At 36.6% G+C, this 58,866-nt stretch overlaps 1 protein-coding gene across 2 annotated transcripts; it reads left to right on the forward strand.

Annotated features, from left to right (window-relative positions):
• Positions 1-849: 849 nt before the first annotated feature.
• IGF1 (insulin like growth factor 1) lies at positions 850-56,073 on the forward strand. Of its 2 annotated transcripts, XM_071422349.1 has the most exons (5): positions 854-1,140; positions 3,563-3,633; positions 5,400-5,556; positions 40,270-40,451; positions 47,739-56,073. In XM_071422349.1, the coding sequence occupies exons 3-5, from the start codon at positions 5,406-5,408 to the stop codon at positions 47,796-47,798; spliced, it is 393 nt and encodes a 130-aa protein (XP_071278450.1). In that variant the 5' UTR covers positions 854-1,140; positions 3,563-3,633; positions 5,400-5,405; the 3' UTR covers positions 47,799-56,073. The 2 variants fall into 2 exon arrangements, with proteins under 2 accessions (XP_071278451.1, XP_071278450.1); XM_071422350.1 differs by lacking the exon at positions 3,563-3,633 and having other exon boundaries at positions 850-1,140.
• Positions 56,074-58,866: the final 2,793 nt, after the last annotated feature.

Raw genomic sequence — 58,866 nt, forward strand, 5'->3', positions numbered from 1 at the left:
CAGAACTAATAAAGTTGAATTCTCTCTTTCCCAGTGTCATTTAAATTGTTATCAAGAAAAATTCAAAGATTACTACTAAAAAAGGGAGGCAGGGGGGTGGGGTTATCATTTTATAATTACAACAGCAGATATAAGATAAATGTCATGGAAGCCCCCCAAACTGGGCTACTTATGTTACTATATTCATAGTAGAGTAAGTTCTAGGAAATTACATTATTTCTCCTGTGTGGTTGTTTAAACATCACAAAGCTATTTTGCCCTATTTACAAGTAGTTCTCAACAATTCTGTTATTTTTAGCAAATTACAAACTGCTGTTTTAGGGTTAATCACAGAGAGAGTTGGAGGTTTTAATTGGTAGTCAGCATATAGGCGTGCCAAGTTTAATAACATAAAGACACATTAAGGGAAAAGTAGATAACTGCCTGCCTGTCTTTTGTTACTATATAAATAAAATACCTTTGCTGCTATGCATAAATAAAATGTGTCTGCATATATATATATACACAAAGGTATGCATATATACAAACATTGCCCATACATATTTAAGTTTTCATATATTTGAAATGCAGACACACATAAATACAAACGCACACACAGCTACCTGAAAGTTAACCAGAATACATTTTCTTATTTTTCATGGCAGCACAAGCTCTTTTTGTCTGCTAACCCCTCAGTCACTAATTCACATTCTTTTAAAGGGAAAAAAATATGCTTCTGTGCTCTAGTTTTAAAATGCAAAGGTATGATGTTATTTGTCACCATGCCCAAAAAAGTCCTTACTCGGTAACTTTGCCAGAAGAGGGAGAGAGAGAGAGGCAAATGCTCCCCCAGCTGTTTCCTGTCTACAGTGTCTGTGTAATGTAGATAAATGTGAGGATTTTCTCTAAATCCCTCTTCTGTTTGCTAAATCTCACTGTCACTGCTAAAATCAGAGCAGATAGAGCCTGCGCAATGGAATAAAGTCCTCAATATTGAAATGTGACATTGCTCTCAACATCTCACATCTCTCTGGATTTCTTTTTTCTCATCATTACTGCTAACAAATTCATTTCCAGACTTTGCACTTTCAAGAAGCAATGGAAAAAATCAACAGTCTTTCAACACAATTAGTTAAGTGCTGCTTGTGTGATTTCTTGAAGGTAAATCTTTATTACTATTTCAAATAATTTTTTAGTTTTATTTTGCTGTGTATTGTCTGCTGCTGGCTTGAGGAGTATTGTGCACTTTTCAATAACATTATTTTAGAACTGAGAATTATTTATAAATTGCTGAACATGCAATTTTATGTGATCTGGAAAATGGCTGTATGTAATAGTTGCAATTACATAGATAACTGTAAGGGTAAACTATTGCAAATACATGTCTTAAATTTCACTTCTATTCAGAGAACTTTGTAATATTTCAGTTATGTCATTATTAAAAGGTCCACTTACATCATTGTCTATATTGTTAATGAATGCTTCTGAAAACAAGAACTTTTAGTTATTTTCTGCAGGTGCAGGGTTTTATAGGAAAAAAGGTACTATTCACATGTTAAGTTTCTGCAGTTTTATTATACACAATTATAGAGAAAATGTTCATGCTTTCACAAGGAAACTTTTAAGGGATGTTGTCACTGCAGCAATTTTCTGGCAGCATCGTGGCATTTACTTGGTTTTTGCTTTCATAAATTAAAAGTAAATGAGAAGTTCAGTTTGTTTTCTACATTAGAAACCAGCTGCGACTCTTGCTGACCTTGCATATTTGTACAGCTTAAGCAATTGTACATAAAGAAAATGGAAATTCCTTTACATGTTCATCTCCAAGTTTTCCCTTCTAGGGAGGGCTTTCTCAGGAAAGTTTGCATGTGAAGTTTGATGTAATGACCCTAAAATTTCTGCACAATAATACAAACTGTCTTAAGGTAAATTTGACTTCAGTAGGTGCATTGACCTCTGTTTCTGTCAATTGGCTCTAGTCCAACTTTCCATTATCTGCAAATTTATATCCTTCAAGAACTTTTTTTCCCCTTAGTATTTTGCAAGGATATTTATGGAGTTGAAAGAATTATCTTATTTTAATTGCTTAGGGCCTAATATTTTTTTTAAGTTGATCTTGCACTTAAAACACACTTATCTCATTCCTTAATGACCTAATTACAGATCTGTAATTGCAAGGGATGAAATCATTCCCTTAATGTATAAATGGGCATCCTTTCCAATATGCTTGAAAGAAGAAGGGTTGGGGTTTTTTTTAAGTATTGAGCAAGGCACTAAGAGACATAAAAGTAATGTGCTAGTTCCTCAGCTGTGCATCCTGCCAAGCTTCCTTGGAATCAATGGAACATATTGATTTGGGTTAGCATGTAGCCCAGATTCTTTGCTCAAAGTTAACAGTATTTAAGCCTTGATCCACTCTAGAGTATATATGCTTTATTTATATAACAATTACTGGTGAATTCTGATATTCATAATAATTGCACATTTCTACTATGGCTTAGTAATCAGGCCCAGCCCCTCTGGAATAAAATGTAATTTTGAATATATAACTCATGATTTCTTGCTGTAGCATATAGTCTCCAAAAAAATGTTGCCTCCTGCACGATACTTATAATTCTTGCAGATGTTCTTACATGTTACTGAAATGACCAAGCATGTGAAGAATTCTTATGCACAACTTATGTCAAGTGATAATTTGTTAAATGAAGGGGACTTACATAGAAGAATTAAGAAGTGACTGAGATATAGAGTGTTCATATATGACATTCCTTGGTAGTGCTACTCTTCTGGACTACTAAAAGAGGAATGTAGCAAAAGCTGGCTATTTTACTGAAAAAAAGAGGAAATTCCAGCTGTGAAAATATGGTCAGTCATTCTATGCAAGTAAAAGAAGTGCTTAACCAGGCTCATCTTGAACCTGTATTCAATTTCCTAACGTAATTAGATGCTTCGATAAACCCCACCCACACGCCAATGCGTTTTCTTTTAAGCTCTCAACTTTCTAGTCAGATTGGGGATAATGTAAGTACTCTGCTTGATTGTAGAGAACCTGCAGCAATATTGGATTACAACTTCGTATTTTCTTAAGAATATTCCCCTCAGACATAAAGGGGTACTTGGATTTTATCACAGGCATATTGAATCAATTAATGTTGTGTTTAATTAAAATGATGAAGTAAAGTTAAAGTTTTAAACTGTGTTTTGGAATTTGCTTTAATGAAACAGTACTTAATTTATCAAGCAATTGATTGAACCTCAGAAACATGTGAGCCTGTTTTCTTTTCTACAAAATTTTTACTTGTTTGAAAGTTCTTGACTGTTGTTAAATTTGGAGATAAAGTTAGAAATTCTCTGTGGTTTATACTGTGCAGCCTTTTTTGGCTTCCACTAAAGGAAAAACAGTAGATAATCTGTTTTGTCGTAGTTCAGTGCTGATATTTATCTGAAAATGCAAGCCAGCTGAGAAGTCTTTAAAAATAAAAAATTGTTAAATGTCTAAAATTTATGTTTATTTCTGGACCAAATGTTATACGAGAACAAATTGTTAAATACATAATGTTCTTGTATTTGTAATGTCTTTCAGCTTTCTGAGGCAGTGTGCTAAACAGCTTTCTGCTTTACCTCCTCAGAACTGGGAACCATCTTAAACTGCAGGTGCATCACATTTATCTTATAAATTCAAAAATATGGCAAAGGAAAAAAGAAATTGTTGTTAAGATATGGAATCATTACAGGAAATAGTGCCTCATGTTATCATCATTCATTTACAATCTGATCTTTCTCCATCTGCCATTGAAGTCATGACCATGCATTTGAGCTTGTTGGGGTTTGCATGGCAAAGTTGGCTAAAGACACTTGTGAATGGGAAAATAATTATTCTTTTTTTTATGATATATCATGGGATTTAAAATTGTTCATTATTTTCACAGTGGAAATAAGAGACTCATCCAGCAAGGCACTAAGATCTCTTGCCAAAAAAATAAGAATTCTTAAAAATTATTGACTAAAAAAGGCTCAATATCCCACTGGATCAGATCCCAATTGATCAGAAAACAGATAACTTCATCTTTTTTCAAAAGTTCAGAGAAGAAATATTAAAGATTAAATGGTCCCTGAACCCCTGAAAGAAACTTTAGGGAAGATGAATCATTTCACTTTCAATTACTTTGCACTAGACTGCTAACACAAAGCAGTTTTAAGCCAAGTTTAACTGGATGTGGAAGACAGATTTGTAACTTCTTACCTGACTGCAATGATAATGTTAACCTTGAAAGAGAATGAAATTAAATGCAGATTTACACAGATTTCAAAACTATCATTTTTGGCAAGTGATCTAAACAAGTTCAAAATATGCATTAAGCACATTACTCAGTGCTACTGTCCTGCTACTATACATAAATAGCTTTTCTTAATATTAAAAGAAAAATCTATCTTCTTTGCATGTTGGGTAAGAAATTGGGTGGACATAAAGGGATACAAAAATAAGTGACTAAATGGATTGGTGCAATTTTACACCCATTGAGAACTGGCCTTTCTTCAGTCATAGGTACAGGAAGATAGTTTGTAACCAAATGTAAATGAGAAAAGAATTATCACCTCTGTATGAACCTCATGGCCACATCTGCCTATAAGGGGATAATGAAGGTCAATGAAATATAGCTGCTTACAACAAGTAAAAATAGAAATCTTTAATGGTTTAAAACTCGTGCTCCTGTTAATTTTTCAAATGTTTGCCTAATAGTAACAGGGAACTGTAAGAGTCACTGAATGTGGTCTTCTGCTACAGAAGATCCCACATCAACTCCTGTAACTTTGGCAAGTTGAACCTTGCAAACATTTTTGGTTTGTCGTGGTGTTTTCCTTTCTAAGGTGGCTGGAGAACTGTGGTGTACTAATAATGAACTATTTTTCTATTGGGCCAAATTTCCTTACAGCAAGTTTAGGGCCATTAATTCTCGTGCCATGTTGATTGTAGTTTTGACAGCCCCTCTCCATCCTATGCCACCCCCATTTCCCACAGTACATTGGCAGGCACCTGTAATATTCCCTCTTAGCTTATCTGGTCTGAGAAAAACCAATTCAAGGTTTTTTCTTTATTTATATTATTCCAGGCTTCCCTTTGTCTGTCTATTCCACCCTTCCATCTTTTGCTTTCCAAAAACAAATATAAGTCATAGATACTACAGGGTTCCCTAACTAGATGTGATTGTGAGAATTCACCAGAATAAATAATCAGTTTCCAAAATACATGGACAAGAACATGTAGGCAGTTGCAAAAAACATGGGGAGACATTTCCTGATACCATGCTTATCGTCCAAGAAATCACAGTACATATTCATTCTCATTCACAAGGGTGCAGGAGTCATTTTTTGTAAGACTCTTTGGGGAATTTCTGACACTGCTTCTGCTTCCTTGGCAGGTGAAGATGCACACTGTGTCCTACATCCATTTCTTCTACCTTGGCCTGTGTTTGCTTACCTTAACCAGTTCTGTTGCTGCTGGCCCAGAAACACTCTGTGGTGCTGAGCTGGTTGATGCTCTTCAGTTCGTGTGTGGAGACAGAGGCTTTTACTTCAGTAAGTCCTCCCTTTCTTTTATTTAACTACTAAACACTTTCATGTAATCCACTGGATCTGCAACTGCTGTAAATGAGCTTAGCTATGATCATCCAGGCTGCCAACTAGGACTGGTATCCTATACCTGGGAAGATGCTCAAGCCTTCAGTTACCAAAAGCCTCAGTGAAGAATAATATTGTGCCTGTGTTAAACCTCTCTGACTTTCTGATCAATTTTTATTTTCAGATTTGTTATTGTTTTTAACCACTTTCCAGCAGTCACTATTTCACCTGCTGTGTTCCTGCTTTCCACTGATCTGTTACTGAAATTAAATGAATGAGAGCAAATACCAAACCTAAGACACTCGTGAGGCAGAACTACATGTACCTGTTATGTCAGACTACTAGCAAACACTTTAAGTACACACTTTTTCATATTAAAAACACAATAATCTTCAACATCTGGTTTTAAAAAAAAATGAAGAGCTGGAAGGCAGCAAGCAGAAAGTTACTGCATCCAAGTATCCACATGCTTCATCATTTAAATACAGGTGGAGGAAAATTCATGCATGGTGAGATAATAAAGACTAACACCAGTACAGGCAACAGATAAAATTAACTCTGCAATAGTGAGGAACAAGAAATACTCAACTTTTATATAACAGAAGTCTATTTCTGATTTTCAGCTATTTGCCACTTAAACAAAGTTAATGAAAATTTTAGTTAGGAATATATTCATTCTGAATGCATTCATTAATACATTTTTTCAAAACATGACAGAATTTGTGCTCCTATAGCCTCTGAAGCTAGCATTTACTTTTAATAACAATATGTGCTTCTCTGATATCCTTGATATTCCTTCATGGCTGAAGCTTCTTGTCTGCTATGCTACCATTTTTGGTTTTCTGATCATACCCACCCTATTCCTATTTATTTCTCTTCACGGAGTCACTGCTTTCAATATTTTCTCCTTGCAATAAAAACAAATTCAGATTCTTGCACTTCTAAATTACAGAAAAGTCTAATCTCTTCAACATATAAATTGTAGAGATTTTCATTATCTTCCTGGCACATTTTATTAAAGTTCACTTTTGAAACCTTAGTTTTACGTATGCAAAGTAATCCACTATTCACAAAAGAACCCTTCTTTTCTGTATTTAACACCTCAACTCCTGTGAATAAGCACCTACTCCAGGGTGCTGTTTAGCTTAGTATTCTGGTGTTAAACACAATATTAAAAGTACTGGACTCTCTCATACAGGAATTACCATTTTCCTACGAACTCATCAGGTGTTCATTTATACACCAAAATCTATCGCATTTATTAGCAGCAGAGTTAAGGATTATTTGAGTGTCCTACAAATGTTTTATTGCTGGAGTGCATGTAAAGACTGTCATCTCCCCCTCCTGTTTCTACACCAGAAAACAATGAGACAGTACATATAGAACAGCAGAACAATTGTTCTTTTACTGTGTATGTATCTCAGGTGTTTCTCTACCAGCAAAATGTTTGCTGCTGGTTCAGAGACCTCTCATGCTTGCTTTCCACAAGAGTAGCTGTTACTGCCCAGCAATCAGACCTACTGTTAGGTGTACTTTGTGATCCTCAAGGTAAGAGGTCATGTGAAATGCTAATCATTAGCAATAACTCTCTTTGCTTTCAATCTCAGTTATTCTAAGGTTTCACAATCTGTTTCAAACCTCTACCCTAAGCTAGGTCATCCTTAATTTCAAATACCATGATGGGTTTCCAATGTTTCAAAGGAGATCATTACCTTTGCAACCTTGACCTTTATCTGCTGTTAGTTTAGACTTTCTCTCTAGTCTTTGTTGTTTTCTGACATTCTGAGTTTTCACTAAAAATAATGTAACAACACCACAAATATCGACCTTGTTTTCTATGGAAAACTATGGAAGGTTTTACTTATGAATGACCACCTCATTTTAGGAGTCTTGCACAGTTGCAATCAATAGCCTGCAGTTGCATCATTCCACAGGAATGTTATGAAGCTGACATGTATGTGGGCCCTTGGATGCCAAGTAATGTGTGTGCTCTACCTGGCTACTTATAAATAAGAGGAAGAAACTTAATCTGTTTTAACCCTCTCCCTCTTATTTGTTAGAGTTCAGTTTAAAATACAGAATTAGAGACAAGTAAGCCCAGTAACACTGGTAAAAGAAATTGAGATCCTCATATCAAATGTACTACAGAATGCAGCATACTATTAGAAGTAAAAAATGTTGCTTGATTTCATGGGACTTTTAAGAATGCCACATCATTTGCAGAGGTAAAAACCCAAAGAAATTTTTCTTTTGTTGTAAAGAGTATATCAATAAAAGTAGTATTTTAAGCCTTCTTTTCTCATACTCTGGTTCCTTTGAATAAAGTATAATCAATGGTAGTATTTGCCTTTAACTTGCACAGGAAATAGCTGTGAGGAAATTTTTTTTTCTTCCATCGTTCTGTATTTCACTAGAGACTCCAAATATAAAGAATACCTTTTGGCTGAGGTGGAATTCCTGGTTCAGAGTCAAGGTCAAAGGTTCTGACTATTCCTTGGGAGTTGTGGGTGGAAGTGAAGATAGAAATAATTGTATTACTTTCTGTTGAAACTCTGTACTTCCCAGCCACAAGGATATATCTATGGCTAGGACTGGAAGACAAAAATTTCCTTTATATAGTCTACTCTGCCCAACTTTCTAGCTATAAAAGGAAACTCCTTACAGCTTCTGAGGAGATGCCCCAGCTGCTTACCACACACAAGGAGAAGTACTGACTTCAAGAGAAAGTAAAATGTGATTTCTACCACTCTCTTTTGTCTTGAGATAGACTGACAAGGAGCATTTTTCAAAGTTTTTTAGGGGAAAACACAGCACAAATCCCCAAACTGAGTATCTAGTTTTTCCCTTGGTCACTCCAACCAGCACTGGCTACTCCTCAGACAGCTTTTTGTCTCCGATGATTTACCAGAGAAAAGCAGATTGTTGCCACCTTTTATCTAGGGACATCTCTCTAGGAGAAATTCTGCCCCTCAGGTTCATGTGTGCTAGGAGAAGGTGACAGAGAACCTGGCCACAGCTACAAAAGTGGCTTCACTTAAACACAGCTTTTCTCAGTGTTTCTCCTATCTCAAAACCTCAGGATCCAGCAGTCATGAAGCCAAATGGGATGGCTTTGACACTCACCTAAATTTTAATGGGCAGAAAGGTCTACCATGCTTATTACAAAACAACGCTCAGAGGAGAGAATGTTGGAAAAACTTAAAGGAGAAATTACAGCAAACTTACAAATTTGAAAGCCTAAGAGGGGAGAAATTTTTCTTGTACTGGTCTAGTATTATCACAGGAATTTACTTTGTAGATTACGCAAATAAAAAAAAATTCTTCATAAATGTTGGATTTGCTGAACAATCATTCATTCTTGTTCATGCTGTTTTCTCAGGGCTATTACTACCATGAGATCTAGTAGTTTGTTCTAAGGAGAAAATGCTTTATTCTTTTTTATCTAGTTTCTTCTCCTTTGAAAATATACTTTTTCCTTTTACAATAAATACATAGCAGTATTGCTAACAATACGCAAGTGCCAATAAAGAAACAGATTTCTTAATTGCTTAGACATTTTCAGTCTTCTGATTTCTAAAGCCCAAGTTAGATGGCAATACTTATTTGAAACCATGACAATCAACTTCGTTAATTTAAACTCCAGCTTTTTTTTTCTGCTAAAAACACTGCTTTAGTCTTATGGTGAATCTTCTAAACCATCACTTGCATAAAAAAGAAAAGAGATGAATTTGGGTACCTGAGACACTGGAGTTCCTCTGATATTCTTCAGAGAATGGAGAATGTCCTAGCACATGCTTCCACGTGTAAAGCAGTGAATCCTATAAAAGATGAGCTTTTCTGGCATCCAGCATAATTTTCCCTGTGTCAATTGCATTGAGGAGAATTACTGCAGATTTTTACTACTCTTTTTTTTTTTGTCCACTAAGACAATCAAAATTGTGTGCTGTCCTTGGGAAAATCCCCAGCTGTGCACAATGTAAGACTGTTCGTTTATAATCATCAGAAAATCAGGATAAGCCTGCGAACATAATTTTGGGTGATGAGAGCTGTCATGAGATCCCATTGCTTTGTAGAACTAAGGTATATGTGGAGGAATTGCTGCCTTAGAAAAGAGGAAACAAGCAGCAGAGCAATAGGCAATTACGTTTTGCTTCTCCCATTTCCCTCTAGTTAAGAGCTTCTTGTTTACTTCAGGAAGTCTGCTTTTAAGATGTTATTAAAGTTTCTAGGCCTGTCAAACCTATCAGCATAATTACAAGAGATGGCATGGCACTCAGTTCTTTAAGTACTCCATACCTGTAGGAGCTATGAGTCATTAGCTCCTCTCTGCATCCCTGATTGAAAGGAATGTTAATGTTAGAAGCCCAGCAGAGGCATGCTGAAAAGCTGCCACGGACACACACAGACTCTGGTGTCACTGACAGTCTTACAAATCTTTGCAAACATATGCTGGTCATCTTGGCTGTGTTCACACAGCAAGATCTGAGAGTGTTTTTAAGTTCCTTGGTCTGGCTACATGCCCCATTCATGTCCAAATATTGTATCTATGGAAGATTTGAGTGCATTCCTCTATCTGTCCCTAGGTTCCTCACCTCTTACCCTGGAAAGGAGCTCAGGTGTGCTTTAGTCAGGTCTGCAGGGTCAGTGCTCAGGGAACCAGAACTATAGGCACAGCTACTGATGTATCTGTATAAGAAAGAAAGAAAGCAGTTCTGGCTTCTGGAATGATACCACTGTAAAGTCAAACAGCTGACACAAGTTTGGTGTGTGCTTTGCTGCCCCTGGTAGTAAACATTGAGGAAGATCTCTGAAAATAAGCCAGTCTTTGAAAGAATTTTCTCATTTTTTTACCACATTAAGAAAGGGTAAGGAGTTGTTAATAAAGGTTAACCTTAGTTTAGTGAGGTTGATCTCCTTACATTACCTCCTTAGTAACAGAGAGAGGTTCTGTCTTCTTTCTCCATGGATTGCAGAGTAAGTCTGGGAGGAGTTAGCCTCTGCTGGACACTAAATTTAGTCCCTTGCAAACAGGTCTCTACAGCTAGTTTCTCAGGTCACCAAGGATTTTATAATTTTTCAACCTTTTCCTTAAGAGGGACTGCAGTAATGATGAAAATTTTAATGAAGTGACTGGAAACAAATCATTGATCAAAATTTCAACAAGAAACATCTCTGTAAAAAGTGCTTACTATCAAAACCAAATAAGTACATTTTCTCCAGAAGTTCAATTTATATATGTCCTTTTTAGCTGGTAGATATTAGAGATGTTAATGCTTTTTATGATGTTTACCTTTTTTTATGCACTAGACCAAGCTTCAAATTTGGTCTCAAATAACAGAAAGCTGTTACTTGACATTTGATTCCCTAACTGCTAGATGTGTATTTAATACACTGTTTAGTCTCATGTTGGATAAAGTCACTCAAAGAAGCGCTTGGCAAGATCAACATTAATTCTTGGCATAGCTGCCCCTCTTACTTTTCCACTGAATCTTAAATACTGAGAAAAACCCTTCCCTGACTTCAGCTCTGGCACATGCTCTGTGCAATCAGCCAAAACCTTTGCGTATGGACCTCCTTGTTTGCTCTGGTATCAATAAAGCATTTGTGATTCTTGATCAGCAGCAGCAGGAGTCACAAAGCAAATCATTCCGTCCGGCAGAGCCACAAGCCCCACTAATGAAAACCTTTTGCATTTACTACCTGGGCATGGAGGGCATTCCATGCACAGTGCTCATTCCAAAGGCAGAAATTCACAGAGCCATTTCTCTAGCCCTTATTCAGCACTTTAGCTCTTAGGCACCTTTCAAACCCTTTCACATTACTGAAATTGAAAGAGAGATTTGAAGCCACCTCGGTGCTTTGCTAACAAAGGATGGATCTGGCCTTGCTTATTAAACCATATCCAAGCTTAATTGTTCAAAAATATGACAACAAATGAAAGAGATACCCAACAGTTAAGTAAATTCTCAGTCTAGAAATCAAGACAAATACCACAAATGTATACTTAGTGAAGAAATTATGCTAAATTTATCTCTAGTAATAACCACAGGAACTTCAATGTCAAGAGGAAGGAAAAGCCATTAATGCATACTTTCTATGTGGTGCATTTAGTGCAAAACCATTATGAAAGATAAAGCCCAAATGCTGGATCTAACTTTTAAGTAATGACAGCCATATTTCATGTTTGCATCACTAAATGAGGTTCTGAGAAAAAAAATTCTAACACATCAATAGTCTTTGGAGGGGCATACCATATAATGACCAGTGGGTGAGTCCAGCTTGTGGAAAGTTACTTAAATTCCTACAAAAATCCAGCCTAGTCTGAGATACTTTCAGTGTTTTATGATTGAATCCCATATGCAGAGAAATTTTATGTTTTCAATGTCCTTGCTCTCACTAGGCAGAGCAGAATGCATTTGCTTATCTCATGTTAAATCCTTTAATAGTGAAAACTTGAATAGCTTCCTTTTACCAAAGAAACTTTCTAGGGCTCATGTGTCTCTTGCCTTTTTTTTTTCCTTGAGTCTACAGCATATTTAAATATTTCCCATCTTATTCTGAAATTCAGCTGTGATCCCAGTCTTCCCATTTATGTAACATATCCCTTCTAGAGTAAGAGGATGCTTCCAGACAGCAGGCCCTTCTGCTTCCTTATGTGCCCATAAAAGTGTGGAAGTAGGGAAAAAGTGTCCTGTTAAAACCCTTCCTTTTGGAAATTATGACTCACGTAAACCTGAAATTATATGATATTTTTTATACAGAACTATTTGTTTATATTGTTTGTGTCTTTGTGTATTGGGCAGAAATTTACACAAGGCTGAGTAGGCAGAAAAAAGAAGGGGTTGGCTCAGACCATTCTGATTCAATCCAGCTCAATGAACTGTTTTCTTTCTGAAAATAAAGATTCTAGGAACACCATTTCTATCTCCAAAATGTAAACACTTGATACCCCCAAATCCTATAAACAGCAGGTTCTAAGAAAACAAATCCTACTGAAAATTGGTTTGACTTCAAAAGAAGGTTCATTAACAGCCATATCCTTCTAAGGCAATGGATAAAATCGTAAATTACACACACAAACTCTGCATTATAAAAAAAAATATAAAATGTAGGGTTTATGCAAAGGTATAAAAGGTCTAAATGTGGAGAATATTGTAGGGAAGATGCCATTTTGCTTGTGGATCTGAAAAAGATGAGTACATTCCTAATTATGTTTGAAGGCTCTTCCAGACCACATATAATAAATCCAATTTACAAGAAGGATTTTTTTTTCATGTTCGCATTAACTATACTGAAGGTTTCTTTTAACTCAGCCCCATGAAAACGACTGGATATGAGCTTCTACTCATAATGAAAGCTTTACAGCTTCTTTTTGTAAGTCTTCATTGATTACTTCAGATTGCATGAAAGCTAATAAGGATATTTATTTTAAGTTAACATAGCAAAAAAAGTGAATATGCTTCTTACCTTGAAACTTCTGTGGATAAATAATAATATTGTTGCAATAATTTGTTTCTACATCCCCCAAATTCCTGAATTACTAGTCAACAGGTCTTCCATGAAAAAAACTTAGTTTTTCCTACGTATTTGAAGTTTTATGTTTCTTTCCATTAAAGTTTCCAGCCTTTTACAGACATATTTAGTTTGGCAGGAAGAATCTGGTGACTCATAGACTGTAGAAATTTGAGAGCAAGCTACTGAAAATGTATCTAATTTCTTCTTGTGTAATTTGGGAGCAAGCTACTGATAGTATGTCTAATTTTCCTAGTTTAATCAAATGTATTATTGGCAAATACATGTCCTGAATAAAAGCCATGTTTATTTCTGAAATATATAGCTAAGATTAAATGCAAAAACACCATATATATTTGCTTTTAGAACACTTCTTGGGTTTTTTTCTAATTGTTTCTGGCATTTCTCTCTAAATCAATGGGCACTGAATGAAAAACAGAGGCACTAGTTGAAACAATTTGCATTACAATCCTACTTATATTTTAGAATTCAGTAATGTAAGAGAGTTCCTTATGTTGTTTTCTGGTGGTGTTTTGGGGTTTTTTTTCATATTTTCAAGAGAGGATAGAGGTGTAGGAAGCATAGGTGCTGTTATTTTACCTTTATGATTTATCTAGAGAAAGATAGATGTATTCAAAAAGATCTCATCTGTATTTTATGTTATTGACTATACTGTTCCTTTCATGTCTTTTCAGACAAAATACTTAAATTCAGACCTTCCTAGACATACATAATTTTAGTTTGTCCACATACAGAATGAACTTGCTGAATGATCAACACTGAACAGAGTGTGACCTGAAATAAGGAGATTCTGGTTCAGATTCAGTCCATCTATTTCTGGGCACTTAAATGAAGATTGAGTTAGGAGTCTACTCAAGCTCATCCTGCAGCCAGTGAGAGGACTAAAAAACTTTCAGGGCTCTCATTAAGTTATGAATTTTCCCGAGGACATACTTTTTTTCTTCACTAAATTGAGCAAGGAAGCTGTAGCAATTGTATTCTCATGCTCGTTAAGTTGGTTGGGTAAGGACCCTCCATTGTGAGCCTAAATTTTGGTGGAATGAATCTGTTTAAAACCACACAATGAACTTCCACGTAGAGGTAAGGATACACTCATACAGATCCCATTTTAGATCAAAGCAAATCCAAGCTTATTTTAGCTGCTATGGTATAGTGCAGTTAAGCAAAGACCCAGAAAGTGCCTTATGCAGGTAACACCAGTTAGAGCTGCTCCTCTAGCTCTTAAAAACTCCCAGGCTTTAGTCTGACTAAGTGTGAATCCTGTTGGACACAGTAAAAGTGCAAGGGAAAAGCTTATCTATCTTTTCTTTCTTGATAGAATAGATAGAATATACTCTTACATGTTATAGCAAGTAAAACTCCTTCGTGTTTTATTTCTGCAAAACAAGGTGCATTTTTCTATGCATGAGTAGCGAAGCAGTTTTTTACACTGCTGTTCACACAAGATCATTTCTATTCTTATGAGTATTCATTTCCCAACATTTTTTTAAAAAATTGAGACAAAAATAATATTTATAACCTACAGAGGTAGATAAATATCAGATGTCCATTAAAGAAGGATTTTCTCTGTTAGAGGGCTGTGCCTTCTATCATGGTATCATCATGGAGAAAGACACAGAATGATGCTCAAGTGAGATACTCAGGCAATGAAACATTCACAGCTAGGTTGGATGGGGCTCTGAGAAACCTGATCTTGTTGAAGATGTTCTTGCTAATTGCAGGGGGTTGGATTACATGATCTTTAAAGGTCTCTTCCAACCCAACCTATTCTATCAGTTGGAAGATTTAAAATATAGCTACTGCTGACCTAACGAGCTCACCTCTAAAAGCAATAATATGACTGAACTAAGAAAGAATCCCACTGAGGCTGTAAACCATTCAGTGAGTTGAAACAACACAAAACATCTCTACCTTCCTCACTCCAGTACCCCTCCTCATCCAAGGCAATATAGAAAAGCAGAGGACCACTTCAAAGACATTTCATGATCTTCTCTAAAGTGATCCCTTTGCAGAGAACAATAGTCACAGTAGTTAAAATTTCCCAAACATCTATGGGGACAGGAACTGCTCTTTAGATTGTTTGGACATTGATAATCCTTTTTCAGTACACATATTGATTTGAAGCAGAGTAAAAAAAAAGCACTAAAATCAAGAAAGAATTATTTATACTTTCTATGAATAAATATGTATATGACTTAGTTTATTTCAAGGCACTCTCAGTATGTCTATTGTACTATTCCCAGCTGGTTTGGCTTGAGGAAAATGGGTTAGAAATGATGCTGTCACTTCACATTTGCTTCTGCATTTAAAAGACATAAAGGGTGTTCTCATATGAGACACAAAAATTATTTCATATGCTTAAGGAGTTCCACCACTCTTTCAGAAATTACAAACAATAGATTTAATATAGCTATTCCAAGATACAAACATTTTAAAATGTGGAATGGTCAAGAAAATCTGTTAAATTAAAAAAAAAAAAAAAAAAAAAAGGAAGACATTTTGACGAATTTCACCCTTGTCCTTCTTTTTGGAAAAAAAATAGAATTAAATTCTACAATTGCAGCTAGAATGGCATTAAGTCAACTCCCCTAATTTTTCTTTCATAGTCATTTCATTTTAGTTTTTGAAAGCAATAGGACTTGATGCAATAAAGTAAAACTATTTCCTGTTATCACTAAGATGAAGACTAATAAAATGAACAGAATTCGTAAGTGGTGATATTCTTACTGTCTGCTGTCCTTTTCAAATAGAAGTTTATGCTGTGATATGAAACAGATGAAATTCAGATCTGTGAAAAAGGACAACACTTTTTTAATAAATAAGGCTTTCCCTGCCCCCATCAAGAATCAAATAACCTGCAACAGATTCTGAATGCAAAATGATTATATTATGAAACAGGTGGAAATATCTTGTTTATTTTTTATTTTAGGATCCAATGTTTTTAAGGTGTATTTCTACTTTTTCATGTGGCAAAGAGAAAATGTCAAGGAAAATCTGATATGTAGTATAATAAAGAAGGGACAAAGCCAAAGCCAGAGAAGGAGAAAATAGTAATGTTAATAAGCGAGGCTGGGCCTGTCCAGGAGTTTCTTCATAATCCAAAATTATGATTCCATGGATACTCACTCATGGTTATCTGTTAACTTCAAATGGCTTTAGTTCAGTTCATTGACGATAGTAGGAATTAGTCTGAGGAATTCTATTTCATGAGCTCTCTGTGCTATGCTCACTAAAGAAAACATTGATCACCAATTTTCCTAGGTCTTTTGGCCATAAGTGTCATTACACCACAAATATTTTCCCTTGACTGGATTCCCATTGCTTTCCTACTAGTCACCTGTTTTTCCTAAGAACTACCCGCTGAAGTTCTAATATTTTTCTTTCTGTGTATAAATACAGCAAATAAAGGCTCTCTTGAGCAATCAATAGATACCATTTGCTCCTGATTTGAAAAGGGTACACAGACATCAAAAGCTCCACATTTTTAATATTATTCAGACCAACCTGAAAGGTTTGTAGTGTAATTTTAAAGATCATCTACCATTCAGTTCTTCATAGAATCATAGAATGTGCTGAGTTGGAACAAACCCATCAGGATTGTGGAATCCAACTCCTGACCCTGCAGAGGACACTCCAAGAGTCACACCATGTGCCTGAGGGCACTGTCCAAACACTTGAACTCTGTCAGGCATGGTGCTGTGACCACTTCTCTGAGGAGCCTGTTCCAGTGCCCAGTCACCCACTGGGTGAAGAACCTTTCCTTAATATCCAACCTAAACCTCCCTTTACTCAACTTCATGTTGTTTCCTCAAGTCCTGTCACTGGTCGCCACAGAGAAGGGATCAGTGCCTGCCCTTCCTCTTCCCCTCACAAGGACACTGTAGGCTGAAATGAGGTCTCCTGTCAGGCTTCTCTTCCCCAGGCTGAGCAGACCAAGTGCCCTCAGCTGCTCCTCATAGGACTTCCCCAAGGCCCTTCACCATCCCCATGGCCTCCTCTGAACATCTCTAAGAGCTTAATGTCTGTTTTACATTGTGGCACCCAAAACTGCCCCCAGCACTGGAGGTGGGGCCACCCCAGCCCAGAGCAGAGCAGGACAATCTCCTCCCTTGCCTGGCTGGCCATGCTGTGCCTGATGCCCCTAGGACAGGCTGGCTCTCCTGGCTGCCAGGGCACTGCTGGCTCATGTTGAACTTGCCACTGACCAGGACCCCCAGCTCCCTTTCTGCTCTCCAGCCTCTCTCACACAACCAGGGTTGCCCCATCCCAGGTACACAGTCCAGAACTTATCCTTGTTAAACTTCATGTAGCTGGTAATTGCCCATCTCTCTAATTTGACCAAGTTCATACATAATTGTTTGCTAAAGTGCCTAAATGAGTCTTGATTTTGTGGCAGGTAGATGGCTACATGTAAAAGATTGAAAACTAACTTTTGAGAAGTCTTACTCTATTTTCAAAAAGCAGCATGAGTCTCATAAATAGCCAGTGAGACCTTTGAAGGTCCTAAAGGCACATGAATCAGGTTTTTAGGCATCGAAGAGGCAGACAGACAGTCAAGAGATTTTTCAAAAGCAGTCATTATCTAATTTCCTCTAAAATCAATGACAGGTAAACCTAGGCAGGTTTTTTTTGTTTTGGTTTTTCTAATCCTTCCAGGCATATGCCTGTGTTTTCAGTTGCCTCAGCATCTTTGGAAATACAAGTCAGGGTCCTTAGCTACTTGTCTAAATTTTGCTTATGGACCTTATGTTGACTTCTTGTAAAAAAGTTATCACTATTAAAAGCTCTTCAAAATGAGAATTGGCATAATGACTTGGCTTCCTCTCTGACGTTAAACACACTAATACGCTTAGTATGAAATCTTCTTATTTCTAGCATAAATATGTGAGGCATCAGATGAAAGCTAATAATTTCCCAAGCAAGCTAAAAATAATGATGGCTGAATTTGAATAAATATTCTAAGAGGAATTCTGGAACAGGCAGTGGTTAATAAGTACTATAAATGCTACCTTTCTACTAACCTCATTCGCAAGATGCCAAAGCCTAAACATACACCACAAACAATGCTGGTTGAAAACCAAACATGAGAAAAATTATAATCACTGCAGAAAGTTGGAGACAATGCATATCTTATAATTTTCTTTGTCTTCTAACCAGGAAAATTTAATTTAAATTCTCTCAAAATTCTTTAGGATGTCTTATTTAGGAGTTTCAGATACTTGTGGCTTAGACTTTGTCTCCACTGCAATGAGACTGACTGCACCTAAATTTAGTGCAATAATTCAAAGTACATTGTAATATAAGGAATAAGTGTTATTAAAAAGTATTACTTTGTGTAACAACAAATAATACAGGAATATGTAAATTAAACTCACTTGTAAGCATGCTGCAATGCAAACAGAGTTTAATGGAAGAACCAGTGATTGAAGATGTGTCTAGGAATTCCTTAAAATCAGGGAATATTAGCCTTAATTTTGGTCACAGGCCTATGAATTTTACATTATTATACACAGCCCATCACTACATTACTAAAGCATTTAGCAAAAAAATTGTATCCACACTTATACAGAATGCACACTTCTTGGGAGAAGGAAATGAATCAGTGTCTTCATTATGTAATAGGTGGTCTTATGCCTTATTGACTTCCAAGATCCAAACACTGCAGACAATAAGAATTAATATTTTCCTCATAAACTCCTTTTAAGTGCTCATCACAGAAGCATTTGATTGCAGCCTTCAGACAAATACATTATACACTACAATATCCCAGGAAATTATCCATTCTCTGAATATTTCTAAGTTTTTTTGCCCTAGTGATTGCATATCCAACTGGAGATGGCAAAAACTTTTATTTCCTAAAAAATTTTTGTATTTCTGCTAGAACTTTGCAGGTCCAAAATAGAATACAAATGTCAATGAATTTAATCTAGCGATAGAGTGAAGGAGTACTTTCCCTTTATGCAGGGAACAATGAAGGATAAAGGCAAAACCAAAACTGCAAGCCTGCCCCTTCCTCAAAAGCAGCTTCAGCATATACTCTATCTTACCTGAAGTAGCAAAGCACTTTTGCCTACTGATCTGGGAAAAAAGCAACATAATCCTCCTCTGGTTTTGTTCAAATCTAAACACCTTTCCAAAGGCTCATTAGCTTCTTTCTATTTTCATTGGAGTGACAGAAATTGCCTCATTCTTGTGAACTGCAGAAATTCCAGAGCACCTCCTGTGAAGGACAGCAGCAAACCTCTGACCAAGAACAAGATTTGCTGCCAAGTGTCTGATGATAAACAGAAGTCAACGCAAAAACATTTAAAGTTTTAAATTATTGAAATCGCTTGGTCAAGAGATCTGATTTTAGATGAACAGGTTAAAAGCAATAAGGAGAAAACATAAAATAATTAAATTTTCTTTTCAGCTAATGAAGGACTCCATGGAAGGTGGTACAGAAACCCACTAAATCTGTTCACTAAAAGTTCATCAAGTACTGTAGTTGTGTTAACACTTCTCAGAATTCACAGAATTGTTAGGGTTGGACAGGACCTCTGGAAATGATGCAGTCCAAGCCCCCTGCCAAGGCAAGGTCACCTAGAGCAGGTGACACAGGAACGAGTCCAGAAGGGTTTGGAATGTCTCCAAAGAGGGAGATTCCACAACCTCCCTGGGCAGACTGTTCCAGTGCTCTGCCACCCTCAGTGGAAAGAAGTTCTTCCGCACGTTGAGGTGAAACTTCTTGTGTTTCAGTTTATGGCCTTTGCTCCTCATCCTGTTGCTGGCCACCACTGAAAAAAGTCTTTCACCATCCTCTTGGAACCAACCTCTGCGGTATCCTATAAACATTAATGAGATCCCCTCTCAGTATTCTCTAGAATAAACAGACCCAGTTCCCAAAGTGAGATACTCCAGACCCTGCATCTTCTTTGCCACCCTCCACTGCCCCCCCTCTCCAGGAGCTCCTCATCTCTCTGGTGCTGAGGAGCCCAGAATCAGACCCAGCACTCCAGATGTGCCTCACCAGGGCCAAGCAGAGGGGGAAGATCTGTTCCCTCAACCTGCTGGCCACACTCTTCCCAAAGTACCCTGGGATACCATTGGCCCTCCTGGCTGCAAGGGCACACTGCCAGCTCAGAGTTTCCTTCTAAACCTTCAGCAATTTTCTGTCTTCTGTAGTGACATGAATTAGGCTCATCCACACGAGTAGTCAGTTGAAACTACCAACTGGATGAGGATCCAATCAAGTGATTTTATGATGAGTGTTTAGCAGAGACCACCAGAGTGCATTTCTCAACTGTCACCATAAAAATTCAATGTCTTTCACACACCAAGCCTTGTTTGCAATGAACAGTAACCTACTAAATAAAAGGACACTTGGTATGTCACCTGTTTTCCTTCCTCTTTTTTCCATTCTGCATCACTATATTGTACACAACTCTTGGAAAACTGGTGGCTCTGAAAAACCTAAACAGATAAATATGATTTTTTTTGTCAAGTAAACTGGCTTCAATTTGCCTTTTTTTTTCCTCCAGACAAAGGAATTGATAAGTTATCAATTCTTATTGATAACTTGCCAAAATGCCAGTATAGATTGATAATATCTTGCTAAAGTATTCATTTTAGTGTTTTCCTATAGTCTCAGAAAATGGAGAGACGGCTTGGAAAACCGAAACTTAATTTGTATCAAAAGTAGATTGTTTTCTTTCTGGAACAGCTACAATCACAGAAATCTGAAACATGCAGCTGAAATCTGAAAGTCCCATCATTTCTCATTTTGAGTACTAAAAATTCACCTTTCCTTTGAACTGCCTCTACCTCTTAAGTTTGCAATATATCCTCATGCTAAGTTAAAAGCACAGTCTTAATGCTGTTTTAAAGGTCTGCTTTGGATTCTTTCTAGACACATTCAAGCCATACTAATTTAGCTGATGGCTGCTTGATTTCAGTGTAGCCAGTGAGAAAGCAAACAATCCAACGACCCCAAGTTCACTGAGATTGCTGGAAAATGAAAACAAGGGTTTTGGAAGGCCAGTGCTTCAACACATAAAGAAATATATTGAATACTTCAAAAGATATAAAATTCTTAGAACTGTTGGACAGGCTTCTGTGTGTGAACTTTCCTGTCCAAGTGGCATTGCTAAATACCATGGCACCAATCAGAGGGCTGACATCATATTGTTGTGTAACTCATAACCATAGCAATGTCACTTCTTAAAATGCATTATATGTGCATTCAGCTTCTTAAAATCTCAGCTGTGTCAGCTATTAAGTAAAGTACAGTGCAGGAGATTTATTTTGAAATATGAGCTCTTTGTGTTTTGTATAAAGGAAACAGAAAATATAAAGCTTGTTAAGCCAATGTTAACAGTGGAAGTTTGGATTCAGACACAGAACAGGTTTCATCACCAATCTAATTCACAATGATATAGTCTAGTAAGAGAGCTAATAATGATCATTTTAATGGACAGCAATACACTTGGGCTTTTACATTACAAATGGGCCAAAATGCACCAAAATATATGCATCAATAAAAAAAACCTCATAGTACACCCTAATTGCAGAGTAAATGGTGCAGGTATCAGGCCAAGTGAGTTTAATACAGGTTTGGTCCAACAACTACAAGCAATGGAGAAAAACATGTAACAGAAATTGGGAATGTAATCCTCCTCTCCTTTATTTCAACCCTAAGTGGCCTTCCAGAGAAACATTATCTTCTCACTGGAACAACAGAAATTGCCTCATTCCTGTGAGCTTCAGAAATTCCAGAGTAGCTGCTCTGCAGGGCAACAGCAAAGCCCTGACCAAGAATAGTCCTTGTTGCCAAGTGGCTGGTGATAAACAGAGCTCAGCATTGCCAGGTACTAGTAAAGGGAATGACACGTACCCCTTGCCTCTGGTGATACGTGGTGTGGAGTAGCTGGTGTTATCTATTATCTGTCCTTTTGGAATATCAGCATGTTGGAGCTATAAACCAGAGGAAGTAATGCTGGTCTGATTGTGCCTTTCTGTGACCACAGTCAGCAGCAGTGGTGTGATGTAGCCTTTGCCCTCCTGGTAATCCATCAAGGAGAACACTAGCACTGTCTTTATGATGCATAAAAATGTGAAATAAAAGCTCACTGTGCCCCTTAGGCTGGCCTGTATTCAGTGGGATTTGAGGCTATGTTTTCAGAAGATAAGGGATGACGTTCTCCATGCAACATCATCGTCTTGGGTAGACAGTACTACAGCTTCTTTGGCAAAGATAAAAATATTCTGAATTTCTCTGGTGACCAGACCACCATCTTGCCTTTCAACACCAGGTAATTATAAATGCTACTTACAGTGCACAAGACTTCTGGACACAGATGACTTACAGAATCAAACCCACAGTCACCTGATTGATATGCTGCATAAGATGATCTTGTTGCTAGCCAATTTCTCAAATGTACAGAAAATTAAATTATAAACTTTGAAACCATTGAAAGAAATTATGAGATGTTGAAATATCCAGCAGTATGCAGTTATGACTAGCACAGTTCTTTCTGTGCATTCCAAGAATCCAGAAATTAGACTTTCTAATATGAGAAGCCTAATTGGTGTAAACCATCTTCTGTATTTCAGAGAACAGACAAAGTGTTTCTTTAGATAAAAAATAGATAAAGAGTAAGCAGGTGGGAGGGCTAGGACTATTTCTGGCTATGGGACTAACTGGTTTACATAACCTTGAACCAACTAATTTTATCTATATTTGTCTAACTCTCACCACGTGTGAAAATGAGGCAACAATGTTTATTCACCTTTTAAAACTGCTTTTGAAATCCCCTGAGTCAGGTAACAATTCAGGTCCAACAAAACACTACTTTTTAGAAGCTCACCCACATATAACCTAAATACTGCAAGGGTTAAAGTTTTAAGCTAACAGTCACATTGCAGTACTGATGATAAATTATAGGTAATAGCCTATCAAACCTAGAAAGACAGATCAGTAAATACAAAAAAAAATAGATCTGTTTACATAAGGGATACAAATTGGCTACTACTTTCAGTCTAGAAGTTAATATATGCCTTATTACTGCAGAGAATCCTGCAAACCCTTTTAAAACAATGTTATAAGAGTTTACATAAAACTTAATGGCAAGTTAAGTAGATCACCCCAGCAGGCCCTCTGCTTACTGCAGGAATATGGCACAGAGTTCATAGGTTACTTGAGACTCATTCTCCCAGCCAAACGAGTCAAACAATAACACTTTTAGGCACTGAAACACTTTTCCTCGGTTTTCAGCAGAAGCAGATGTGGAGCTGACTGCACAATGAACAAAAAGAATACTTTGAAAAGAAAATGACAGCAAAAACATAAGCTCAGTTTGCAGTTTATCTGTGATAATCCTTGCCTTTCACCTTGACACTAAATTTCTAATATTACCCTCCTCATCTGAAGATCAGTGCAAAGCTTCAATAACTTGAAGGAAGCTCATTTTTTCATGTTTGCATCAGATTTCTCTTCTAAACAAATTGGTGCAGTGTTTCAATCTTCATTTTACTTTGGGGTGTAAGTTCTGAGTCATCATCATTTAATTTTCTCCAAGCCTCCAGCTCGTGTTTTCTGTTTTTCTTCCTGGATGTGTCATAACAACTAAATTGTACCACCCCAGTAAAATGGTGAAGCCTAGCACACATCTGCCAGCAACAAAATACTGTGCTCTCACTCTAATTCCCCCACACATCCCACTTTTCACACTTCCTTCGCATCCTCTCAATAAAGTGGTAGAGCCTAGTAAGCAATTTCTTTTATTTTCCACAACATTCTGCCAATAAATCAAAAGAACTACCTCAGAGAAGAGCACACTTGCCTGGCATGCTCTTTTCCTAGTCCCATTTCTATCAATATTCCCATGAGATTAATTTTCTGAAGTCAGTGACTTCCCTGTAGTTAGGGATATCTGTTGGTTCTGAATCAATGCTGATGAGCTGTGAAGGCATTATTTTTCAGAATTGCTTAATAATTTTGACTTGCAAAAATCACATGAGAAAATTTTTTACTGTTTCAAATTTAATAGAAACTCTTTTCAAAAGTTTCCAGTATTCTTAATGTAGAAACAATAGAAAAGAAGTCTTAGTCTGAGCTTTGAGGTATCCATCATGAATTTAAAGGAGTCAATACTCCAGTATATTTCTTTTAAAAACATTCATTACACAACAGAATTGCATCAAGGAGAAAAGAAGGTGAGAATTAGCAATAAGAGAAAGGTGTTACAAAAAAGGCAGAAAAACCTCATCTAGAAAGAGGTGACAACAATGAATCAGAACAAAATGTAATTTAAGACAGAGGAGCCTTTAAAAGTTGCTAACAAAGTTCTGTGTTTGGCAGCTACCTTACCTGAACTAGGACTTTGACTCCTTTGAGGGTGAATCATGTTTGAACCAGGTTTCAAGGACAGTTCTGCTCTCACCAACGCACCGCACATGCAACCTTGTCACATTTTCCTTACCAGGTCTGGGCTGGGCAGTGACTGACCCTGTAGTAGCCATTGCACATCAGTGGACAGACACACAAAATTTTACATCCCTGGTTGGTGCAGGCTGTGAAGCATCTCTACAGAAATACCCACACCAACCCACCCGACCACAAAGCAGCCACACCTTGTTTAACTCCTGTACCAGTAGATTCCAAGAAAAAAATTTTTTTAAGAGAAACCTCACGTCAATGTTCAGATGGGGAAATGTCAATATCAGGCAGCAGGTTCACCTATGGCAGCAGTAACAAATGACAGCAGCCACTCTAAACAGCAGGAAAATTGCTAGATGATAATTCCTTGAAATTATTAAAATTATCATGAAGAAAGAATAACAAGAAAAACATCTGAACCAAAGTATTCTCCAGGGGGGGTTGGAACTAGATGATCTTTAAGGTCCCTTCCATCCTAAACCATGATTCCTTTTTGCCTTTTCCCCACATTCCACCTTCATGTGGTAGAAGCACAAAAGTTGTTCAGTAAAACAGGCCTACACTTCAGGAAGGAGGGGGTTACATTTTAACAGGGGCAAAATCATATAGCTTCCAATCTCACTGTCAGAAATGACTCAGTGGTTTTAGCTGCACCTTTTTCTTTCCAACTCCTCCACAAGAAGAAAACAAAACACCTCATGAACCTATAGAATATGCACAATTCACAAAACCTGAAATCCAGACAGTTAAGGTTTGGTTAAGTTATAACAGCATTAAGGCAGAGATTAAAATTAGCAAATGTCAGGCAATGTGGAGATTAGGTGTCATGACCTGCTCTAACAATTAATGGCAATATTACCATGCCAAACAGTCAGAATTTACGTGTGTGATTACGAAACTTTGTGTTCTGTTGCTCAGATGATGATAGTGGATATTTAGTTTGCTTTTGCAGAAGTATTTAATTTTCAGACACTTATATGCACTTTGTGCAGTAAATCAGGATGAATTGCCCTTTAGGGATTGGGCTGCCCCCCACTGACTCCAGTTTGAGCTATAGCAGATGCCATATAGCCCATCCAGAAAAGCTAACTCTTCATCTTTCTTTTTCTTCATCCACTAAATACAACTTAATATAATTGTGCCAGAGCAATGAGACAATAATGAATGAATTGTCCATGAAGAACTCTGGAGCGTTTTCAGCAATTTCTGTAAGGAAATGAGTCAAAATTAATCTGAGCTAGATGCTGGATATGGTACAATAATATCTGTTTTCTTTTGATTAAAAGCAAAGAACAAGTGTCCTGTCACTGATACTTTGTTTTAATCCAGTATGGTATCTAATGTGAAAGTGTAAAATGTGAAATAATAAATTAAAAATGTCTGTTCTATTAGGAAACAAGTACTCAATAACTACAACCAACTTCAACACAAAAATTTAAGAATATTTTGAATTTTTAAAGACTACATTTTTAGCAATTTTACAGCCTATCACTTTGAAAGACCTTGTGGATACTTGCCAGATGTGATACAGTGGTAGAGGAACTCCACAGCAGAAAGCTTATTTATCCTTAGATCACCCCACTCTTTTCCTCTCCAACCAGAGAAATGATTTCTAAATTTCCTAACGATCTCGCAAGATAAACATTGAAAATTAGTAGAGCTAGAAATTACTATATTAAAAGGAGCATTATATTCTTTAAATCTAGTGCTAAGAACATAAACCTTTTCTAAGTCCTACTTATCAGTGCAGTGACGTCATCCTGGAGTAGGAGAAAGATAATCTTCCTTGTTGCTGCTTTATTGAAGAATGGCAAGGAGTCCTGACAAATGTGCTGCCCATCGTGCAAGGATGTTTAAATGCAACCAGCACTGAACAGTCTTTTACATAGGATGGAACACGTTGTGCATGTTAAAACCCGTGTGCTGCTTTCTTTATTTCTGGCATCCTTTCTCCCTACAACACAGGAACATGTTCCAAGTGTTTTTTTCAGTGCTTTGTCTCTGCTCTTTGCCTTTTCCAGTGCTTCTTCTCTGCTCTTTGCCTTCACTTCACCAGCTGTCACTCCAGTGACATTTCCCAAGCATGAAGCTGACATAGAGCAGGGCAGAGCTTGAATGCTAAAGCTGTGGAAAACAGTAGCAGTGTTTTAAAATATCAACACAACTCAGTGTTTTGGGAACAATTTCCGATATTGTTACTTGAACAGACGCTGTTTTCTACACAGCCACTCACACTGAAGAGAATTCAGTCATTTTAGAAAATGAAAAGGTTACTGAACCATAGCACACAGCTATTTTGTCAGTAAATTTCAGGTTTTTCTGCCATAACCTTCATTTAAATTAGACATTAAGAAAGCTGAATCTGAATAATGCTAAGAAATTTCTGTATAGAAAATTAAGAAAACTATTAATATTGTGAAAAAGAGGACCGATAACAGAACAGGACAAATATTTGAGAGTGTTTTGCTTCCTGATTTTCACATCCTCTCTACCAACTTAGTTTTCAAATTTCAGAGTTGTATTTACAGGCCATAATGACCTGAAATTCTAGTCTAAAAAAAAAGGTCAAGAGTAGTTATCACATGGGGTGCCTTCTTCCAACAGCTAAGCTTTCTTCCAATTTTCTAGTTCTTTTCTGTTATCTGATCTGCTGTAGTCCAAGATACAAATACTGACAGGGAAAACTATTGCAACCTGCATAGTTAGCACAAGCATTTTCCTCAACCTGTAGAAAGACCAATCCCCAGTACTGAAATTAAATCAACTCCTCCACTCCAAATGCAGAAAGACAAGTGCAAATGATTTTCAATAGTCTTCAACTATCTTACCTAATTTTAGGAAACATCCAAGGTAAGATTTGCAGTTTATCAGCTGGCTTGATGATGACAATTATTATTCTCATTAGTACCTTTAGGCTGAACGGGGAGCAAATCTTAACTTCTCTTTGCTCAGAAATAATTCTATAGTGTTTCTGTTCTTCCCACCTTATGTGGTAAGAAGGAGAGAAAACTACCACAGGCCAGACACTGCTCATGAGGTGCCAGAGTTACAATATGCAGAAGCAATTTCTGTGAGGGGAAGACACAGGAGCCTGTTATGTCCTGAAATACAGGCAAACCCTTGCACTGCATCATGTTTCCACTGCCCTGACTTGTAGGTGCTGCCACACTGCTAAGCAAGTGTGAAGGAGCCCTCTAGTGTGAATAAGGAATGGACCTACAGCCCATAATTTTCACACAAATAGCACAGGAGAACAATGACTACAAATAATATCACTGCCAGTCTTCAGGCATTTCAACAGCACACACTGCCCAGGAGATTGAACAATTAAAAAGCCTCCTGGATCTCAACCCTGAAGTCAAACAAACAAACAAACACACATACATGAAATAATGTATGACTGACCATTAAGACAGTATTAATTGAAAAAAGGATCCAAAACCTTGAGAATAATGTAGAAATAAACTGCAGCCCTTGTCAGATAAATATTTTGTTTAAATTCTTCAATAGACCATGATCTTAAGAGCAATTGAAATGAACAATTGAAAGGACAGAGAGCCTTTTTAAAAACCTTATGCACTAGAGTAAAATTTATCAGTTATCACAGAATAATTCAAATCTTCCAGAGACATAGCCAGTTTGCACATTAATAAAACAATATCAAGGAGATTCCAGTGCTCAGATCTATTTGCAAGTGGTAGTATGGCAAAAGATCACAGCCATGTAAGTAGAGAAAGACAAAGGGAGGAAGATATTCAGTCCCACACAGGTCCATAATCTGCAGCTATTTCTGTATAGAAACCTTTTGGTTTATGCTTTGTATCACTAAGATTAGGGAAAAAAAGCAAGGATGTTGTTTATTTTATTGTCACCAATTCTAAAGGAGGCATACATTAAATGTATCTGGTTTAAAGCAATACTGTTCTGAAGATGCATAGAGAAAGCCATATGCAATAATTTAATTTTTGTGGGTTTTGTCTTTAGAGTGATCACAGTTGATTGCATAGCAGTTTTACGATGCTGAATGGAAAGTCAAAACAACTATGAAGTTTAAATTGATAGCAACATATTTAATGCCCTGCTGTCTAATTGCTGGAGGGATAAACAAAGAACACCTAGGATTCTGGAATGAGTTGAGGAAATTCATTAGAAAAGTTTTGAAGTGGTGTCAGAAGAAGTCAGGAAAGAACACATGAGAGACATAAGCAACTAACAGATGATGAGAAATTGCAAGGAATTAAGCCAAATCACCAGAGATTCAGTTTAGGTAATCATTTAGAAACAAAGAAGAGAAAATTCAGACCCATTTTAGACAAGAAGTATTGTGGAAGTGACTTCATTGTACTTCCATTTAGGATTTTATCCTGGATGCAGAAATGAAACTTTTCTAAATTTCACAAATGGGGAAAATGAGTGAACAGCCTTGCTCACTAAACTTTCTGTACTCCTCACTTCTGGAGAGGCTGCACAACCTCCTTGGGTTATTTTGGCACCTCCTTTTCTGGCAAGCAGTGAGGAGTTTAGTGAAAGTTAGAAGAAAAAAAACAAAGGAAAAAATTAATCCAGCTTTCCCAAACCACAAAAAATTCAATTTAATTTGGGATATCTTCTGCCCAAATTTTCAGTGAGAGCAATGGTCATATTTTATCCAAAATTCACTCTCGGTGGAAAGAACTCTAAAAGGTTTTGCTACAGAAGATCTGAAAGAAAGAAAGAAAGATCATATGCTGGCATCTATATCCTCACTAAAACTGTATAAGTACTAATAGTGCAGGAGGTTGTAGGGTTTTTTTTATTTTTTCAATGACATTTGAGTGGATAATGACAAAGTTGATTTGGATATGTTATTAAATGAAAATCAACTGCACATCTAATATCTGAAAAATAATTTAACCTCACCTGGGCATTCTCCAACTCCTTCAGTTGTATCCAATCAGATAGAAGAAGCAAAGAGGAAAAAAAATCAAGGATATTGGTGTTTAGGTGGCTTTCTTGTGTGGAAGCTTTGTTCTCTATGCCATTGGATTCAGTTTATGTATATCTGTACCAGATTAAATTGTAGGATTAACTACAATTAACTACTTAAGGCTAGTTATCTGGAAATATTTATGATCTTATTAAGTCAAATTCTGGGTACCAACAGGGTATGCCTGAACATCATTTTTCCTCGTACATCTTAAGTCTTAATTGGAATACTGGGTTCTTAATCTCAAATACAGCTAAGTAACTTGTAACCTCAGAACTAAATATCTAAAGACTCACACCATAGATATCCATACTGATGTCTATGTCCAAGACAAAACAGAATCTCTGCTTTCAGATGATCAAAAGATTTCTTCAAAGTCCTGCAGGCTTTGAGATTTATTAGCGTGTAAAGGAATAAAAAATGAGTGATAGGTGTTGAAAACCTGAGAATTAAAAAGGGCTGTGATTTTTAATAACCCACAAGAGATCCTTTAGAAATGCATTTTATAGGAACTACTTGATTCTACTTTCTCATTTGCTCTGACACCATGTAAGCCCTCCACTGGCCAATGATGCCTAAGACAAGTATTTTTTCCACAATGTTTTTTTTTAAATAACCACCATAGATCCTGAGCAGGGCTAGGCTCAGACTGACAAAGTGGACGACATGATGTGAAAAACATTGGCCCAGCACTGGGAAGAATGATTTTGCAGACAAAGGACATTTAACAGGATTTACAGAGTCACCGTTAAGCTTACACATTATGGCACCTGTAAGAGAAATGCAAAACCCTACACACTTATAAGAATACTTATTCATCCTACTGCTTTTCTGCTGAACTGGAGTCTCTTGCTTAAATAATTGTGGATGTTGTGGCTCAAGAAAAGTCAGTGAGCACCTAAAATTTAAAGGCCAGATCAACATTGCCACAGCCCTTTTAAAGTTTACAGTATTCCCATATGACCCAGAGAAGAAGCCTAGTGAAGCAAAAGGACAACAGGATTGAAAAATAAGAGAAGCCATTTCAAAAACATCTTTAACAGATGCAAAACTTTCAATTACCAATCAAACTTAAGTTGGAAAGAAAAAAATAAAAATAAAGGAAAAATCCTGGTTACTTATAAAAACTTCGCTTTTAATGGAAATAAACCTTTTTGAAACCTTTTAAATTCCCTGAAAAGACCATTGAAACTTAGCAACTGAGGACTGAAAAAAAATTATTCAGACACTACATTCCATTTTAGGAAGCATGACCACAGAGGGCATTGTCAGCCCCATAAAAGAAAGATTGCATCCTCTTTGTTTCATAAAACAGCTTTCCTGCTTACAAGCACTTCTATTTTCAAGGGTCCTGCAGAAACTGCAGTTTTGGTACTTAAGGTGTTATACTGGAACTAATTTCTCCCTGCACTATTCCAGTGTTCCCTTATAATCCCCCTGCATGTCTTCAGCAGTAACAGGGTGAGCTGGAAGGACGAGGAGAGCAAATGTAGTTTCATCTCTTATTCAGCACTGACTTCTTTTTCTTTATGTTCCTTTCACTAGAATTAATTTTCCTAGCTCCTACTTGCAAAACTAAATCACTAAAGGATGGAGCTACAACTGGTAGTGTGAGTGAAAGATGAACCAAATGTAACCATATTTTACCTAGTTTTAGTTCCAGCCACAATGCACTGTCCCTTTCTCATCCCAGTGACCTCATCCTCACTCCCTAATGACTATGTACTCCTCTGGAAAGTTTCGCTTTTCTTTTATCTCCTTTGACAAATTTAACAGGAGCATCATGACCTCAAATGAATGTTTCATTTCAAGATTATATTTTTACATGTCCAACTGACTCAAAAAATATGGTTGAAGAAAGACAGGTATATAGTTAAAGCCTGGTGCTTATGTTGATGTAGGTTCAGTTCCTGGCAGTGACACAGCTTTCTCTTGTGCAAATAATTGATAGTTAGATTCCATAAATATTACTCAAATTATGGTCTTATCTTTCTCTGCAAAGAGCTCTTGAAATTTAGGATACAGTACTGTTTAGCATCACAGAAGATAAAAGAATCTGTCCCAATCTTTCTGTCTTAATTTCCCTTCTGAATGTAGTGGTTAATTTGTACTTTCTAATCAGGAATCTTGCAAGTCTATCTTCACAGGTAAAAGCATCCCAATATGGCCAAAAGTAGCAGACAATAAAAAATTATTTTTTTAATGTTTTGGAAACGATTGTTTTGGAAATGATTCACATCTAAAGTGCTGGCTGTAAGAAAACTATATGCTGGACTTTTACCAAAAGCATTAAGTCATCTGACCATGCTTAAAGTAACTTCTGGAGTAATTCATGTCATAGTACAGGAAAGTTCAATAACAAAGTCTAAAGAAGATTCAGGACTTCATAGGTACAAAACTGAATCTTGTTCATTCCTTAGGCTCTGTTGCTGCATCATTGTACAAGGTTGGACACTTTTCCATGGCAAAGCCCCTGGCAATGATGTGAGATCTCAGCAGACAGAGCTCAGAGCACACTAGAGCAAACCCACCAAAGTTAATGGTGTCAGTGAGGAGTGAGCCAGGCCCTTACTGGCCTTACCTTCTTTTCCCCTCCTACTTTCTCTTCTATTGCCACACCTTCAGAACCATTACAGTTGGAAAAGACCTTCAAGTTCATAGAGTCCAGCCTTTGACTGCATACCACCTTACTCACTAAACCATATCACAAAGTGCCTACACGTTTTTTGAGCACTTCCAGGGGTGTTGACTTCACCCTCCTCTGATCACTGTTCCAACACTTGACCACCCTTTTAGTGAAGAACTTTTTCCTGACATCCTACCTGAACCTCCCTTGGCTCCACTTGAGGCCATTTCCCCTTTTCCTATCTCTTTTTATTTGGAAGAAGTAAAAATCAACCAACCCTCATCTCCCAACAGCCTCATTACAGATGGTTGTAGAGAGTCATAAGGTCTCCCCCAAGTCTCCTTTTCTCCAGGCTAAATATTCCCAGCTCTCTCCCTCAGCTGCTCCTTTGTCAGACCAGTGTCCCAGACCCTTCCCCAGCTCTGTGCCCTTCTCTGGACACCCCCTCAATGCCTTTCTTGTAGTGAGGGGGCCCCAAACTGAGCACAGCACTCCAAGTGTGACCTCACCAGGAACAGAGGGACCATCACTGCCCTGGTGCTGCTGGCCACACTATTGCTGATAAAAGGAGGATGTCACTGGCCCTCTTGGCCACCCGGGCCCACTGCTGGCTCATGTTCAGCTGCTGACAACCAGTACTTGTTTCTAATAAGGAAATTAAAATTGTCTACCTCTCTGGTAGGTGACATTGGCCTGTGCCCACCTACTTAATCCTCCTGTAAGGACTATTCTGTAGAAACAAAAATTAAAATTGTAATGTGTGCCAGTACATGCACTCATGGACAATGGGAAACATATTAGATGGGACTTGGAACAGCCATTCCTTAATGCCTCTAATCAGATGATGATGCCAAAATGCAAAAGCTAGAGTACCACGTTTGGCTTTTGCTATTTGCTTTCATTTCTCAGTCTACAGCTGAGAAAGAGTAACTACAGAGCTAAAATTCTGATTACAAAGTGCAAAGCAATGTACTGCACGTTACGTGGTCAGTGGCATTAACCACGTATCAGTCATTCTGCTTCACACTGTGCATCAGTGTCCTCTTCTTCTTACCTCCTTCAAGGAATCTCAGCACACCCTTTCCCAGCAATCTCTTTAGATGCCACTAAGACAGTATTTACTCACTGAACTTTAAAGTTGGAAGAAAAAGCAAGTTTTCAATACCAGCCTGTTGAGAAGCCTACTAAGGACAGTGAAAAACTTTTCACTGATTTCAGCAGACCTTGGATCAGGTTATATACAAGTAACTTCTGGCATTTGATTCATGAAGACATAATCCTGACTGCACCAATTTACCAGTGACTTCAGCAATGCTACAATTTCACCCAGTCTTATGGTTTCATTGTTATTAGTTTGGTAATCCGAATAAAACTCAGTTTTACACTGGCTTGGGACAAGAAGGATATGAAAGGTTCTATCATGACTGGTTCCTACTTCCACCACACACAAGGCTAAGCAGTAATTATTTCCTGTGAGAGCATGTGTAAGAAGGGGAGAGGATGTATTTTCATTATGGATGAAGGTCTGTATTATCAATGCCCTCCTCAATGCACATTAAGGGGCGGTATTCAGATGTAGCAATGACCTACTGGCTTCTAATTATCTTGTCCTAAACCCTGATCAACCTGGCTATTCTTGCAATGGTGAATTTCTCTTCAGCAAAGCACTTCCCTTGCCAAAGTATATATTTTTTGGCAGCATCTGGCACTTTCCAGCCCTGGAATCTATGTAGGCTTGTGAATTGTGCTAGGTCTGCAAGGTTTTCACCCTCCAGAGCACTGTTTTGGTGCAAAATAAGACATCACATTGTTTCCCATTCTTTTTCCAGTTGTTTTTTTTCCCCTCAAAAATATCTAAACACTGAAATTCCTGCTTCATTTCCCAGCACAACTCTCAAAACTGTAGTGCTTTCTCTTCACACATTGTAAATGGCTTGGGAATTACTGTGTGAAGCATAATGGTGAAGCAGCATGCTTAATACACTTGATGGCCTCCAAAACAGCTATTCCATAGCAGGAGCAGAGTACAGCACACCTGTATGGGAGAAGAAAATGTTACAAGTGCTGTACTTGGGAAATAAGTTTAAGGGAAGAGAAGAACTCCTTCTCAATTCTATAATGAAGGGGAAAAATGTTTCTGAAAGGATATTTCTATAAGAAAAAACAATTACTTAACTACTGGACAGACTAAACAAACACAGTCATACAAATTACAAATTAAGATCTTCTGGAAAAAAAGCTACACTTGTCTCACTGACTTTAAAGAAGTGAAATAGTTATTTTACTCTGCATTTGAAATATCAAAGAGCTGTCTTTATTTCAAAAAGTGAAGTTTATAAATCTCACTTATTCAGGCAAAACACTCTGTGAAGTCCTGATAGATTTCTCTTATCGATCAATACTAACTCAGTGTCCATATTTTCCCAGTCTTACTTGCTAGGATTTCAGAGCAAAGAGCAAACAACTTATTGCATTGGACTCAGTAGTTAATACAATCTAGAATTCCACAAAGCAGTAGCTGTAGTGCAATATCCCAATATTCACAAATGCAGATGCTTTCATAAAGATTTTACTTGTGCATACTGATAAAGCTTATCCTCTATTCTCATGCATATTAAATTAGATTTCAGAGCTAGGGCATCCATTCATTGAGCATTTATAAATGCTAATATATGCTCATTTTGATGAATACAAACAAAAATCAGTCTAAGCATAATAATTTTTTTGCATTAACAAAACATTGAAGGAAAATGGAAACTAAATATTAAATATTGTCACTTCAAAATGCTTGCAACTTATTTACATGAAAATCAGATTGACTACTTTGCACATTTAAACCTTGAGGTATTTCTGGTAGGGGACTTTACAACAATCCCCAGGACTTGTTATTTGCTTGTTTGTTTATTTGCTTGTTTGTTTGTTTTAACACTTCATAGAAGTATCAAAACCCAGGCATTTCCTGCTGATTGAACATTGACTCATAATTTTTCAAATACAGATTAGAAATTCCAGAGCACCCTCAAGAAGTATTACCAATATAACACTAATCCATTTGTTCAAGATTACAAGGAGATGAAAAGTGATATCAACAGTCTCTTATTTTGCATATGAAGGCATTTATAATGCAAAAATAGACAGTACTAGACTAACATACAGAATTTAGTCAAAGAGGTACAGATACATAATTAAACAGCACACTGGCTGACATGTTCTTTAGAACAATTTGTCATATTTAATTATTAAATTGGAAATGAAAGAGAACAGCTTTGTACTCCGCAAGATGCATACATTCTGTGATTTAGGACAAATAATTTTTAATTTAATTCATTTTCCTTGAGTTCAGTTTCCTAGAAGAAGCTGTGGATGTATGTTAAGACTAGATCAATTAGCTTTATCTGTAGCTAATGAAAGAACATAGTTTCCTTCAGAGGACAATACATTTACTTTTAAGCAAACCATTCAATACAGGAAAAATTCACTCTCAATACACACTTGCACAGGTGATTTCACTGTCTTAAACTAGATCCCTGATTTTCAGAGACCAAAGATGAGCAAAACGCATCTCAAGCTCAGCATCCCTAGCCTTCTGTGCCACCATAAGGCACACAGCACATGCAACTCAAAACCTCTCCAACCACCAGCTCCCTGTCTGGATCTAGCACACAGGAGGTTCTTTTTCAATTACTGTGCTGTAATACAGCAACAGAAACTCTCAGACACAGGAAAATCATGTCTGACCTACCTGCTGCCTTACAGGATGCTCCCATACATCCTGATGCTGTAAGCTGCTGTCAATGCTTCCAAATTGCACCTGACCTCAACGTTTGATGGAAACATTTTGTTTCTTGCTACAAGACCACAGCACTCTAACAGGTCAATGGCCTTTCACCATACTTTAAAAGCTGCAGTTGCAGCTGAAGATTGACTCTAATACTAGATTAGGATTAAGTGCACTCTTTTTCAGATTTATGATGCATTTGTGAATTACAGTCTACACGGCACTCAAGTTCTACTGCTCAGCTAAAAAGACACAACAGCAAATACAAGGAGTCACATAAAAGTTCCAGAAGACATAACTCCAGTTCTTTCCCAGAGTCCTAGATTAGATTAGCTTTGCATTTATCCTGGGCTATTTCTCATGTAATTTCTGATTTTAATACTACAACAGCAGATTATGGTTCTACACAGAATGCCTAGATAACTTGACATTTAAAACTTCTGTAGTCCACCAACACCAGTTCTTCTCACATTGAAACCAGTGGTAGAGCAGATCCAGTGGCAGCAACAGGAGGATATTTTGTAGGGATGAGGAAGAACAGAAAGAAAAGTCCTGCTGAATTACTCCACTGACTTTACATCATTTAAAGGGAAGTGCTGTTAGTGAAGAAGCCAGCTGTTTAACTATTGGAATCCTGTACCTTGGACTGCTTTCAGGAGACATCACTGGGACTGGACTTTATATCTTCTTCTTGTGCACTGAAGGAGACATCCACAGATTTGATAAAGTAGATTAAATAAGAGCCAAATATTCTATTAAATAAACTTTGACCTACATGATATGAAATCCTTTTGAGCTAGACACTGACAAAAAAGGAAAGAAACCTCCAAGGAAATCAGTGTACATCAGCAAAAAGGAATGCCCAGGACTGTTGTATGTCCACAGGCAGCACTTTGAAGGTTGAGTAAATAGAAGGAACTTTTGATAACAGCTGGAAGGCAGCACTCAAATTATGTCAGAAAGATGAGAAAGAACTATGGGTTCCCAGTATAGTGACACAGAAGGTGCAGTCCATACTGAAGGCAATACTATTAAAACAAAAATAAGGAGTAGAAATTACATTAAAATGCAGAACCACGTGCCATTTATTTACCAATATGGACTCTTGTCTAGAGAGCAACTGAAGTGCTTAGTTATATCAGTCCCCATGCAGGAGAGCACTCAGGCATATGCTCACTGTCTAATATGTGATTTAATCCAACACACCACGTAGGAGCTTGAATGTTTGCCTAGATCTAAGTGCATGCTTTGTTAACTTGATGAACTGGGACCATCTGACCCTGCAGTCCTGCCAGAACAGATGGGCCCAACAGTGATAACATCTGTAAAAGTGGTGGTATCTCCTTGTAATTCTTTATCTCATCTTTCTCTGTGATAGCATCTTTGTATACTGCAGCACTTAAAAGGTCAGCAGCAATTTAAAATCTATTGCTTAAAAATCACTTTAGTCATCAGATACTTCTCAATTATGATTGTGGATCATGATTACTGAAAAGGAATATTTTTTCTGTTAATTTGCTCTCTCTGTTGTACAGCACATTAGGCAATATCACACTTTCTATCTTTCTACATCACACAAATTTTAAGTATACTTGATTGCTTTGGTCTTTTGAAAGCCTTGGGAAAACATATATTGGAATAAAAAATTCCAACTTCTCAATACTAATTTTATCTTTATATAAAGGATTAGCATTTATTATGCCATATGAGGCACAAATATTTAAGTCTACAAGTAAGTGAATGTCATGTTTCATAGCTGAAATCATCATTGGTGTGATAGAGATTCCATTCCCATCTTGTTACATGTCCCATACAAGCTTTTTGAAGAGCTATTAGATGTTATATAATAACATCCTTCATAAAGTTATTATTCTGTAAGATAAATACATTGATGTCTTTGGTCTGGCTACTCTAAAAATGATTTTGAAGTACTCTGAGATTTTCACCAGAAAGATTCCAGGATTCAGGATTTGTATTATATTTATGTATATTTATGATGGTATGGAAAAATGTTGCTACTGACTAATAACTAAAGCAGGCAGCAGGAATAGGTTAGTAAACCTATCAACTTTATAGATGATTAAATTTGGACATTGAAGGGTAAAATAACTTGAGCAGAAGCTTTCAGGGTTTAGTTGCTTATGAAAATTTGACAGACTGATAAAAGAAAGGGAAGGTTGACTAATCAGTTCTTGTACCTGCAGTTCAGCTGGATCTGGCACCTGAATATCCAGGAACAGAATTTGCCCTTCCATGCTCTAAATGGGAACAAGACCAAATGTGGTACAGCTGTGGGTATACTGCAAAGTCATGACACTCCACACTTTATCAGGAGTGCTCAGTTTTAAAGGTATTAGGCTAAAACAACCTTATTGGCAGATTTCAGGAAAAGTATCCAGGGAAAAGCTTGTATTTCCTATTGTAACTCAGTGAGGGAAAATAATTGGGGGAAAAAAAAAAATAAAAGAACAAAAAAAACCAAACCAAACTCCACATCTCTAAAACCAAACTCCACATCTCTAGTATTTGTAGTACTTTTCAGTAATACACATAAAACAACACACACACAGACACAAACCAAAATATTACTGTAATCTACTCCTGGCTTGCTGTACTGTTTAGTCTTATGAAACAAATAATTTAGCAGGCAATGTACAATAGAGGCCTCCAGTGAATTGCAATATACTAAGTAAGAATGTTTTTCTTTTTGTTTAATTTATAGTCCCTGGGGGGAAAAAAGACATTTAAAAAGCCTGTTTCCTGGGTTTACAAAGCTCGTAGGGATAGTTAGTTCTTAACTGGCTGAATTGCTGGCTAAAATGTGAGACACACTGTACCACTAGAGGTCTTTTCATTTGTTAATATCTATGGCCTCAAGGGTTCTTCATCAGTGGATACATGTTTAAATCACAGGGAACAGTAAAATGTAGTGCTGTCTTTTCAAATTGACAACTACAGGACAAATACAGGGATATCGACCTAAATGTTGCTGTATAAGCATTTGGGGCAATAAGTTCTCAAAGAGAAACTGAATATTCATCTTTTTTTATATCCTTATCCTTTATTTAACTTGAGTAATTCTTAAAACGTAAACTCCTGCCAAACTCTGTGAATAACAGATTTTTGGTCTCAGTGATATAACTGAGAAGGAGAAGAGAAAAAAAAAAGGCAAGAAAAGAAATTGGTAGAGCTGACTGAATTGAGTTACTTCATGTTTTGGCTCTTGGCATACTTGTCTTTTTTTCCATATTTTTCATTTCTTAACCAAAGTGGATCATTCTGTAAATGGAAACATTTAATGCTGAAAATGTCAAAACAAAACACTTAATCTTTTCAGAATTTTACTGTCTAAAACCAAATTCTATCAGAATTTTAAAATAGATGTAGTAAGTAAGCAACTACTTACTTTTTGTGAATTTATTGTTCCTTCATTTGTAGTTAGTCATAGCAGGGCAACTGCACATTTGACTTGGTTGTGTACAAATAATCCCAGGAAATAATGGGTCTTTAATCTTTGTGTAGGACAGCAGAGAATTCAGCAGTTACTAAGGAAATCAAAAACCACAGGAGGAAAAAAGACAAAAATTTAAGAGTGTAAGCATTGTATGAATGAAAGTGTTGGCCTTTACTGGAGCTGAGTGAAAAATGCAAAATATTTGCCAATTAAGTATTTTCCATAGATGGCCGGTGCAAATGCAAAGCCAAGGAAAGCCATGCTATATCACTCCCATTTCTTATCTTGTGCAAATCTATGGAATATAAAATCTTCCACTTTTATCTGTTCCATCAACGTTCCTATTTCATCGGTTACTTTGATTCCTGCTTCCCACTTTTTGGCTGGCAGACCTTAAAGCCTGTGCAGTGGTACACAGTATTTCCCCTTTGAACCACACTCTGACTGTACACAGTACCTCAGTGTAGCCTTTCTTATTAGGAAATACTTGCCTACAACACTGTTGTGATCTGTGGTTTTACACACTAGCTAAAAACAACGGCTGGCTCAACAATCAGTATTCATACAAAAGCTAAAAGGTAAATTTCCTTTGTAAGGTGTCCAAATGCCAGATTTCAGCTTCCTCCCTCTCCATTTTTGAGGCTGAAGCAGTTCAATAAAATATTTTAATAATACTTTTCTAAGAAGGCATAGATTTGCTCAAATGCTTAAATAGCAACCACACATAGAGATCAAAGCTGTCCATTTCCAGGAATATCTGGAAAGGAATATTCAAAGGCAGCCTCTACAATGGCCACTGGTGATTCAGTTAACATAATACACCTCAATAATATGACTGCTCCTGAGACCTTTGCATTTCCTTTCTAACCTAGAAACTTCCCCTTTGTGTTTTGAACAGGCAAGCCCACGGGGTATGGATCCAGCAGTAGACGCTTACACCACAAGGGAATAGTGGATGAATGCTGCTTCCAGAGCTGTGACCTGAGGAGGCTGGAGATGTATTGTGCTCCAATAAAACCGCCCAAATCCGCGCGGTCCGTACGCGCCCAGCGCCACACCGACATGCCAAAAGCACAAAAGGTAGGTCAGGCTGGCAAAAATTCCCAATGAGCAACCAACAACCAAACCAGACCAACAAAAAAAGAGCCAACCAAAAAAAAAACCCTACATATTGTAGGGAAGGAAAATTCTATCAAACTTAACATTCACATTCTCTGGAAAAATCCCTTTGCCGAGGATTTTTCTCCTGGGAAGCTGAGAAGCCGCAGAGAAAAGGAAAACAATTCTTATCTCATTTGCTTCCCCTCTGTTTTGCTCATGTGGAATGTGTTTGGAGATTGTTTAACCACAGGTGATTGTTTCATTGGATTCTGGTGTGGGTTGTTTTGTCTCATTGGCCAATCAGGGCCAAGCTGTGTCGAGACTCTGGAAAGAGTCACGAATTTTCGTTGTTATCTTTTTAGCATTTAGTAAGTATCCTTTCTTATTCTTTAGTATAGTATAATGTTATTTAATATAATATAGTATTATAAAATAATAAATTAGCCTTCTGAGAACATGCAGTCGGATGCATCATTCCTGCCTTCATCAGGACATTGCCAGCATATACAATAATCAAGGCTGGTAACATAGAAAACAATTGGTGTGTTCTGCCTACTAGATTTAGTGGAACTTCGGAAAATAGTTGCCAAGGTGGGAAATAAGTGGGAAGTGGTGTGTTCCATCTCATCTCTTAGAACAGTGAATTAAACATGGAATTGCTAAACCAGTAGTTGTGAGGTCTTGTCCTGCCATAGGGCAATAAGTCACAAGTACCTACATCATCCAGTCATAAATACCACCTAAGACTTCTTTCAAAAGAGAAACTAAACACTAAATGTTTACCAACTCATCTACCCCGAATCTCTTCACTCATCCTCCCCTCTTAGGTAGAGGTAGAATTGGTCCTGAAGAAGGAAATCAGACATTCTGCTATTTATTTTTTTCTTCATTATTTTTGCCCTTTTTTTGTTTCTCAGAACTAAATTAAATGGATAGTCACTTCAATCATTGAATACTTAATTTTAACTATTTAAAGTTATATATATATATATATATATATATATATATGTACATATTCTCCAAGCCACTTCCAATATTGATTGGTATTATTTATAGAATTGTGGAGTTCTGAGTATCCAGATTTTTGTTCCTCTGATACCAGATATACTGTATCTATACTGTATGCATCAACAGAGCCTACAGTTCAGAAAACCCATCTTAGACTAGGCTACAATTAAGCTCATGTTCAACTGTATCTCCTGTTTGAGGTCTGAACATCTGTTTTACATATTATCTGTCTTCTGCTGTAAGTCGCCCATGATTTATTTTATTACTGTTGACCCTGTCTGTCCTACACACATGTTGGCATCACTCCTGCAGTTATCTGAAAATTTTTGCTTACAAGACCTGGAACCTAAGATTTCATAGGAAGTCAGGAAACCAGTGCTGTGTATTAAAATCCTTAAATATCAACTTTATGAAAAGAACTATTGTAATCATTCCAGCATCCATTCTTTCCCATAAGTCAATTCATAGAATGGAGTCCTCTCCCCTTCCTTCCTCAAGAGTTTTCCAAAAATCAGTGTTCGTATGATCCTTCCTGGGAAGTATCACCTTGAGACCTCAAAGGGCACATAGGGCAACAAGTGAAGACTTCTTCAGGTGGAGCTCAACTGCAGATAAGAAACCCCTGGTTTAGGTTTATTCCTGTCTGGGCACACATAAACTTAAGGAAAGCTGGAGAGAAGGAAACAGGCTTGGCCAGGAATCAAGTGTGCTCCTTCCCATGCTTGTTGCTAAGGAGATGGATAAAACATTGGAGTAAAGGAGACAAGATACCTGCCAGCTCTTTGATGAATCTCCACACCACTTTCCTTGGAGGACTAAGGAATGATGTCATCTTTAGGCAGCTGTCCTCTTCCCAGTTTAAAACATAGGCAGGAGAGCACTGTCTTTTACAGACAGGAAAGACCTTGTATCTTTCTGCAGCATCAGGGGAGGTAGCACTCAGGAGAGGTACTGGAAGAAAGAAAAAAATAAAAGGGAGTTGTAATTGAGTAATTGAGAGAGCATAGCTGCTGAAGAAATCATCCCAGAAATTGAAAAGGGAAAAAAATCAAGAGGTGAAAAGGACAGTAAAAGGACAATGAGGAGCACAAGAGAAAGAAAAAGGGTGAGGGAATTAGATCAAAGAGGTCAAGAAGACAGAAAGTATTGCAAAACTGAATGAAGCAACATGCATCCCAAATAAAGGATGGAATTTTTAGAAAATGTGAGAGAAAATTAAATTAGAGATAAATTTAATATTAAAGAAAACACCTTTTTAGGAAACTGTGCGTGAAAAGGAGCATGTTGAACAGATAAAAGAAATCATAAATGCTTCTCAATAGGAACTTGGCAATAAAATAACACATCTGCTGGGAAATACAAACAAATTTTCATTTTTATCTGTGGATGAATTAAATTAGTTCGAGGAAATGAAAATACAGAACAGGTAGGAGAAACTACTATTCAGATTTCTGATAGATAAGAGGAAAGTACACTGGAGGGAAGAGAAGTGGAATTCAGTAGGACAAAAACAGTACATATCCTCATTTAATTTTTTTATTTCTCTTTTCTTTTTGCAGTCAGTTGTACATGCCATCATTAAGACAACTGTTTTCAAACTTTATTTGGACACACTCTCCCAGGATGAATGTATTTAGCTAGTTCATAGTGTTGATATCCCACTGATTTTAACTAAAATAATAGATATGCTTAAGTCAAATTATTTTTCTGTTAAACAATGTTTCTCTCAATATGATATGCTATATATGAAATCTATATCTTCTTCATAGGAAGTAAATATATATATATATATATATATATATATACACACCCCTATGATTATATATACAACCTCTTCAAAATTTTCATATTTAGATGCAAGATGTAAGATAGGACTAGGTGGAATACATAAGAAGTTGTTCGGTTCCTCTCAGATTTCATGGAGAATCAGTTTCTTATGCATTTCATACATTGATAGTCTTTTTTGCAGCATCTCCTCAATCTTTTTAAATGGTTAAATCCAGGATTTGGGGTTTTGGCTTAGTGTTTGTAGTGCTTAAGTAAGTGGTCTATTTCCCCAGTTCCTTGTGCAGATGGTTCCTGCCAGGTACAATTTGGTAGACGATCTTAGTTGAGTGGAGTAGGGATCTTCCCTTATTTACAGTTTCAGTATTTCTGCTGGAAGGCAAAGTAATGGTTTCTCCTAGTTCCACACTATATTTAGAGTTTTAAAGTGCAAAACAAGAGCAAGAAGGGGAGTTTAAGTCCTACCTTCAGTGTCATGATACCATCTAGGTTTTCTTTTGTTTGTTTCTTCCTCTTCTGAAAAATGCTTAAAGTTTAGTCAATTGTCCTTAAGTGAATTAAATTTTAACAGCAATTTGGAAAACTATTGAATAGCTCTTTGAAAAACAACTGCCCTACCAAAGGAAACAACTGAGCAATTTTCACAACTGCACACATGAGGGAAGATCGTGACCTTTTCAAATGAAGCAGTGTCACAGAAACAATGTCACAAAGTTCTTCTCAGATTATGAAGTACCTTGAAAATTATTACTGAATATGAAGGTTGGTGAGGCTGATTTAAAAATCCAGTAAAAAAGAACTATACAGCCATTTAGGTAGGAAAAGAACTCTAAGAACATTGAGTCCAGCCATTAACTCAGCACTGCCAAGTCCACCAGTAAATCCTGTCTCTAAGTGCCACATCTACATATATTTAAAATAAGTGCAGGGATAATGACTTCACGACTTCCTTAGGCAGCCTTTTACAGTGCTTGACAATGTTTTCTAAGAAAAAAGGTTTCCTGCCATCCCATCTACACCAGCCCAGGCACAACTTGAACTTGTTCATGAACATAGTGCCATGTCATCCCCTTGCAACCTGAGCAAAATGGTAAAAGTGGTGCATATCTAGATATAATTTTGCTCTTCCTCAGATTTACAGTTCTTTTTCTTCTTTAGGCCTCATATGTGAAAAATACAAATAAATATATATACCGACAAAGTATGAATAGAAGGTGGATTTTCTCAAAAATACTTTTCATATTTTATCCAATCTTCAGAATTTAAATAAATACTGAGTGGGACTAAGAGAGAAAGGGAAAAGATACTAGTATTTTTAGTTTAAGAAAATGCCATTAAGAAAACAGAAAAAAGTATTGCAATATTTCTCATTAATTTTTCTAAGACTGGCAGATTCTTTTGTAATTGGCTCGGTATCAACTCAGATACATTCACAGGCCAAAATAAGCACCACAGCACCAATCCTAATTTCTGTTGAAGCCATGCCACATTACCAAGCCAATGGCTGAACTTTTAGGTGTAACAGATAGAAGGACTTGGCCTTTTCAGAGAATTATTTTCTCCCATTGCTTGCTTTGCAGCCCTGTTTTTATGTCAGTGATCACACTGCCCACGGAACTAGAAAGCTTTCAGAGACCCCAGAGAATTCATAGCTAAGGTATCATGCCTGTTACTACAAACATTAGACTTTCCATTTATTACCAATAGAGCAAGAGAACTTTCAATGCCAATATGAGGTTTGAATGTCTGCCCTAATAGGATAAGAATGCTGCTGCTTGCTTCTCAGTACCCTTCCAGCTCAGTCAAATGACCATTGCTGAGGTAGTTGTTATCCCACTGCTAACGATGCCTCCAAAGACCCATGCTGAAGGTGATGGGCTAGAAGTCTGCTTCCCTGTTCTTTAGCTGACTCATAAATTGACCACATTTTGCATCTCTCATCTTAAAATTATGATTGTCTTTGTGTGGGTCTGAATATCAGCTCAGAGCAGTTTTATTTCTGATTACCTTCTTCTCAAAGACTTGAGAAACAAACCAGACTTTTCTACATCAGTACAAATGCAGGTCTGAGAACCTAATTCAGGTATTCCCACCTGCTTTTGGGGTCTGTGCTTTTTTCCCCCCAGTGGTCTCAGTATTTCATACTTGAAAATAATGCATTTTCTGGCATGCATGCTACCACCAGTACACTTATTGGTAGTTATGTATCAAAATGCTGATTCTGGAGAAGGAAGTAAAAGCAACCTGCCATCTTCCTACAATTTCAAAGCTAGTTGTATCATGACAACTCTTTTACCACCTACATGTCATTATTAAAATCTGTAAGTGAAACACTCCTGCACCTTAGTACCTGCTTTGAATGATAAAGCCATTTTAAAGTCAACAATAGTAGCAGTGAGAGTTTATATTTTCATTTTGGAAACATACAGCTAATTTTTAATCTAAATAGACTTTGAAAGTCACTGCAATGCAAAATGGCTGTTGTTTCATTTTAAGGCTCTCACTGTCTTTTTATAGATCAAGAGTTTGTAATCTTTAAGAATATATGACTTTTGGCAAATAAAATGAAGCATTGAGCTTTTCCGACATGCTGGTAAACTCTCTTCAAGGAGGAGCACCTAGGGTCAGCACTGAGGAGAATATTTTGTTTTGTTGCTGTGTAGAAAAAAAAAAAAAACCTGGGCATATGAGTAAAGAAATTCCTGTTTTCTTAGCTCATTGTAACCAACATAAGAACTTGTAGAATAAGGCAGGATCCTTAGTGTTGGCAGACTCCTGTGAAATGCTGCAATGATGATTTTAATCAGTGAAAATTTAAGGGTTCACCCAGAATGAGTTTTCAGGATGAAAACTAATGTATAACTTAGGAAAAAGTGAAGGCAACAAAGGTCATTTTGGAAAAGCTGGAAGAGAAACAGGCAATGAAAAGAAAAATATATTCTAATTTAAGGATAAGCAGAAATCTGTTGACATTTCTGATTCTGTATTTGATTGATGCTATTCTACAGCAATATTAGCAAAACTGGATGAAGACAAGCCAGAATCCTTCTGAACTGTGCACAGAAATAGTGACTAGATGATTAATCTAGTCTATAATGGCATATTCCTAACAAAAACATTTCTTCATTATGACTATTTTGTTGTTAACAACTTTGGCTTGTCAGTGTTGATAAATCCTAGTTTGGCTCAATGTTTTATACTTGGTGGTTGTATAATTAAGTTAACAATTACTAGTACTGCCTAATTTTTTGTTTTGCATACTAAAAATAATAATTCCTCTCATATCCATCAGATGCCAATACAAATCCAGTGAAAATTATAAGCTCTCTATGAGTTCAAGTTTTGTAATCCTTTGAAAGTTTCTGATTTGCTTTATTTTTAATTTAATTTCTGATTTTATTTTTAATAGATACTGAAGGGAAATGGAAAGGTTATAAGTAGAATAGTATTTTTAATGGAAATTACTAAAAACCCCCACAAAACCAATGCACCAAATTAGCTTTCATTTTATTTCTGTCCATTAGAAAAGCAAGAAAACATTATTACTTTAAATTTTAGAGGCTCCTTATTTTTAGGGCTTAAATAACAGCTAATGCAGTGGTAGAGCTGCATACACATGGCTTCACCTTTTAAAGAGATTTTGGTTTTTTGCTTTTCTTAGGAAAAAACCCCATAATTTCACTGAACTAAGGATTTGACTTCTGATGAGTATTAGAAATATAGAGCATCACTTAAAAATTCTGGCTTTGGTCTGATACAGAATATGCACTCTTGGGCCTGGTTAACATTTTCTAGAGTGGCAAACAAGGAAATCAAATTGAAATGTATATACCACTCCCATCACTGCTGCTGCTGCTGGCCTGTGTGTGGAATGACTGGGAACTGAGGGCATTATTCACTCCAAAGCTCTCTTGATTTGCCTGGCACATCACCTTGACTGTTTTGAAAATACAAATTATATGGCTGCAGCTCCTACAGCAAACCCACAATTTTTTTACTCCTCAAGGTCTTATCCAACAAATCTATTATGCCATCTGTGCAATATGTAATTAGCAGAGCAATTTTGAAAATACCTGGTACCAAAGCCCAAGAGATTCCATAAATCCTGCAGTTACAACTCAAAAGTTTCCTGGCCCATCTACATCCTCCCTTTGCAAATATCTTTGGGAAAGAAAGGAAATCTTTGGTACCTGCTGTACTACTAAAGCCCATCCAGGTTCCAGCAGCAGATGCCTCTTCTGCCAAGATCAAGAATGACAACAGTCAAAGTGTTTATGTCTGGGAGAAGAGGGAATTTCAGGTACAGAAGTTCTGCATAGTTAAGTTCCCTGTAGATAACTGAATTATTGATTAAAACACAATTACCTAGCAGTTCCAGCACTCTGGACAACTGTTTTCTTACTGTTATATGTTTTGTGATCATACAATGTATTTAAAACTACCTGTAATAAATTTTTCTTTCTAAACTTTCAGGAAGTGCATTTGAAGAACACAAGTAGAGGGAACACAGGAAACAGAAACTACAGAATGTAAGAACATGCCATCCACAAGAATGAAGAATGAATGTGCCATCTGCAGGATACTTTGCTGTAAATAAATTATTTGTTAAACATTGGAAGACTTAAAAAACACCTTTGTTTTAAAAAGCTTGATGCAATTTCAACCAATGGGCATTCTCCCAGTGAACAATGCAACTAAACATTCCAATATTAAGTCTTTAGAGAACAGAACATTTTAACCAGACCAGAGCTAAAAAAATTCTGTGGTTGATATATTGCTGTTTGTTAACCTGTTTTAAATGTCCTGCACGAAAACTCTTAAAGTCCTGTGCCCCTCAAAAGCCTACAAATTTTTGGGCTTTTGATGGATCCAATTGCACTAAATTAACCTATGAACACTGGCTGTTGGAGTCATTCATCAGCCTTGTCTAAGTGGTGGTTTTTTTTATTTGCACTTCTTAACAAGCAACAGGCTGTTTGTTTTACAGTGTCTGAAAACATTGTTTGTCTACCCCTTCATATTTGCACAGTTTGACATTCCCAGTAACAGCAGCAGTAAGGTAACATATACAGTTTTAAAAATCCATTAATTCCATCTCTGGCATTTCAACAAAATATGGGTTATAGATGCATTTGTTTTAAGACAGTTTTATTCTTCCTTCTCTTGCAAACATGCAAATTCTTTTTGCAATTTGTGAGACAAAAGATTTTTAAAAGCAGTTAAAGCATACATAGGCTCTCGAACCAGTAATGATTCTTCCAGGTAATTATTTTGTAACAGTATAGGTAACTTCTTTCTTCCTCCATATAATGCAGTATGTAAAATTTAGCATATCAACAATACACATATATCAAACAGTATGTAAAAAAATCTCTGTTTTATAGTACAACGGTGCTATTTTATAGTTTGTTACATGAAAGGGTCTGGCCAAAACGGTAATAGGTAAAAGCAAATATGGTAAAAAGCAAAAAAGACCAAGCCAAAGATTAAATAACAAATTACATTCAAAAATATTCAGCTTAAATCAACTAAAATGGCTTCAGATTTCAACATGAAAATAACTTTACCATCTTCAAAAGAAAATACTTGTTTTCTCTTAGATACTTGAAGGGTGGTGTTTTGACATCTGATTAGGTGGAACAGAAACTCATGTGTAGGCCCAGGGAAGACAATTTGAAAAACAATTTGCAAAATAAGTTACTTCAAAGAGTAATCCACCAGGGCCTAAATGTTTCTGAAATACCAGCACTCTGTTCAATCATAAAGGGGTACTCAAGCCCCCCTCCATTTTAATTCTGCCCACAACCAGATGTGGCTTACCTGACTGAGTTGGGCTGCATACCTCTGTAAATCAGAACAGCTAGTCTAATCACCAATTTACTGGTGTATAATGAGTCCTTGAGGAGAGATTAACCATAGCATCCTTACACCCTCACTTACAAGTGCCATTCATGTGCTCTTGTGGGAGTCAGAGATGCCCAGATAATCCCTGCCATGTAACTCTGATAGGCCCTGCAGAGGTTCTTCCTTGAAGAACGCCTCTGCTGCATTTTTGTAAATCAGCCCAGTGTAGATTGGCCAAGCAGTGAAGGAGGATAAGCAGCCAACAGTGTCCCAAGGTGAGCATTAAACCTGTCTATGAGAGAAGGGAAGGCAGAGGAAGAGGGAGGGAGGAGAAAGGCACTGATCCACCCTGTCCAAGAACCCCAATGTGGTCCCATTCAACTTTTTCCCCCTCACCATGCTGCATGTGGTAGGCTCAGGCAAGGGATGAAGCATTTCTTGGTCAGCTCCAAAGGGGGCCTGGAAAACAGTGTATGAAGGGAGCAGTTAGGGAGATGGCAGATTAGATCTATAAAGGAAGTATCTCCTTTTGAAGGCTGCTCAAATCTGCCTTACTTTCTACTGCAGTAACCCTTCTGGAGAAGAAAGGGCTTTAAAAGCAAAAGAGAGAGTGGATAACTATTGACTTAAACACAAGAGAAAGTTCTCTCCAGACTGTATATGTACAGCTTCTCAATAGTCCCTTGTGAAACAAGCAGGAAAGGTCATAAAAGTCTAACAAATTATTGTAGTTCCTTTTCTATTCCCATAGAAAATTTGTGGTTTGTATTTTTAACAAGTGCAATGTATTCCTATACAACTCTTTAAACCCTCTGCTTTCTGTGAGATGGATGTCTATATGCACAATAAGCTGCCATAGCAATGTAAAAGTAGAACAGCAAATGAATAAAAAGAATATGTCACAGCTCTCACCGACTGAGATAGTTATGTTGAAAAAGGAAGAAAGTAAAGAGAAACAGATGGGGAAACTAACCTAAATTATTTACCACCAATTCAATAAACAGTGTTAGAAATTCTGATACCTGTCACAGCTCCTACAGGCCTTTTTTTGGCAGGGGGGATGGAGAGGGAAGGACTTTTATTTTAGTGGCTGTAAGAATTCTGCAATGAAATCTAAGAACAAGCCATTATTTTGATGTCACAGACAGAATACATATTTCCATTTCAAGCCCCATGACCCTTTCTGTCCCCTGTCTCTTCTGAAGTTCTAAGGGGAAGAGGGAAGAAAGGTGTGAGGGTAAAAAGCAATTTGAGATATCTGTGGCAGCAAGTTTCTTTGTAGATAACTTTTTTACTGATGTGCTTTTAACTGAATAGCTATACATCATTTTGCATTAATTCCTGCAAATTAATTCAAATTTTTGGTCTTATCTTGGGATTCACACACTCACATTCATGCCACTATATTTCTCCTGTTGAAAAACCATAATTAGAAAATGTCACTCGGAGACAGCAATATTTATCACAATTTGACAACTGTCTAAACAAATTGGAACAATTCTTGAAAGCAGCTAAAATAAATACTGAATAGCTGCAAACTTCAAAGGCAACACTTTGCTTTACCAGAGAATAAATATCACAAAATGGGAAGTAGCTCCAGCCCCACAGAGGTGGGAAATACATGGGTGGGGAATGCACTTTGTATAAGAAATCTCCAGTCATATGGCAGGGAGCACATGGTAAACTAGTTAGTATGAAAGATAAAGAGCTGCATTCACTTAATAATCACTATAAATCCACTACTTAAAGAAGTTGAAGTATGAGCTAAAGCATCTCCCTCCCAAAAGTACAAAGCAGTCTGCCTTGAAAATCTTCTAATCAGAGAAATTGAAAGGTTCAGCTGGATTTTTAAAAGCACTCCAGATATTTAGGAACAGGGCTCCCACCGCATGCTATTGATTCTCATAAATCACTGAAATGCTAAACAAAAGCCCATTTCTCATCCTTCCCTATTGTGTAAGTCACATGACAGAGATCACAGATCTCTGCTTTCTAGAATAGACCTAAAATTCCAACTATTACACAGAATATCACTGAAATGCATAATTTAAAAAGTGAATTAAACCTCATTATTTTCAATCAGTCCAAAAAGCACTGCAGATCTAAACCCACTTCAGTTAGTATCTCTCTTTCATCAAGGTAGCAAAATTTAAGTCTCAACTCCATAATAAACATAATTAGTCATTAAGAGTTCAAATGGAAAATCAATAAATTCTTCATTCTGCTCAAAATGTAGTTATAAACCCACACTTCCATGGAGGACTTGTATGAGCTTATTTGCACCATTCAGTCAAGAGAGACAAGAAAATCAAAGCCTGGGATATTGCATCCAGTCCTGGTAGATACCTGAAAATAGCCCCCTTTTATTTCCAAGGCAGCTTACCCTGCTGATCCCTTTGGTAAGACTGAAGGATGAATTAGTGGTAAGCTTTTTTTACAGAAGAGAATTCAACACAAAACTAGGAGCCATGATCAGTTGCCCCTGAGCTCCTTGTTCTCTCAGTACCAATGGTTAAAGTCGATTAATGAAGACTTCAGGCCAAGCCCTGTGGCTTGTTGGCTCTCCATTCTACAAGCAAGTGCATGATATGACAAGACCAGAAAAGTGTATTTGCATATTTGCTTTACCTGTTACTGATTTGGCCAACAATGCCAAAGTGGTGCTATTGTTTTGTTTAAGAAAGTACTTGACTAAAATATAAAAGAAAGCATAAATATTTTTTTAATGTATGAAAATTACATAGGTATGGTTATTAAAATAGAAATAAAACTAGCCATAACTTTTCAACTTTTTGTCACTCAAAAAACAGCAAAGTAATCTTATATCGATGCAGGTGGGTCAGGAATAAGAGTCAAAATGCCACAAAAATTCGTAACTTTAAATGAAATTCTGAATTCCTATTCCAAGTCAGAAATTCAGATGAAGAAAAGTGTTAGAAGTCAGGAAACTGAAAGCCTTGGTGTGACTGAAAGCTTTTCAGATTGTGCAAGTCCTATATCATACCAGAGATTTTTAAGCCATACTCTAGTCTGAAATCAGTATAGAATTTGGCTTGCTCAGTGGCATGATATGATTGAGATTTTCACTGTGCACACATTTTCAGTTTTACCTGATTACTTTCTTACTCATGGCACCTAATTGAAAACTTAATGTTCTTAAAACCCACAAAAGATGCAAGCACATCTGAATTTAACAAGGAATGAAAAAAATTATTCCTAATAGGAAATTGTTGGGGTTTTTAATTCTCATCAGTTCCAAATTGTGAGAAAAAGTTGAAATATATGGCTAACAGTCTGTGAATTATTTTTCTTTTATTACTTTATGTGGTCACTATGAACAACCTTATGTGCAAAATTTCACATTTCATTTTTCTGTTTTGAAATTATCCTAAATTAAGCCCAAAAAGAGATTCTTGGAACCTATAGGCCAAATAGAATACTTATGTTGTTCTGATGAAGGTATAATCAATATATTTAAAATGTTTTATTTTTAGCCTGAAAAGGAATAGTAATAATTTATTTGGGAGGGTCTATTTATACTGGTCCCTCTTTTTAGGTTACTGGTCAGTGGAAATTATTCTTCCAAACACCCAGCTTCTAATCAAAACCAACGTTTTTCCTTCCTCCTGCTCCACCCAGCAAACTTAGTTAAAAGACTATTGCAACATAATTTTATTGTTTGTCTGTTTGTTTGGGAGGGTTGTTTTGCTTTTATTCACTTTGTTTTGATTCTGGGGGCAAGGGATAAGGAGGAGGAGATGAGTGATATTTTTTTCTCTTGGGTACAATCCGCATAAAATAAAGAATTTTTCTTAATGAGATTACCAATTATCCAATTCATGTGTGGAAGTGGCATTCAGTAAAGCAGCTAGATTAAATTTGTCTTGAAAGAAGGAAAGAAAGATTTCAACACAAAGTTGTTACCATTCTACTCCTACACTAAACATGTTGCTTGTGACAGCATTGGAGTATTTTACTGGACTATAAATGCCCAAACACACAGTATCTGATATATAGAAATATTCTTTGACCTTTTTTTTTTTTTTACACCAAGGGTGGTATGGGAATGCCAGAAATTTGGTTACACGTCATGCAGTATAGAGATTCCATTCTGGCAGAGGCCAAAACAGGAAGGATCTCCCTGATGGTTACATTAAAATCTTATCAGTAGCTGCATAAAGGGTGTAGTTGTGTATATATACACATATACAGACACATGTACATATATATGGGTATATATAGACAATGCTACAGCGTGTGCATGTCTATGTGCATGTGTGTGTGCACGTGTATATTATGCTTTTCTTTTTCCTGTCAAGTAAAATTTGAAATGCTTGCTTTTTTCTCTTCAGATTTTATGGATTATATTCAGTAATCCAACTGGAATCTAATTTTAGAAGAGCATTGTGTAATATGGATGTCACAATTTAGGTCCTGTCTTTGTTTTTCATACCTAAAGAAATGACCAGATATTTAAACCATAAAACACCTCTTCATTGTCATCAGGCAAATATATTTATCTGTTTAGATACAGATATAAAATACTAACTCTGAGGGCCATATTATAAAAACCTGTATTAAAATTTTATCTTCTATTTCATTTTTCTCCATAAAACTTCTATTAAGTGTGTTTTTTTTAAGTGTAAGCATCTCTTCAAAGTAAGAATAATAGGTAATATAAACAGAGCTGAATGATGATTTCTGTCATCACCTCAACTATTATTTTTGTCATTTATATGTTTTTTGTAAGAATAATTCATCCACCTCTACAGCACTCTTACCTATATCAGAAGTGGAAAAGGCTTAGCAAATTCCTATGCCCCAAATTATTTAAAATAATTCTTGATTTCTCTGTGCTGTTCAGTAGCTTTTTATTTTGCCAGCTTAGCTCACAAAAGTCATAAAAAGCACCAATGTGATACTTCTGCTGCTAAACATTCTTTCCTACAAGTATTAAACATACACCCACCTAAAATATCTATATATTCACATTTTATTGAAGTTTGTGAGAAATAAAAAAAATACAGTTGAGAGATAATTTTTCATACCATTTTTTAACTAAATCAAAGGCATTGCATTATTATATTTTCAATTCATTAGTAGAATTAATTCCTCTAAAGCAGCAACAAAATACCTGCAAAACAAAAAGGACTATATCCTGACAAATTGGATCTTGCTTCACGTACTCATGTTAAAGAAAAACATTTATTCAGATAACTATATAAACAAATGGTTAAATGAAACTCCTATTTTGTAGTGAAATATATACAATTATTATATATATATATATATATATATATATATATAATTATATTCATAAATTTAAAAATCAAGTGAATGTTCCACTCTTCCTGGTTTACTGGCATTAACCTGATTTATGGTGTGAAAAAAATCCTCACTTCAAAAATGATCAAAGACAAAGGATCCAAAACAGACTAAAGTGTTATCAATTAAGAGATAAAATGTCCTTATTTTGTGCACAGCAATTAATTCTTTTTTTTTACACTAGAATTTCAAATGTAATTAATATAAATACTGCATAAGAATTATGATTCTCTCCAATATTTCCACTTAGAGACAAGTTTGAATATAATACAGCACATACAAGTGAGAGCACATGATACAGTGTGATACACTCATATCTTTTCATTTATTACAATTTCTAAGGAATTAGTCCAACAGAATTCTATAGAAATCCTGAGCAAGTTGAAAAAAATAATTCTCAGAAGTATAAAGATAATAGTTGCCTGATTAAACTAAGTCTCATCAGACATGAGTCATAAAAGACTCCGCTGAAAGCAGATTGGTACTTCATTATATTCTGAACAGCTTCACCTGTAGTCTGACACCTCTCATTGCTTTTGTCAGAATGTGATGGTTCTGTTTCACAGTTTCTTAATCCTTGGAGTCTTAAGGTTGAATATTAAACATGTTTATCAAGACCAAGGATGTCAGGAAACAAAATGAAAGTAGAAGAAGCAGCACCACCTGCTGCTGATAATCAAATCATGTATAAGCTTTCTTTTCTCCCAAATTACTGCAAAGCCACCCAGAATGCTAAACAAAGAGATTAGTAGCACTTGCTTTTCAGGACAGTCTTTCCATAAGGAGTAAATGTCCTCTCTTTCTTCAGTGTTGGACCTCAATTGGTATCCTGACAAAAACTGGGGTTTCCATGATGCAAAGCATGAATGTGGATACATGAATTTCTGATTTCACTACTGAATAATCCTACTATCAACATTTCAAGTCATTATAACCAAACAGTGACAAGTGTTAAGTGTTCATTTACTAGAAACCATTTAAATATCTATTAAAGTTCTAACTGGATTTATTCTTTCTTTTTTATTTTCTCGTGCTTACTCATAATACAATGTCACTACTTGATGACAAATAATATTTCATACTGTGTATGTAACATCATTGTGTTGCAGAATCCCCCAAATACCTCAACAATGTCTTTGTTGCGCTATTCTCCCCATCTAGCACTTATAAGCTTTTTTAGTAACAACCAATAAATCAAAAAAAATGGAGCTCTTGGTATGTACAAATATAAAAAAATTCAAGAAGTTTTGCTAGTTTGCAGTTCATGTAATGCCATCTTGACCATTCTCTTCCCCTCTCTCTATGAGCTGTCTAGAACAGTAAACTTTGCTCCATAAATAATAGTGTATTCATGCTTTTAAAGGCTTTTATATGCATTTATGGTAGGTAAAGGTTGGAAGAGGTAGTTGACTGATTTTCACTTTTATCTACTTTGATTTCAGTAAAGGGCTTTGTCACTCTGTATACATAAAGGCTAATGCACCCTTTGGTTTGTAGAATGTACTGAAATGTTTGCAACCCTCTTGGTATCAGGTCCAAAATGTGAAGCATTACTGTTAAGAGGGTATCTTTCTAATGTATTTGTATGTATAGTTTACACCTCTGTGAGGTCTAATAAAGGATTATGGTTAATAAAAAATGTGTTGAAAATTCATCATCCATGCAGATTTTGCAGCAATTTGCATTCTTCCTTTCCCTTCCCTGGCATGTACATTTCAATTTTCTCAGAATACACCAAAATCAGGACATACCTTAGCAGGGTGATCAGGCTCCATTCATCCTAAAAATAGAGCTGGCATGGAAAGTGGCTCAAGAGCCTCGATGAAAGGAAATGTCAGCAGATGAAATTATGGAACCTATAGATAAAATTGATAGAAGTGAATGACCAGGAGCTGACTGTGTGCATGCACAGAGGAACATGACTGAACTGATTTACAGAGGTCTCTCAAAAGCTCCTCACTACAACAGAACTATGGGGTAGCCAGTATCTGGCTTGTATCTCTATCACTTCTGTTCTTGAGAACAGAATCTGTGGGTAGGTGAATAAATACTATATGGCATATGGAATAAATATGGCATCTTGCAGGAAAAGGTTGTTGTGAGGTAAGCTTCAGAAATCTATTGGGAGTTCTTTTTTAAAAAAAGGACAAGAACCTAGTCAAGGAAAAACATAGTGATCTGGTATTTCCTAAATGTGTGTAAATTAGGTCCCTCATCCAAAGTTCTTTAAACACTAAACTTCCACAGAAAGAGAGGCAAGTTCTTCATACCTGCACACTGCTGATAAAAAAAAGCAGAGGAGGGACATCAGCAGGAGTGCCCAGTTGATAGTGGAGGTGGCACCATATGTGAAACCTTGATGCAATCTGTTCCAGCACCCTGAGTGTTCAGTCTTTCCCTAAACGAGCAGGAGAAGGGGTAGACAGTAAGAACTCAGTTTATAGATGATATTAAGGCAATCAGACTGATCAGGCATGATGATGGTAAATCTATGCTGACCATTCCCAGTTTTCAACTTGTCCTTCAATGTGAATGTCCACAGGTCATGGCCCTCTCAGATGGGTGCACTACTTGCCTTTTTCAGCCACTAAACTCACACACTTTCCTTAATCTTTTCAATATGATTGAGAAAAGCCTCACAACACAACAGTGCAGCTCCCTTACCACCCTCCTATGTACCCCATGTGGTCCCAAACACTTGTGTATCTCCATTTGGCTGAAGTACTTCATAATTCCATCTACTTTAGTTCTGGGAAATGATCATCTCTGCCAGTGAACTCTGGTGCTGGAAGTCTTGAGGACAGCCTTACCATGGCAAAAACTGACAAAAAATGCCTCTGGTCTGGGTAGTCCAAAAATTGTGAATCAGTGGAGGGTAGGAGTTTCAGTGCATGTTGCTTTGTTCTAGCATTTTTCCCTAGATATTGATTTAGGCTAAAGGGCAAAACAGTTTCCTGGATTGGTTACCCCATTTTATCTTTACTCCAACTCCTTGTGTTTTTATCTTGCTGCCATAGTATGCATTCCAGATTCCAAATGCACAATCTCTAAGTGCACAATCCCTGAAGGGATACCCTTCATACAAAATTCTCTGTATTTAAACATTTACAGGCAATAATGCTTAAACCAACACTGGTTTATCCTAATACTTGAGCAATTTAGGGAGATTTTGGTTTAAAAATAATTACTCAGCAAAATTCAACACATTTTCATTCTTACATTCTCATGACAAGATTCAATCAAAAGAGATCACAAATGGAGAGTTTGGCAATGCAGCCAAGGAAAAGTGTAAAAATCCATTATTTTTCATCTTAATCACAGGTTTTAAAAGTTTTTAATCATATGTAGTGCATTACCACAGGTTTTTCATCTTACATGAACAGCTTGTTAATAAATACACCTGGATGATAGGCTATGCTAACACAAGCAAAATAAGAACACAGATTGAAGAAATGTACAAGAAATTAGTAACAGTTCAGAAAAAATAAAAACTTCTGTGTTCAGCCTCTTTCTTCAGTTGTGTGCTTCCTCAGACACAGAGAATTAAATTTATAGGTATTTTGATCTAAGAATTGTTGCATATTAACCAAACCTGGAAATTGACTTGGAAATCATTTTATTTATTGCCCTAACTTGAAACAGGTTTTGGATCACAACTAAAGAAAAAAGAATCAGTCTAGAAAACCATTGCTACATGAAGGCCAACAGGACTTGTGGAAGCTTAGTGAAAATTAGGACTATCAACAACAGCAGCTAATAATGTCATGGTAGACGGTCTTATTTCATTAGTGCAAAGTTTATACTGAATACTAGAGAGAACTAAACTGATTTTTTTTTTTTATATACATGGACAACTTCATTAAGCTATGTGTACCTTTACCTGTATTTTCATCCAGCTTTACTTGGTTTTAAATACCCTTTATTCTTACATTATTGTCTAAATTTTGGCTCTTACAACTTTTATCTAAAAAGTGTGTACAAGAGATATAACAAGTAAAAATATGAAGTGGATTAGGAGTGGTTTTAAGCCAATGTATCATCTCTGTGAAAAGGAGTTACCTCTGAGCAGTGTTTTCCCAACTGAGAGGGTGACAGAGCTATTAACATTCCCCACATGTTGCTCGATGCATCAGCCGTACACAGATTTTCTGCCGGCGTTCTGCAAAGAAGTCATTTGTCATCTCTGTATTTTGACAACCAAAACACTGAGTGGAAATTGAACAGATCAGGAAGAGAAGTGTTAGTCAAACTGAGATAAAACAAAGATTAAAGCTGGATTTTCAGATTACCACTGGGCTGGTTTTGTTTGTTTGGGGAGTGCTTGGACTTAATCTTTAATAAAACAACCATTTCAATTAAAATGCACTGTCTTTGTATCAGACTCCAAGCTCTCCAGGACTTGCTTCTCAGCATGTGCTCTCTCCACTAAGTA

Source organism: Agelaius tricolor, unplaced genomic scaffold (assembly GCF_023055355.1).
Source record: "Agelaius tricolor isolate 1412-34295 unplaced genomic scaffold, bAgeTri1.0.p SCAF_3, whole genome shotgun sequence".
NCBI lineage: Eukaryota > Metazoa > Chordata > Aves > Passeriformes > Icteridae > Agelaius > Agelaius tricolor.

Bases quoted from the DNA above. Each gene is read 5' to 3' on its own strand.
- IGF1 (XM_071422350.1), top strand. From the start codon at position 1,078: ATGGAAAAAATCAACAGTCTTTCAACACAATTAGTTAAGTGCTGCTTG. The intron at 5,557-40,269 runs GTAAGTCCTCCC...TGTTTTGAACAG, and splicing joins AGACAGAGGCTTTTACTTCA to GCAAGCCCACGGGGTATGGA. The intron at 40,452-47,738 runs GTAGGTCAGGCT...CTAAACTTTCAG, and splicing joins ACATGCCAAAAGCACAAAAG to GAAGTGCATTTGAAGAACAC.